Genomic DNA, 72089 nt, shown 5'->3' with positions numbered 1-72089 from the left:
ATTACAACTTTACATTAGAGAACTAAATTTAAGTCTTTGTGGAACTGTAGCTTCATTTCTTGTCTATTACAGTTACTTTAGAAAACACATAAGTCTCTATGGAATTAAATTTCCATCACTTGACTATTAAGTCATTAGAGAGAGCATATGTCCTCAAAAGCGCCTACTTCGGCATTGGCTTCATGAAAACAAGCAGACTTTAAACCTACACGCCATGCATAACCACAGCTGGCATCGCAAATGTCCTCACAGACTCTCCTCACAACCTGTTTCAAATCTTCCACCAACTTGTAAGCATTCAACAACTCTTCTTTTCTCTCTTGGCTTTCCTCATCTTCACCATTTTTTTCAATATAGCTTCTAGCCACCGCCATATCCTATACGAAACTTTAACTCGTTAGCATAAGAAGTACGTGATTAAAAGAAGCGAAAAAGAAAGCTAGGGATATTCACCTCTTCTGCTAAGTTCAAATCAAGCAGCCATGTGCGTAACATATCCTCCTCAGATGATTTTCCCTTCATTGGTCCATACAAAAGGGATCTAAGACAAAATTTGAGTTTAGTAAATGAAGTTGCATAGTAACTAGTCATTGTCTTAGAGGGAAAGTGGGAGAAGGAGAGTGAGGGAGCGATAGCGAGGGATGCACAGTGAGGCACCCCTCCTTCAAGAGTGATAGAAAGTGAGGGAAGACGTAAAGTGAAAGACGAATACAAGTTAATGAGAAGGACTAGGATGTAAGAAATAAGAGAGTGTTTGTGGAAGGACTAGGATGGAAGAATACAAGTGCACTAAGGCACAATGTGTTTGCTATGATAAGGATAAGGGTTGGAATAAAGTGAGTGGAGACTATCCAACTGAATAAAATTTTGTAGAGCATTGGGAATGATGTACTTTAAGTGAGTGGAGCATTGGGAATTAATACTTTGGAGTGAAATATATTACAAATATTACATCATCACATATTCATATCAAAATTCTCATCACACAAGGTTATATTTCCAAATAATCACATCATCACACATTCATATCATAAAATTGTGTGCATGAAATAAATATATAAATATCATGACTAAATGCCACTTAAGTAATAAGTCACAAATTGGTGTATAATAAAAAAAAACAACATCATGATTCATACATTGCAACAAATAAATGTCAGCCATAATATTCATGGAATAACCAACATCATGAGAATATGCTCCTCATGCATATATACAAACACATCATACATGCATCACAACTCTTCTAATGCTTCTAGTGGAGACTGTGGCAACTCTTCTGATGCTTCCAATGGAGGCTGTGGTGCTAGATGTACACTCAATCTCTACTTCTTTTGTAGTATGTAGTGCTTTTGGAGTAGACTCAGTTCTTCCTTAAATGCAAGCGGAGGCTGTGGCAACTCTTCTGATGCTTCCAGTGGAGGCTGTGGTGCTGTAGGTGTACACTGAGTCTCTACTTCTTCTGTAGTGTGTAGTGCTTTCACAGTAGACTCAGTCTCCTCTTCCTTAAGTGCAAGCTCTGATATTGCTTCAATTGCATGTTGTATTCTAATGGCAGCAATTAGGTCTCGAATGATTTCAGCCCTAAACAATTGTATATCCTCCTCCGAATACTTGAGCTCCAAAGAGTCTTCCGATGAGACCTATGGCTTAAGTGAAAAAATTTCTTTCACCCACAACTATGCCCATCTGCCTGCTCTACTACTAAATGCTTTTGGAAGTCTATTGAGTCTTTGTACTGTCCTATTTCTCTGATAGCAGATACCAACTTCTCAACCGACCTGCTCATCATGACATATTAAAAAAACTTAGTGTGTCTATTACATAAGGTACATAATATAGAAGTAACAATATTCCTCTATCATATATATATGAGTATACATGGGCACTGTACAAGTGGGTGGGCACACTGCCCTTTACCCCAACACTCGAAAGGGTCAATCGACATTTTGACAACTATTGTTGGTTTTTCAACTCGATTGCAGGCTTTCATGGCTCAGTGCAAACGTAAGTATTATTTCTTGGTACCTGCCCCAGCTGCTGTTGCTGCAAGCCCTGGCCCTTTGCCAGCTTTCCTTGCAGTTGACTTGGTTCTTGCCATCACTATGACAAACTACATACAAAGCAATGGAAAGAGATTATAGACATGGAGAACATGTTTTGACAAAAAAAAGGCAATCACAGGGGTGGATGAAGCAACATAGAAAAATTTGCAATAAAACGCAATACGAGGAGTTTGAAATTCCTAACAGATCCAAATTGCATTTTCCTGCAAATTCTTGAAATGACATGCTGGTGCATTCCTACAGTGATTTCTCTATCTTTACAACTAAATACAGTATGAATGGAGTTTATGCAAGAAGAGTACAGCCATGGATAGCTATGGAAGTCACAAAACCAGAATGATAGGGGTGGATGAAGCAACATTTCAATATTTGCCACAAAACACGATTTCAGCTGTTTGAAATTCCTAAGGCCTTCTCCTCATGTTTTCCTACAAATTCATGAGGCAGCATGCTGGAATATGCCTTCAGTCATTTGAAGGTGTTTGCATGTCCATGCAGGATGGATTGAGTCTATGGAAGGCAAGAAGTGTGCACAGACCGAAGGAAGAACCCATAAGTACAGTTTTACCCTCACATGCAAATATCACACTTGAAGATCTGCATTCCTACAGTGATTTCTCTGTGTTGACAACTAACTAAAATATGGACTGAGTCTATGCATTTCCATGTAGGATGGATTGTTTCTATGGTAGGCAAGAAGATTGCAGAGACTGAGGGAAGAACCCATTATTACTGACCTAAATTCTATCTATGGATGTGTTGTGCTGCTGATGAGTACCCTGTGCTGGGGATGAACTTGTGCTACTGGTCAGGATGCTGATGTTGTAGAGTATAGAGGTAGGGAGGCAAGAGAGCAGAGACTGGAGGGCAAGAGGGCTGAAACAAGATACCACAAATAAGTGCAAAATACAAATAAAGCATCTACTAAATCCCACACGTGTGGAATGTAGTCGTTTTTCACACGTGTGGATGGGACCCAGATCTCTTAGAGTTTGAAATTTGGCATGTGTGAAAGGTACACTTTATGCCTTGGAACTTGTGCCATTCATGATTTCATAATCAATTCCACAACCACTCTTCCCTTCCCTACCTCTCAATCTTTCATCCCTGCCAGGACCCTCGCATCTTCCATTTCCTTCTCTCTCTGATCCTTTCCTACCCAGCACACTCCATCCAGAGTGCAACCTGCCTGAAGACTACTACCACTGCCAGATCTCCAGGTTACCTAGAGTGTAGAGTTCAAGCTAGTGAAAGAGCAGGAGATTCACCAGTGCAACTCCAACAGCATGCAAAAGGAAAAAAAAGGTCAGAATTCTAGATTATTTTCAATGTTTTTTGACATATATTTCTTCCATCCATTGGATTTTTTATGTCCAAATGTCTTCACTCAGCTCCACCCTTCTTGTTTCATATTCAATTGATACTGTCCAAGAATGTGGTAAATCACCCAGGAATTTGATTGGAGATGGATATGAATAGAACCTAGAAATTTGCAACAAAATGCGAGGAGAGTGGTTTATACATCTCTAAATAGCCCATGTCGCATTTTGCTGCAAATTCCTTTTGTTGACACATTCCTCATGAAAAGCTTCACTCAGCTCCAGCCTTTCTCTTGCATATCAAATCATACTGTCCAGGAATCAATGAGATGAACCTAGTGTTTGATTTGACATGCATATGAACGGAACTGGAGAATTTGCAACAAAATGTGAGGAGAGTGCTTTATATTTTCCAAATGGTCCCCCATTGTGCTTTGCTGCAAATTCCTATGTCTGATTTGGTTCTCACTTCTACCTCATTGTTTTGCTATCTTTAGCCCTGTGGAATTCTTCCTTGATGATGAGAAATGTTTTTGCTTTGGAACAGTTGACTCCTAGGCCCCACCTTTCAAGAGGAAGTTGGACTTTTCTGCTGCTATTATTAGACCACAACAATCACCAGGTGAGTCATGAGAGCTCATGAAGGAATTATCTGGTGATATCCTATGATTCACTGATTGCATATGTCAGCATATAAAATTCAAAGTATATAAGTTTTTGAACAGGCAAAAAGAAGAGACTAGAGCAGAATGCTGATTCTTCCATCACAAAACAAAAGGAACCAGAAGAGGACAAGTCTCCATATTTGCTCCTATTTGAGTTTCTTCACAAATGCAAGGCTCAGAGTAACTTCCACATATACCATAGTATTTTCAACATGGAGTTCACAATGAGCTCTGTACTGGAGCATCACAAAGATTTTCTTTCAGACTATTGGGATACCTTCAAAGAACTGACAGAGGCAGGAAGAATTGTGGAAGGAGAAAAGGTTTTTGTGCATATAAATCATATTGTCTCCATTGATAGGCTGAGGTACCATGTGAACAGAAGATTTGATAGCCTGCCTGATCAATATAAATTCAATTGTAACTTGCACAGCAGAAAGTGTAGAGTGCTTGAGGAAACCATGGCATTCCTTATGTACATTGTCTTCAGTCAGGAGTCTTTGGATGAACAAGGGCAGGAGACTGAAGAAGAAGACACATCTAAAGCAGAGGAAAAAGAGGATGTTTCTTTGGTAACAAAAATGGCAGAGCAAGAAGAAGATATCAACCTTCAGGATGAGGGGCTGCAAGTGGCTACTCTTGACCTTGTTCAACTGAGGACAAAACCTCTTAGGGGAGCAGAGCCAGTTGAAGATTTTGATGTTCAGAGCAGCAACTATGCAGTGCCCATGCTTCCAGGTGCTTGATTGGTGGAAAAGATTATGTTTTCCTCCATGATATAGAGTGTATGTTCAATTTGAGGGAGGACTATGCCATTTCCCTTATTGCCCAGGCTTCAAGGCTTGACAAGGAGGTTGGCATAGAGGATGACCTTTCACTACTGGCTTTGGAAACAATTTTTGATCCTGTAGAGGCCCTTACTTTTTGTTTCAAAGAGGCTGAAAAGTTCCAAGAGCCAGATGAAGCTGCCTTCCAGCTCACACAGGAAGCTATGAATCTCTCAGCACTATACACAGAAAAGCCTAAAGAAGAGGCTGGACAAGAGGGGAGAGGAATAAATCTTTGGAAAGATGAACTGCTTGTTGCTGATGAAAATGAGAAGGTACTTCAAATCAAATACTTTGTCTTCTGCTTAACTTTGTTTTGTAGGTTGTGTATTGTCTCACTCCAATCTTTTGATATGTGGCAGCTACAAATTCAGGATGACACATTCCTCCAGAGATCAAGTGGAAGTAGGCCGGTTGGGTTTCGCAAAATGACAGGCCTAGCTCATTATATTCATGATCTAGGCAGTGCTAAGATCTTGATTTACCATAGGCAGTTGAGCAACAATGGAGAAGCCATTGTTTGCTTCTTAAAATGTTTGTCCAAGGCTTTAGGTGGACATGATCTTTCATGGCAAAAGGAAAAGATCATTTTGATAGAGAGGTTGTCTGCCATAGATATATTTGGAGATTATGTGAATAAGCAGGCCTCTAGGGCCGCTTACTTTTTGTCTTACACTTCTTATGCATTAGCATGTGGTGTTAAGGAGCCCAAATGTCTGGAGGGCTATGGAAAACACAAGCTCATAAGGTTTCGAGAGCCACCCATGATTGCATCAAGCCACACAATCCAAGAAGAAGAACAGGTGGAGACAGCTGAAGAAAAGGATACCCCTCCCAGACAAGCAACAGAGGCAAGCATTGATAAACAAATAGTCAACATCAAGCCAATAAAGAAGAAAAAGACTCCAATCAAGATCAAAAAGAGAGTTCCGATTGGCAAGCCCTAGGAGAAATAGGATTTAGTCATCAAATATAGCACAAACATTATATTAAAGTTGAATTGATTTGTACAAAGTCTTTGATATCTGGTATGATCTTGTATAAATGAACAATAAGTCGAAGATGAAATGATTTGTACATTTAGATAGAGTGGTGTCGTTATATATTAAACAAACAATATATTGAAATTGTGAACAAATTGTATTACCTTTAGATCATATGTTTCACAAAAGAAATACTTTTGATGCATAACACCAAGAGTCACTTGTTCCACAAAAAAAAATTCTATTGATTGAGTTTGAAAACATGTGGACATAACACCAATCAGTTACAAATGAGTCCTATTCATGTTTACTTGTCCATTTATGGTTTCTAAATATCTTCGATTCCCTCCTGTGTCTATGTCTCTCTGTTGCCATTGAATTGTCTAGAGTTTGTCTTCTTCTTTGCTTTTGGGCTAGAAGAAAAGCAAGCTTGATTTTGGAGCTAGCAACTTTTCTTTTAGCATGCAGCCTCTGTAGTATGCCTCGGTAAAACCATTGGAAGACTTCCTTCAGACTATTTGCCTTCTGACTCCCTCCATAGTGTTGTGTGTGTCTGAAAAATGCATTACGTGCCATGTAGTGAGACTTCTCCATGCCTTGGGTAGACCAAATTGCTGGGCATCCATACTTTTTGACAAAATAGGGAAGGTGGTTGTAGATGATATGCTGTAAGACATAAGAATGCATAGTAAGTAATAAAAAAAAGAGGATCACACTTAAGTAAAAGAAAAAGACAGAACCTTACCATGTAGTGAGTTATACTGTAGGCTGTCCATGCGTCTTTCATTGACTTCCCAAAATGTTTAATTGCCTCCTCAAAGTTCTTGTAATCACTCTTTGTCCATGTTACTTTGTCACACAACATGAAGAGTTGATCAAGAGACCTCCACACCTCTGCCTTCCTATTTCATGCTTCCCCATCTACCTCATGATCTTTCACAACATTATGGACTTGCTTCCACAATCCATATTTAATCTTTGAAACTGTTCTACCTTGCCTTACTTGCTTACTGTGTTTGGGTCAAGACAAGAATCTTCTTGCCTTAACACCACCAATAGAGGGCTTGATTGGTACCTCCTTGCCATTGGTAGACTTTTTAAAATCCTTTGTGATTTGAACATCTCCTCCATGCAGACCTATATCAGATAACACTTTTTCCAATGCTTGAAGAGCATCCTTTCTATTTTTTTCGGGACGGAGTTTCCAAGCAAATCCAATATATAAAAATACCAATTTCTCAATAATTCGACATAGACCATGCAATGTGCAGATGTGAACATTACATAGTGGAATGTCCAGAATGGCCTTAAAGTCAGGGTCAACTTTATCTCTATTAGGTGCTCTCTTCCACCATTTTGAATCCATTACTTGAGCTAATTCTTTGCAGTAAAGACAAGGAGACTTTGAGTTGCCTCCTTTACTAATGTTATACATGCACTTAAGTGTTTTAAGATCCCCAGCCATGTGCCACTCTACTTGAAAATCACCTTTTCCTGCAACATGGAGATTCTCGCCTTGCACTTGTCTTTTGATTATTCTTGGTATTTCCGTGTGGTGAAACACCCAATCTAGTGTTTCATGGTCTTCTATCTTCACCTGCCAGATTATAGAAAACAAAAGTCTTACTATAACAGATTTGAAAACAATGACCAAAATCAAGTATAAAACAAAAAATGATCATACCTGGAATGAGCCTAACCACCATATGTTTTTCTCTGACTGTACACTAAAATACTTCGAACTTGCTTCAGTCAGTGATGTATCAATTGCTCCATTCATCAATGTAATAGTAACTCTTTCCATTTTCTTTTCCTTTACAACCTCACACTCATCCACTTTGATAACAAATTTCAAAATGCCTAAGTTGCACTCCTCAAATGTTATTCCATAAAACTCGACCATTCTTCTTTGAAGTTGTTGTAGATCTACAAATATATTGTTCCAAGGATCATACACAGTGGTTCCTTTACCACCATGAAATATTTCTTCAATATGGATATATTGCCCAATAAATTCATCTATACTTTCATTCAAATGACCTCTTATCCTCCACACGGTTGCTGGATTTGGCAGTAAAACTCGTTTAATCCTTTGATCTTTCAAAGTTGAGGATATCGCATGGAAAATCAAACTATATCCGTTCCTGCTAACTCCACTAACATTAAGAGCCTCTTGGATTATAGTGCCATCAACTTGATTATTGGATACAAAGTCCTCTACAACATGGCGTTTGCCTGTTTTGTATTTTTTTTCCTCAATCAAACCTTTTGCTACACCACAAGAAAGCAATCCTTTCATTTGTTTAACAGGAAGAAGGTTCAAGTCCATATTTTCTTTTGCAGGCTCCAATAATTTCTTGTAGTAACAACACAATATGCCTATATCATTCAGCACCTCCATTCTTGTTTTGCGATAATCGAAGAAATAGATATAGTCATTTGAGAGCCTTTTTTAGTATACAAAATGATAAATTTCAATCTAACCTTGCTTCCTGAATTCGTCGCTTGCATCCACCAGTCCCAGCCTTCAAATTTGCAATGTTTTTAATCTTCCTGCTACGTAGTCTGTCTCCAAGCACGGTTCTCTTCTTTCTTGCTCTTGTCAACTCTTTTTTACTCTTTGAATGCTCCTCAATTTCATTCTGCAACTACTGCTCTAATTTTGCACGAATGGCTATCTCCTGCATCTTGGCCCCCTTTTCTTGTAGGTACATCATTTTATACGTTTCCGCAAATGCAGACTGCGCTGAAATATAACAAGAAGTCCATTTTGTCCATCGCCGGCAAACCTCAGTAATGTGGTGGGATTGACAAATGGAGGTGTAGAGTTTTTTACTTGACATTTTGGATATATGCTTCCATCACACCATAAGTGAATATGTTGAAGCCCTTCTCTTCTCATATTTTCCCACTGTTGAGCATTCAACACCGTATCCTTTCGTATTTTTTGTGCTGGAGCATATTGTTCTTCTAAGTCGATGTGAAGATTGTGTAATCGCTTCTTTTGAGATAGTGACTCACTAGTATCGGCCATTTTTTGTGCTTCTGAGGTTGCAAAGTTTGTTTTTCAATCTCATAGTCATTTTGTAACATGAATCGTGGAAGTGTGGCAGTATCCATGTGAATATTTTGAAAACTTGCAATCACCAAGTTCAGTGATGGATTCTCTATGAAAGGCCTGCACATGTCGGCAAAAGAGATGCGGAATCTTTGGTAAACAAAAAAAAATCTAAGGAGATATTTAATGCAAAATCGTGTTAGTCAGACAAAAGATTATCTTATTCCTTTTTGAATTGATAGTTCTGTAGTCCTTACTGACAGTTCTGAGCCACATTTTCGTATTTTACTATTTTTGAGGTCTTTTAGGAGATAATAAATCAAAAAATAGTGAATTTCTTATAGGGCCCCAAAATTAGTTCCCTTTTTCCGTAATGCATGCCCATCCCATAAGTACTTAGTCGAATAACACATCTAGGACTGCGTTTTTTGACAGTTGTGCATGACACTAAGACCAAAACGGTGTTGAATGCTTGATCGACAATGCAAAGCATATCCGATGGGCACAATACTTTGCATGAGCCTAAAAAATTATGGTATTTCATTGCATGCAAAGTGGTACACCCATCCGATAAGCAGTCGGTTGGATAACACACCTAAAAGCGTGTTTTTTTATGGTTGTGCATGACATTGAGGCACAAACAGAGTTTAATATGTTATATACCATGCAAAGTACATCCGATGGGCACAATACTTTGCACCCACCTCAACCTAGGTGTTATTGAGTTGCATGAAAATTGGCTTGTTGGTCAGATAAGTACTTGATCCGATAACACACCTATTACAAATGTGCTTGACACTAAGGCAAAAACGGTATTTAATGCTCAATCGGCCATGCAATGCATATCCGATCAGCACAATACTTTACTTGCACCTCAACCTAGGTGATATTGACTTGTTTGAAAAAAGGCACACCCATCAGATAAGTACTTGGTTGGAAAACACCCCTAAGGCTGTGTTTTTTTACGGATGTGCATATCACTAGGGGCAAAACGGTGTATAATGCATGATCCACCATGCAAAGCATATCCAATGGTCACAATACTTTTCATGCACCTCAACCTAGTTTAACTTGACTTGGGTGCAAAGAGGAGCCCCCATCCGATAAGTACTTGTTTGAATAACACACCTAGGACCATGTTTTTTTATGGTTGTGCAATACACTAAGGCAAAAAAGGCATTTTATGCCTGATTGACAATGCAAAGCATATTCGATGGGCATAATACTTTGCACACACTTTAAACTAGGTGGAATTGACTTACATGCAAAGTGGAGCACCCATCCCATAAGTACTTGATCGAATAACATGCCTAGCAGCATGTTTTTTTACGAATGTGAATGACACGAGCAAAAATGGTATTTAATGCTCGATCGACCATGCAAAGGATATCCAATGGGCACAATACTTTTCCTACGCCTCAACCTAGGTGGTATTGAAATGTTCTCAAATAGGCACACCCATCCGATAAGTACTTGGTCAGATAACATACCTAAGGGTGTGTTTTTTTGCGGATGTGCATATCACTACAGCAAAAACGGTGGATAATACGTGATCGACCATGCAAAGCATATATGATGGTCACAATACTTTGCACCCACCTCAACCTAGTTGAAAGGGACTTACGTGCAAAGTGGAGCACCCATCCCATAACAATGCAACCAAACATCTTCAAATGAGAAATATCTGTTTTCCTACCAGTATACATCTCCTCTGGCGTCATGCCATGTGTACGTGATCGAATAACATACCTAACAGCATGTTTTTTTACGGATGTGCATGACACTAAGGCAAAAATGGTGTTTTATGCTTGATCGACAATGCAAAGCATATCCAATGGGCATAATACTTTACACACTCCTTAAACTAGGTGAAATTGACTTACATGCAAAGTGGAGTGCCCATCCCATAAGTACTTGATTGAATAACGTACCTAGCAGTGTGTTTTTTTACGGATGTGCATGACACTAGAGCAAAAATGGTATTTAATGCTCGATCGACCATGCAAAGGATATCTGATGGGCACAATACTTTTCCTATGCCTCAACCTAGGTGGTATTGAAATTTTCCCAAAGAGGCACACCCATCCGATAAGTACTTGCTCAAATAACATACCTAAGGGCGTGTTTTTTTGTGGATGTGCATATCACTACGGGAAAAACGGTGGATAATGTGTGATCAACCATGCAAAGCATATCCGATGGTCACAATACTTTGCACGCATCTCAACCTAGATGAAACGGACTTGCGTACAAAGTGGAGCCCCCATTTGAGAAGTACTTGTTTGAATAACACACCTAGGACCGTGTTTTTTTATGGTTGTGCATGACACTAAGGCAAAAACGGTGTTTTAGGCTCGATCGACAATGCAAAACATATCCGATGGGCATAACACTTTGCACACACCTTAAACTAGGTGGAATTGATTTACATGCAAAGTTTCATTCCCATCCCATAAGTACTTGATCGGATAACACACCTAGCAGTGTGTGTTTTTATGGATGTGCATGACACTAAGGCAAAAATGGTAATTAATGATTGATCGACCATGGAAAGCATATCCGATGGGCACAATACTTTTCCTACACCTTAACCTAGATGGTATTGACATGTTTTCAAAGAGGCACACCCATCTAATAAGTACTTGGTCAGATAACATACCTAAGGGCATGTTTTTTTGGGGATGTGCATATCACTATAGGAAAAACATTGTATAATGCGTGATCGACCGAGCAAAGCATATCCGATGGTCACAATACTTTGCATGCACCTCAACCTAGTTGAAACAGACTCTGTGCAAAGTGGATCCCCCATCTGATAAGTACTTGTTTGAATAACACACCTAGGACCGTGTTTTTTTATTGTTGTGCATGACACTAAGGCAAAAACGGTGTTTGATGCTTGATCGACAATGCAAAGCATATCCGATGGGCACAATACTTTGCACAAACCTTCAACTTGGTGGAATTGACTTACATGCAAATAAGTACTTGATCAGATAGCATACCTAGCAGCGTGTTTTTTAATGGATGTGCATGACACTAGAGCAAAAATAGTATTTAATGCTCGATCGACCATGCAAAGGATATCTGATGGGCATAATACTTTTCCTATGCCTCAACCTAGGTGGTATTGAAATTCTCTAAAGAGTCACACCCATCTATAAGTACTTGGTTGGAAAACACCCCTAAGGCTGTGTTTTTTTATGGATGTGCATATCACTATAGGAACAACAGTGGATAATGCATGAGATCTCGACCATGCAAAGCATATCTGATGGTTACAATACTTTGCATGCACCCCAACCTAGTTGAAACGGACTTGCATGCAAAGTGAAGCCCCCATCTGAGAAGTACTTGTTTGAATGACACACCTAGGACTGTGTTTTTTTATGGTTGTGCATGACACCAAGGCAAAAATGGTGTTTTATGCTTGATCGACAATGCAGAGCATATCTGATGGGCACAAAACTTTGCACACACCTTCAACTAGGTGGAAATAACTCACATGCAAAGTGGCATGCCCATCCCATAAGTACTTGATCGGATAACGTACCTAGCAGCGTGTTTTTTTATGGATGTGCATGACACTAGAGCAAAAATGGTATTTAATCCTCGATCAACAATGCAAAGCATATCATATGGGAACAATACTTTTCCTATGCCTCAATATAAATGGTATCGACATGTTCTCAAAGAGGCACACCCATCCAATAAGTACTTGGTCAGATAACACACCTAAGGGGATGATGTTTTATGGATGTGCATATCACTAGGGGGAAAACGGTGTATAATGCGTGCTCGGGGGGGTCACTATGTATAAACCCTCTATATCACGTGCGTTCAAGGCCTATATTTAAAGTCCCTTATCTGTAAAAAATTTCATTAATAAAATGTACCCCTTTTCTATACAAATCTGTAAATTTTTTCCAAAACTATTTTAAATAGTACCTTATGTATATTTATTTCTGTAAATTCTAGAAATTAAAAAAATCCTTCTGTTGAACTCACGTGATAGGGCTACATATGATGAGTGACCCCCCCGAGAATGCGTGATCAACCATGCAAACCATATTTGATGGTCACAATACTTTGCATGCACCTCAACCTCGTTGAAATAGACTTGCATGCAAAGTGGATCCCCCATCTAAGAAGTACTTGTTTGAATAACACACCTAGGACCGTGTTTCTTTATGGTTGTGCATGACACTAAGGCAAAAACGGTGTTTTATGCTTGATCAACAATGGAAAGCATATCCGATGGGTACAATACTATGCACACACCTTAACCTAGGTGGAATTGACTTACATAAAAAGTGGCATGCCCATCCCATAAGTACTTGATCGAATAACATATCTAGCAGCGTGTTTTTTTACGGATGTGCATGACACTAAGGCAAAAATGGTATTTAATGCTCGATCGACCATGCAAAACATATCCAATGGGCACAATACTTTTCCTACACCTCAACCTAGGTGGTATGGAAATGTTCTCAAAGAGGCACACCCATCCGATAAATACTTGGTCGGATAACATACCTAAGGGCATGTTTTTTTATGGATGTGCATATCATTAGGGGGAAAATGGTATATAATGTGTGATCAACCATGCAAAGCATATCGGATGGTCAGAATACTATGCACGCATCTCAACCTAGTTGAAACGGACTTGCATGCAAAGTGTATCCCCCATCTGAGATGTACTTGTTTGAATAACACACCTAGGACCATGTTTTTTTATGGTTGTGCATGACACTAAGGCAAAAATGGTGTTTTATGCTTGATCGACAATGCAAAGCATATACGATGGGCATAACATCTTGCACACACCTTAAACTAGGTGGAATTGACTTACATTCAAAGTGGCATTCCCATCCCATAAGTACTTGATCGGATAACACACCTAGCAGCGTGTTCTTTTACGGATGTGCATGACACTAAGGCAAAAATGGTAATTAATGCTCGATCGGCCATGCAAAGCATATCCGATGGGCACAATACTTTTTCGACGCCTTAACATACCTAGCAGCGTGTTTTGTTATGGATGTGCATGACACTAGAGCAAAAATAGTATTTAATGCTCGATCAACCATGCAAAGGATATCACAATACTTTTCCTATGCTTCAACCTAGTTGCTATTGAAATGTTCTCAAAGAGGTACACCCATCCGATAAGTACTTGGTCAAATAACATACCTAAGGACATGTTTTTTTGCAGATGTGCATATCACTATGGGAAAAATGTGGATAATGCGTGATCGACCATGCAAAGCATATTCGATGGTCACAATACTTTGCACGTACCTCAACCTAGTTGAAATGGACTTGCATGCAAAGTGGATCCCCCATCTGAGATGTACTTGTTTGAATAACATACCTAGGACCGTGTTTTTTATGGTTGTGCATGACACTAAGGCAAAAATGGTGTTTTATGCTTGATCAACAATGAAAAGCATATCCGATGGGCACAATACTTTGCACACACCTTCAAATAGGTGGAATAAACTTAGATGTAAAGTGGCGCACCCATCCCATAAGTACCGGATTGGATAACATACCTAGCAGTGTGTTTTTTTACAGATGTGCATGACACTAGAGCAAAAATGGTATTTAATGCTTGATCGACAATGCAAAGCATATCCGATCGCCACAATACTTTTCCTATGCCTCAACCTAGGTGGTATTGACATGTTCTCAAATAGGCTCACCCATCTGATAAGTACTTGGTCAGATAACACACCTAAGGACGTGCTTTTTTACGAATGTGCATAAACCTAGCGGAAAAACGGTGTATAATGCGTGATCAACCATGAAAAGCATATCTGATGGTCACAATACTTTGCATGCACCTCAACCTAGTCAAAAAAAACTTGCATGAAAAGTGGAGCCCCCATCTGAGAAGTACTTGTTTGAATAACACAACTAGGACCGTGTTTTTTTATGGTTGTGCATGATACTAAGGCAAAAACGGTGTTTTATGTTTGATCGACAATGCAAAGCATTTCCGATGGGTACAATACTTTGAACACACCTTAAACTAGGAGTAATTGACTTACATGCAAAGAGGCATGCGCATCCCATAAGTACTTGATCGGATAACATACCTAGCGCGTGTTTTTTAACGGATCTGCATGACACGAGCAAAAATAGTCTTTAATGCTCGATTGACCATGCAAAGGATATCTGATGGGCACAATACTTTTCCTATACCTCAACCTAGGTGGTATTGAAATGTTCTCAAAGTGGCACACCCATCCGATAAGTACTTGGTCAGATAACATACCGAAGGACGTGTTTTTTTGCGGATGTGCATATCACTATGGGAAAAATGATGGATAATGCGTGATCGACCATGCAAAGCATATCCGATGATCACAATACTTTACACAAACCTCAACCTAGTTGAAATAGACTTATGTGCAAAGTGGAGCCCCCATCTGAGAAGTACTTGTTTGAATAACACACCTAGGACCATGTTTTTTAATGGTTGTGCATGACACTAAGGCAAAAATGGTGTTTTATTGTTGATCAACGATGCAAAGCATATCCGATGGGAACAATACTTGGCACACACCTTCAAATAGGTGGAATTAACTTACATGCAAAGTGGTGTGCCCATCCCATAAGTACTTGATCAGATAACATACCTAGCAATGTGGTCTTTTACGAATGTGCATGACACGAGAGCAAAAATGGTATTTAATGCTTGATCGACCATGCAAAGGATATCTGATGGGCATAATACTTTTCCTACACCTCAACCTAGGTGGTATTGAAATGTTCTCAAAGAGGCACACCCATCCGATAAGTAATTGCTCAGATAACACACCTAAGGGCGTGTTTTTTTGTGGATGTGCATATCACTACGGGAAAAATGGTGGATAATGCATGATTAACCATGCAAAGCATATTCGATGGTCACAATACTTTGCATAAAACTCAACCTAGTTGAAAAGGACTTGCATGCAAAGTGAAGCCCCCATCTGAGAAGTACTTGTTTGAATGACACACCTAGGACCGTGTTTTTTTATGGTTGTGCATGACACTAAGGCAAAAACGGTGTTTTATGCTTGATCGACAATGCAAAGCATATCCGATGGGTACAATACTTTGCACACACCTTAAACTAGGTTGAATTCACTTACATACAAAGTGGCATGCACATCCCATAAGTACTTAATCCGATAACATACCTAGTAGCGTCTTTTTTTGCGGATGTGCATGACACTAGAGAAAAATAGTATTTAATGCTCGATTGACCATGCAAAGGATATCCGATGGGCAAAATACTTTTCCTACGCTTCAACCTCAGTGGTATTGAAATGTTCTCAAAGAGGCACACCCATCCGATAAGTACTTGGTCAGATAACATACCTAAGGGCATGTTTTTTTGCGGATGTGCATAGCACTACAGGAAAAATGGTGGATAATGTGTGATCGACCATGGAAAACATATCCTATGGTCACAATACTTTGCACGCACCTCAACCTAGTTGAAACAAACTTGCGTGCAAAGTGGAGCCCCCATCTGAGAAGTACTTGTTTGAATAACACACCTAGGACCGTGTTTTTTAATGGTTGTGCATGACACTAAAGCAAAAACGGTGTTTTATGCTTGATCGACAATGCAAAGCATATCCGATGGGCACAATACTTTGCACACACCTTCAACTAGGTGGAATTAACTTACATGCAAAGTGGCACGCCCATCCAATAAGTACTTGATTGGATAACATACCTAGCAGCGTGTTTTTTTACGGATGTGCATGACATGAGCAAAAATGGTATTTAATGCTCGATCGACCATGCAAAGGATATTCAATGGGCACAATACTTGTCCTACGCCTCAACCTAGGTGGTAATGAAATGTTCTCAAAAAGGCACACCCATCCGATAAGTACTTGCTCAGATAACACACCTAAGGGCATGTTTTTTTGTTAATGTGCATATCACTACGGGAAAAATAGTGGATAATGCGTGATCAACCATGCAAATCATGTCCGATGGTCACAATACTTTGCACACACCTCAACCTAGTTGAAAAAAACTTGCATGCAAAGTAGATCCCCCATTTGAGAAGTACTTGTTTGAATGACACACCTAGGACCGTGTTTTTTTTGGTTGTGCATGACACAGGCAAAAACGGTGTTTTATGCTTGATCGACAATGTAAATCATATCTGATGGGTACAATAATTTGACTTAAACTATGTGTAATTGAATTACATGTAAAGTGGCATGCCCATCCCATAAGTACTTGATCGGAAAACATACCTAGTAGCGTGTTTTTTTACGGATGTGCATGACACTAAGGCAAGAATGGTATTTAATGCTCAATCGACCATGCAAAGGATATCAGATGGGCACAATACTTTTCCTATGCCTCAACCTAGGTGGTATTAACATGTTTTCAAATAGGCACACCCATCCGATAAGTACTTGGTTAGATAACATACCTAAGGGCATGTTTTTTTGCAGATGTGCATATCACTAGGGGAAAAACGGTGTATAATGCATGATTTACCATGCAAAGCATATCCAATGGTAACAATACTTTGCACACACCTCAACCTAGTTGAAAGAGACTTGCGTGCAAAGTGGAGCCCCCATCTGATAAGTACTTGTTTGAATAACACACCTAGGACAGTGTTTTTTTATGGTTGTGCATTACACTAGAGCAAAAATTGTGTTTTATGCTTGATCGACAATGCAAAGCATATCCGATAGGCATAACACTTTGCACACACCTTAAACTAGGTGGATTTTACATGCAAAGTGGCACGCCCATCCCATAACAACTTAATTGGTTAACATACCTAGATGTGATGTTTTTTACGGATGCGCATGACACTAAGGCAAAAATGGTATTTAATGCTCGATGGACCATGCAAAGCATATCTGATGGGCTCAATACTTTTCCTACACTTTAATCTAGGTGGTATTGACATGTTTTCAAAGAGGCACACCCATCCGATAAGTACTTGGTCAGATAACACACCTAAGGGCATATTTTTTTGTGGATGTGCATATCACTACAGGAAAAACGGTGTATCACAATACTTTGCACGCACCTCAATCTAGTTGAAATAGACTTGCATGCAAAGTGGATCCCCCATCCGATAAGTACTTGTTTGAATAAGACACCTAGGACCGTGTTTTTTTATGGTTGTACATTAAGGCAAAAATGGTGTTTTATGCTTGGTCAATAGCAAAGGACTCTCACAAAGGAGATGGCTATAGATTTTGTTCCATGGATGGATGTGATTTTATGTAGCAAAAGAGAAGTAGTTGCATTTGCTACAATCCATGATAGTGATTCCAATTCAGTTTGCCACTTTCGAAAACTTGTGAAGATAAGGTGGCACTTATTGTATCAAAGATTCTTAGTGCACATGTTGAGCTAAACTATAAATGTGGAGATATGGAAACACTTGGAGATGTTATGCCCTACAATAATAGGGGACATTTTACAAATGAGATCATTTGCAAATAAGACTATAGCAGAAGGTGAAGTATTGGGATTTGAACAAGTGGAGCAATGGTCATTTGCATAGATGAGGATTCTAAAAGTCACTGATGATGGTATGGTTGATAACATAACATCCTTATGTGATCCCTACTATGAGGTAGGCAAAAATATGAGATGGAGCATGCAATTTTTAAACATGAGAAAGAGGCACATGGTTTTTAATGATAAAGACAAGGTATACTACAATATCAAAGCACCTAAAAAGCGTGCCCATGTGCCAGGCTCTATCACTTCAAATGTGGATGATTTCAATGTACTCAATTATAGAAGTGACATCTTATCTGGAGTGGATGAGTTCATTGGTTCCGAGAAACAAAATGATTTTAGAAGCGAATCCTTATCTGGGGTGGATGGATTCTTGCACAGTGAGAAGGGCAAAGGTTTCAATAGCGATGTCTTGTCAAGTGTGGATGAGTTCACACATATTGACAAACCTGGTGTCAATCAAGCTTGTGGATTTGTGAAAGCCATGCAAGATGTCCCAATGAGCGATGTTCTCTCAGGAGTGGAAGAGTTTCAAGGTTCTCAATACTCTCGTAGAATATTAAATTCCATTGAATGGTCCTAAGAGTATGTTAAAAACGAGGATGAGATCAACAAAGGATTATTCAGTAATTAACTTTGATTGTGATATGACCAAGGATGCAACGACCAATCATGGATGCTTGGTTACAAACAAATGTGAGGAGAAGAAGTGCATAAATATAGATAACAATGTGCATGAGGAACGAAAACAGTCATACATATGCATGAAGAGAAAGCGAATCCAGGTAGATCCACAAAAGCAACCAAAGAGGAAGAGAGTAATGAAGGAGGATAACATGTTAAATGCATTGGGATATCTATGTTGCCAGCGAAGATGTATGTGCTTCATTGATCTAGCAGACATCAGGGAATGTAGAGGAATGTGTGGCAAAGAAGAGGAAGCAAAAGAAATGAATACCTTCTCACAAGTCTCTCTTGCTTTCTTCAGAATGGCAATAAAAGGCTAAGTTCAAGACAAAAGGTAAAACCTCTCGTAAATGGAAAAAAGATTTGCAATAAGGCATATCGCAATATTACTGGATTATCCCATGGTACATATTGGGATTTAGTCACCAAGGCAAAGGGTGGCAACAAATTTAGCATTCACGGTAATAGAGGAAGGTCCAAATCAAGAATCTCAACTGTCAAGGCAGCAACAATTTTGCAAGACTTCATCAAACTCCCTAACGGTGATGCGATCACTGAAATGCACCTTCCAATGGGCTTGACAAAGCTCGAACTTTGTCATACTTTGTATACTCTTTGGAAGAAGAACTTTGGATATGCTAAAATCCCAAGGAGGCAAAAAATGTCAAAGTGCAATGTATGTGATGATTTAAAGCAAGCGATTGAGAGTGCAACATGTCCAAATCAAAGGGAATTATACCAAAAAAATCAAAAATCTCATCATGACCTTATTCGACATTCTAGACAAAAATATGCATTTTGGAAGGAGCAAGCTATTTCGCATCCCGATGACTACATGTGCCTTATTGTAGATGGCATGGATTAGAATACAACAACATTGCCTCGTTTTGTTGCCACTCCGCCTAAATTACAAGGAAAGCACTTTCTAAAGACACATTTATGTGGAGTGTTAGTGCATGGAATTAAGTTCTTTGCAGATATATGGATTGATTCCTTGCATCTACATGATAGCAATCAAGTTGTAACATCTATTATGAAGGCAATTCACAATGTTTATGCAGAAAAAGGTCACCTACCATCGACTTTGAGAATACAAGCTGATAATTGCTGGTGGCGAGAAAATAAGAATGTACTCATGTTTGCATTTTGCTCCATGCTAGTTGCTCATCGTTGCTCATCGAATCTTCAATGAGGTCGAATGTGGATTTTTGTATGTTGGGCATACACATGAGGATATCGACTAGGTTTTTAGCATAGTCTCAAGAGAGCTTAAATGCAAGGATGTGGAGACAATAGATGACTTGGTAAGAAGATGTGGTAGGCAAGTTGGTGGTCGTAAGGAAAGTACAGTACGTGAGAGGCTCAAAAGAATGTATGATTGGAAGAGCTTCATTCTACCTTTCATACAAACGGGTGGTGATGCATTGATAGGTCATACCAATCCACACTACTTTTGCCTTTTTTTAAAAGATGAAAAACCCGTAATGCAATGGCAACAGTATTCTCATGATACAGAATGGGAACTTGAAGAACCTTACAGTCTCTTAACTTCAATTCCCAGCAAGGAAAGGTATCCAACATGGGCTCCTATAAAGAATTCAATGAGAGGTCTAACTGTGAAATAGAAGGATTAAAAGCATTTATTACATACAAAGAGGAAATGGTCTGGAGATATCTTGATTCGAAGCCTACTTGGAGAGAACACACTACCACTGTAATTAACAAGACACGAAAATTAATAAAGGACCTTGAGAGAATGCGAGGCTCAAAGGATGTCAAGGAAGAATGCGATATATTTTGGCCAAATGTTCATCACGATTTGCGCCTAGCTCCAGTCTTTGAAAATGGATTTGTATCATTACTCCCACATCCATATTGTGGATGGAAGAAGAGAGAGTTTATGCCACAAGTAGATATAGAGGTTGATTGTTTTGTTCTGGTTCGGCCATCGGATGATGAATATGAGAATGTGAAGTTTTGGGTTGCACAAGTAGTTGATGTGCAAAGAGATGATCAAGGGAGAGCTACAACATTTACAGTGGTATGGTATGAGCCAAAGGCTAGGAAGGAGAATATGGATAACAACACATTGTATACTAATTGTATAATGAAGGAGTGGGTCCCAAATGATGAAGCGGTCTCACAAGTTTCGACGGAGACAATCATAGTGTCTTGGCATTCAAGGGCAAAGAAATCAAAGAAGCACATGGGATATGAGGTAGAAGGAAAAATAAAAATACCACAGCAAAGTATTTTGCATATACACAAATTTTTAATGATGCTCGCCATGGAGGAAGTAGAAGGAGACAGCGCAAATGAAGAATGTCCATGATTAAAGCTTTGTATTGAAGTCCATTGAAGGATTTTATTTGGGTACTAGGCAAGAAGCCAATTGACAATTATAATCATATATTATTAGACTCGTAGGTGCAACTATACTGAGTCATCACCTCCTATGTTAAATGAGAGTCAAAATATGCACTGGGTGTCACCCAAGGGTCAAGGCTTGGCAAGACAATAGGGAGTCACCTGGCAAGGGATTGTCACATTGAGCAATAAGACAATGGGGAGGCAATGCACCCAAGGGGCAAGGCTTGGCAAAACAAGTGGGAGTTAATGCAGATGGCACCTGGCAAGGGACTGTCACATTGAGCAATAAGACAATGGGGAGTCAAATTATGTAGATGGCACGAATTGAGGCTCTTTAAGAGCAACAATTTAAATTGTAAACATATGTTCAATCTATATCATTTTATACAAAGACTCCAGCTGAGAGCAACGTCTCTCAATGTAAACATATAATGATAGCTATAATTTCTATTATAATTCTTTGGTTCAATACAAAACTTGGGTCTTATGGCATCATGTCTCTATTTATTAAAAGTTTTAAAAATTTTGTGCATATTGCGAGTGACAATGTTATTTACATGAAATATTTAAGTCTCCTTTCATGGATTTATAAATTTATCACGTCAAGGAAAAATATTAAAATTAAATTAACAAATAACTTAGGTATAGCTAGAATTTCTAAAATAGGATTATTTCAAATTCTTGCATGTTAGTGCAAAAGTATAGATTGAAAAAACAAGATTTTTATGTGAATATGATAGTGCCATAAAGTGAACTTTTGATATGGGAAGAATATTTTCAGAAAGTAAAATTTTGATTTGGGAAGGATATTTTCACAAAGTAAACTTTTCATTTGGGAAGGATTTTTGGGCTTCATCCAAAAACAACAGAAAAAGTCCAAAATTAATGAAATAGGTGTTATTAATTGAAAATTACATTGGAACTTAAAGAATAGAACAATTTAAAAAGTGAGTTTACAAGTAGGAGTAGACTTATACCGTGCGAGCAGCCACCTCAACCCAATCGACTGTCGCTCCGAGCACCTCCTGCTTAATAAACCATGGCTTCGCTCCTATGCAAAACACGCATCTCACCTCTTTGTCTGTGGGAAGGAAACCCATTGCATCTTGCTATGGGCCCAATTTATGAGAGTTAGATAAAGTGCATGCAATATGTAATAAAACAAATAGAATAATAAATTAAATGAGAAGAAGTAGACTTACCACCCATGCATCAAACGCCAACCATTCACCTGCACCAAAGTGCGAAGTACCTATGGAGTCCAGCTGTCTCCTCACAACCTTCCTCTGTCGAACTTTTCGGGATGGTTCCTGTACTGCTTCTTGAAAAACTTCCAATTAGCCTTTGTTTGCCCAGCTAGGTTTAGCCTTCCCCTTTGCGATGGAAGCATGCAAGGTTAACCTACGATGCTTCAAGACCCCACCCATGGACTCTTGCATGTAATCCTCATTGAACCCCCACTTTGGGGGGTTAGAGTATTGTCCTTTCAATTCATCGATAGCTGCCTGCTTCTTTTTGCCATCTTGGTACCGCCATTCAGTAGCTATGCCACTCTTGAAGTAGTGACTCATCAACCACCTCATGGTCGCCATCACTTCTGAGTCCTTTTTTTTTTCTATAATCTCTCTATTACTAGTGATTTCATAGGACAAGTCCTTGGGTGGTAAAGGAGGAATCATGGGAGTGGCAGAGCTAGAGCGAGGGTTGTTACTGTGAGTGCTTATGAAGCGAGGAGTAGCAAAGGGAGTGGGAGAGGGTAAGGGACCTACTGGGTCTCATGACCAAGTGGAGACCTGTAGAGATGTGTGTGTGCTGACTAGTCTACATCTCTCGAGTCAGCACAGCAGCCTCCACCCTTCCTACTCTTCCTTCCCTTACGATGGGTATGCCTAGGTGATGACCCCTCAATCGAAGGGGCTAGAGGGGATGGTTGTCAAGTATGAACAGCTGTCGATGTAGGAGAGGGAAGAACTAAGGTCCTTTGGAATAGCAAAGAGAAGAATCTCGCTACCTCCGCATCACTCATTTGTGCGACAAACTCATCAGGACTCTTGACAAAGCCATGGGCTACCAGCAAAGGAGTTCCCCGAGGGGTAGTCATAGTGCTACATCTCAAAGGAGTCGGTAGTTGCAGGCATAGGCCCCTGAGGTGTTGCCTGAGTGGAATCAAAGTCCTCTGGAGAGTAGAGATCATGATGTCTCCTCCTACAAGGGTTTTCATACTCGTCGGATGTGCGATCTAATTTGGGGGGGTTTGACAAACATAGACACAAACACGAAGACAAAAACAAAAAACAACAGTGGGTAAGAAGGGGAAAGACAATTAATTACTTAAGACACGTATGAAATTCAAACTCAAGAAATTATGAAAAGACAATTAATCACTTGTGAAAATTATGAAATGACCAAAACACAGAAAGGATAAATATGAAAAGAAAATTATTTACTTAAGAGAATTATGAAAAGCCAGTTTTAAAATGACAAATATTTATGAAAGACAAGTGGAATCCAATAAGATTTTCATATACAAAAAATATCGCCAAAAGTATGTCTCCAAAAGAGATTCTCCAAAAATTGCAAAATGGTGGAGGTCTACTGCTCTGCATTACTATCTGAGGTACTTTCCTCCTCCAAGCCGCTAGTCGAGTCACTGGGGACCTCATCCTCCATTTCTTCTAATATGCGGTCATGCTCTTCAAAGATTACTCAATCCACGAAGGCCTCCACACAATCCATTATGTCATTTACACAATCATATTTGGTGCTCCAATCGTCATGGCGGTCTCTCCAAACCTATAGAGATCCTATAGGTTGTGTCGTGTGCTCCTCATTCACCCTCCTCCACTACCCTTCGGCTTAGAACAGAAATATAATTTTCGTAACATCCCTCTTGCTTGGATTGCAACTGACCTCAGTTGCATGTTTGATTATAGGAATTAATGAGGTCTGGAAAAGTTCGAAAGAACTGCTTAGGCATCCATTGAGCATCATCTCTCGGACGATTCTTAAATTTGAGCAAGTATTTAGTATAGACATTTCCTTTTTGGGTCGAGGTCTGTTGATGATCAATAATGCATTCGGGTTCTAGAATTTTTTCTTCATCAACAATCAATGGAGCCTATTCGTAAATAGGATGAATAGGTAAAGGTCCTTTAAAGGGCTTTAAGAGGCTAATATGAAAAGCATTATGTATATTCCAATTATCAGGTAATTCAAGACTATAAGCTAGATCATTGATTTTCTGAATCACCTTCAAAGGTCCATAAAAATGAGGGGACATCTTGATTATTGGCCATTTCTCAACACTCTTCAATCTTCTTTTCTCAATCCGAAGAAGTACATAATCACCTTCTTTAAAAGGCATGTGTTTTCGTTTCTTATTAGCTTGTTTTGTGTACTTTTCTTGCGCGATTGCAATGGCTTCTCGAACCTCTTTGAGAATATTTTGATAGTCATGGGTAAATGCATCTACTGCCTCCACTCTATGGGTCAATCGTGTGATAGGAATAGGTAAAACCTTCCCATAGATAATCTCAAAGGGTGCTCTTCCAGTTGCAAAATGAGGAGTATTATTATAAGCAAACTGTAAGAGGTTATTTGTCCCAAGTCTTTGGTTGACTTCCCACATAAGCTCTTATCATATCCAGAATAGTACTATTTGTAACTTCAATTTGTCCATTCAATTTTGGATGAAATGTTGATGAGAAATCTAACTTAGTGCCTGGATTATGACATAATGTAGTCCAAAAATTACTGCAAAACTTTGAATCTCGATCAGCAAACACTATAATCTTTGGCAAGCCATGATGAACAAAGATATGCTTGATGAATAAATGTGCAGCTTGCTGAGCTATTAAAGTCTTCTTGCATGGGATAAAATCAGCTTGCTTTCTAAAGTGATCTACTATCATCCAAATCATATCATTTTCATTTGCTATAGTAGGAAAACCTATTATGAAATCTATAGATATTTGTTCCCAAGGTTGCGTAGGAATAGGCAAAGGCATTAGCAATCCTAGGGTCTTTCCTTTGTAACTCTTGATCTTCTAACAAGTGATGCATTCAGCTACAAACTTAGCCACATCTTTCCTTATAGTAGGCCAATGAAATTCCCTCGCTATCACTTGTAAAGTCGCAGTCACTCCCCTATGTCCCATTTATGGTGGTTGGTGCATTTCCTCCATTACAATTTGTCTAAAGGGTCAAGTGATGCATAATTTCTTTTGACAAAAGAGGTATCCATCATTGCATGAATAGTCCAACATAGGATTCCACTTATTATTCTCTAATTTGTTCCATATATCAAAAAATTTTGGATCCTCTTGATGAGAATTCTTTATACCTTCGAAAGGCTAGGTCTCTACAGTAGTGATGTGATTAATACTTGGCTTTCTACTAAGAGCATCAGCAACTACATTTTCTTTTCTAGGTTGATACTGAATCATGGGCTAAAAAATCTATATAAATGATGCACACTTGATGTGCCTATCAGCGGATATTAGTGGATGAGTCAACAAATGCTTGATACTTTGCTGATCGGTTTTGATAAGAAACTTACCTCCCATCAAATAATGTTTCCACATTTGTACGGCGCGCACAACAACGGCTAATTCTTTATCATATGTACTATAATTGCATTCCGCTCATTTTAATTTTTGGCTCTCATATGCTATTGGATGTCCATCTTACATAAGTACAGCTCTAATTCCATATCCACTAGCATCGGTTACAACTATAAAGAATGGTCTAGAGAAATTGAGTAGTTGCAACACATGAGCTTGCGTGAGAGCTTATTTCAAAGCTGTAAAAGATTTTTCTTGATGCTCAGTCCATAAGAAATGCTTAGCTTTTCTAAGAAGGTGTGTTAATGGATAAGCAATGTATGCAAAAATTTTGACAAACTTTCTATAAAAGCTACACAATCCCAAGAATGATCTTAATTCGTGTATATCTCTGGGTTTAGGCCATGTGACTATGCATTCAATCTTCTTGGATCCACTCAAATCCCATTGAGATACAATGTGACCCAGATACTCTATCTTATCTTAAAATAAACTACTCTTTTTAGGATTTATGTACAATTGATTTTCTTTCAAGAGTGAAAAGACTAGATTCAGATGTTCCTTATGCTCCTCAATGTCTTTGCTAAACACTAGAATATCATCGAAAAATACTACCACACAATCTTGGTATTGAAGAAAGATTCGGTTCATCATTCTACTAAAAGTAGTTGGAGCATTAGTTAGCCCAAAAGGCATAACTAGGAACTCATAGTGTCCCATTTGAGCTCTAAAGGCAATCTTGTATATATCCTCTTCTACCATACAAACTTGATGATAACTGGATTTGAGATATCTTACTAAAGACCTTGGCCCCTTTCAATTTGTCCAAAAGATCATCAATCCTAGGGATTGGATATTTGTTTTTCACTCTGATTTTGTTTAGTGCACGATAGTCTATGCAGATTCAATAGGTTCCATTTTTCTTTTTGACTAATAAGATAGGTGCTCCATAAGGAGAACTGTTGGGTCTTATCAATCCTCTCTCTATTAGTTCCTCCACTTGCTTTTGAATTTCCTTTTGCTCTAGCTAGTTGACTCTATACAGAGCTTTGCAAGGTGGAGTATTACTTGGTAGGATTTCTATCCTATGATCTTCAGGTCAAGAACATGGTAGTCCACGTAGTAAATCCTCTAAGAAACAATCAAAAAACAGAGAAAGAAACTTTTGGTGGGTAGGCTTAGTGTTTGGCTAAGTAGCTATTACCGTGTTCACCAAAATTAGACATGTCTTCTCACATTTCCTAATTGCTCTCTTGGCTTGTGTGTGGTTGAGTAAAGGATTGGATCTCAGGTTTCATTGAGCTTTTCAGACATATTTCTTATCTGTCCTTCTCAATCCACATCTGGTGTGAATCGTAATCCATCTTAGGATCATATTAATGCTCCATGGCATTCCTAAGATGATGTCCACTCCCTGTAGGGGTGCCACTAGAAAGTCTCATCTATCCTTGTAGGGTTTGATTGAAATTTGAAGATTCTTGACTTCTCTAGTGCAATTGTACTTTGTCTTGGTAAAAGCAGCTTTAACCTTATAGTTAGATGGGAAAGACTCTAGGTTTAGCTATGCTGAGGCTCTTTTTAAAATGAAATCATGTGTACTACCATCGTCATGTAGAATAACAACCTCTTTGCCATTAATGAAACCTTTCATTTTTAGAAGAGCATGATAATTATACTTACTTCCCTCTTGCTTGGCTACTTCGTCGTCGATCATGTGCACTTTCACCATCGGGGTCTTCTTTCTTTCAGGACAATCAATGGCTATGTGTCCCACCTTGTTGCTTTTGAAACACCTTGTTTCTTTCTTCAAAAATTTCCATCGTTCATCTTCAAAGAAGAATTTGTCATCCATGGAACAAAACCATTTTTAGATTTAAAGAAGGGCTTTTTATCAAATCTCTTTTTCTTAAGGAAGGGTACATGCCGTTTCAAATTTTTCCCTTCCTTTAGGATCCCATTCTTCCTCTCACAATTCATTGCAAGAGAAATCGTAGAGTATACAATGAGCGAGGATGAAACATGTTAATCTCGGCTCTCAACTTAGATTTTAGACCTGCCACATACTTCGTGCATTGATCTCGCTCATTAACTTTCTCCAAGGACTATAACTGGATCAACATTTGCCAAAACCTATCAGTGTATGTGGAGATCATTTCCTTATCGAATTACCTAAAAGTATCCCACCGTTGTCTAGCTTTTGCTTAAAAATGTGAGGGAAGAAAATCTCTCTTGATAAGCTTTTGAAAAGACTTCCCAGATTTTGGTCATTTTACTGTGCTTAGTGATGTTCCACCAAAGTGCAACACTCTCCACTAAATGATTTGCAGCACATTTAATCTTATCTTTTTCAGAGAATTTCTCCCTTGAAAAATAATAATCTAGCTAACTGATCCAAGACAAGACAGTGCGTGCTTCTTTCTTTCCATCGAAATTTTGAAATGAGAAAGCTTTTCTACTTATCTTACTCTCCTTTCTTGAATTATGTGCTCTCAGTGTGGCTTTGACTATCCTGATAATAGGATCATCATCAGAATCATCGTCTGATGACTCATCATCAGATGAATGCCTCTTCCTTTTCTTACCATTGATTTTCTTTTCCGATCTCTCCCTATGCTCACAGTCATCGGCCAATTGTGCCTGAAGTGCATCTGATTTCTCCTGAAGCGTGGGTGGTTGTGGGTGATCCGCCATGATAATGCGATAAATACATAGTAAAGCGGAGCGGAGGAAAATAAGGATACTAAGTGTATGAGAAATTAAATGGATGAAAAGTGTGATTCGAGTGTATGGTAAGAAATGGATGGCGGAAGATACTAAGTGTATGAAATATAAAGCAAAAGAAATCACTTATCTCGCTCTTTTTGATCAGAGGTAGAAAAGTCTAGAGTGGGATATATGTGATCGATGATGTCGCTCGTAGTCATCTTTGCGCTCGACTGATTTCCAATTAATTGCACGGTGATTTTCGTGGTTCCAATCGCCTTCTTGATTCAAGCTTCTTCAGATTTTGCTTTGCTCTCTTTTCTTTTCGTTTCTTGTTTTAAAATATACGCCCTTTGCTGGTCGGTGGAGTGGCCTTGCTTTTGTGTTGTAGATTGCCAAAGAGAGGAAAACGTCTTCTTTTTTAGAACTTTAGAGTTCTCTCTTTTTTTTTTTTAAAGGAGTAAAATATGGACCTTGGTGTCTTTAACCTTGTATATAGTCAAAGCAACCTTTGACTTGATAGTGGGTAATAGACACATGCTCAAACAGCGTGGGCACACAGAGGTCAGAAGGATGCGGATTCGCAAAATTGACTCTCAGTGTATGAAATCAACGGATGCTTTGATGTGCTGCTTGAATGCACAGTGGAACTGCATGCGGAGTCAAAGGGCTAGAGGCTCTGGATTTATGGAAGCAGTAGGCCGCAGAGGAGAAACTCCTAGACAGTCTGTAGTGGGCAACGTAGGGGTAGCATAATCATAGAGGCGGCTGGCTGCTAATGATAGAATCACTACAGATGGGTGCACGGAGGTGCAGATGGGTGAGCGGGCACCGGCTACTCACTACAGTGCTGAGTAAGGACTGAGCCGCAGACACTAGAGGACTCTAGCCTTTAGAGAGCTCTCAAAGTACATTTGTTATTGCAGTATGCCGACGATGGCATGCTAGCGGAGTTGCTGCAGTGACCTTCTGAGGGCATGAAATCTCGATGTAAGCTGTGCACAGTGAGAGGTGTTCAAACTTTGCATGATTTAGTAAAGGGCTGGCAAGACAAGGCTGCTGACAACTATTCAGATTATGGAAGCTCTGCCAAAAGTAATTTTGTTTTTTTTCAAACTTCTCTATCACTGCAGGGCTATAGGCTGGCTCCCTTTTGCAACAAGATGACCATGGTAAAAGCCTCAAAATTTTTCTTTTGTTTCTTTCTTTCCGTGGGCTTTCTCTCTTCTCATTAACTTCTCACACGAGCCACAAGGTAGCCTTCTTCTTTCACAAGAGCATCACCAAAGCTCTGATACCACTAAAACCTTCCAGGTAATTATCTTGAACACAAATTCACCACTTAATCAATTGGAGAAGAAGGGCACAATCATACTACAAAAAGGACAGCAGACTGGGTACAATCTCCCCCCCCTAGATGAGTGGCTCACACTTCCTCATCTAGAGTATTTATGATATTCATAAAAGCACCAAGAAGCCAAAATTATCCCTCTCCTCCAAAATGAGGGATTTGCTTTACATAGCCATCTTAGGGCCCAAAAATGAATTATGTCCTCTATAAAATATATATTGCTCAAACTTGCAATAATAAAGCAAATGCAAAATTGGCCCATGGCCATATATAATCTACTGTGCGACACCTCGATCGATACCCTCACACTAACTCCAATCCTCACTATGAGTTCCATCACCTATACTCAAGCCGCCAATTACATTAGTTATTAACAATCGATTGAACGAATCACGAAATCAACCGATCGTAACATAACGCGCTCAAAGCACAATAATCAAACACAACACCAATAATACGAGCGACATCAGTATTAACATGGAATCACCCACAATACCAACCATCTAGTATGGCAGAACACAAGCTAGTCAGGTGTACCCAAGTAACCACACAAAGTATCCACTAGGAACCCCGCCGCGTTCGGTGCGCTCCTATAGAGTACTTTGTCATAGTCACAGACTAAAATAATAATACCCAAAGCAAGATATACCACAAATATAATTTCCGTAACAATTCAGGCCATTACCCATGAGGACAAGCCTGCCATTGGTGATGTTGATTTCGATGAACACATTAGCACAAGTAGTAGTGGGCTAAATGTATTTGTAGATCTAAACATTGGTTTGGATATTGAAGTAGATAGTTTGGCAAGGGTTGATCTCATTGAGGATGAGATAGAACCGTAGCCCATCATTGATATTGGCAAAACTATTTTATTTATTGTCTCATTCTCCTCACCTCACTTAATTTTTGTATATGTGGGTTTGCCAAAAAGCTTTGATATTTTTATTAAAATTATGTGCTTTGGTAATCATGGGCAATGTTTGGAAAGCAATGATGCACATTTATCCACCTCTGCAGCAAAATTTTACTCTCTGTATTCTCTGCTGTGCATTTATAAACACGTCTAAATACGCGTCGAAAAGACAATGTAGATGCATTATTAGACATGTTAATAATTGCGCTATTAGACGTGCTAATAGACGCACCCGTATTTTCACTAATTTTATTTGCACCTATCGACGTGCCCACTATTTTGCGCGTCTATCAGGTGCATCTATAGTTCCTTTGTCTTGTTGTATTTAATATACTTATAAACACTTTCGAAAGTGCAGCTCATTGAAACCTTTTTTTGCATGCTAGACAAAGTTTCAAATTTGAATACTTCTTGAGTAAAAAGCTGTGTTGCCATACATTTGTGAGCATTTGTAATCACATGTAATGGTTTTTTGTGCCCTTCTATTTTTTAAAAATACTACTATGGCTCTACCTTAAGCTCAAGAGAGGGGAATACTAAAAAACACATGTACATCAAGTCGTGATTTATTTTTGCCAAAACATCAAAAGGACACTTTTATGGAGTGTTATGCTACCAAACTACTGATATGATGTGTGGTTGATTGACCAGGAGTGTTAAAGAGATAAAACACGGGTTGGTAAACCCCTCTGTGACAAACGACCTTTAGAGATTTGGAGGGGCGTACTTAATTACTTAATAACTCGCGGAGGGGTTGAGTAGATTTCCAGCATCAAAAAAGAAAAGAAATGAAAGCTTGATATAAAGTATATATATCTGCCATAGCAGAGCCGTGTGTCACAGAGAAAATAGACTTTACGAGAGTGGAATGCCAGCCGGAGACATCGAAGGAAATGCAGGACTCCTGGTTTGTGTTTCTGTGGGGAACGCTCCAAAACTTGCCGGAGCTTGCATAGGCGCCTCTGCATTAGTATACTGCTCTGGAGACGGCGCAGGAGGTAGTTCTGCATAGGATGATGACGGTTCTTCTGCGTATATTGATGGCGATGGTTGCTGTGCATAAGGTGACGGCTGCTCGGCGTATGTGGGTGGTTCCCCATAGGCAGCCGGCGGTTCCACCTCGGGGTAAGGCTCCTCGGCGTAGTAGTACTCATCTGGAGGTGAAGCTGCTGGCGCAGGTCCTGGGGTGGCAGTGGTGCCTTCTTCATCATGCGGCCCTGGAGAGGTAGTGGGTTGGGCACTGGTGGGAGCGATGGATTGAATTGCTGAAGCTAAGGTCGCAGAAAATTGAGGGTATGAGCTGGAGAGCTTAGCTCGAAGGAGGGGAGGAACGATGAGCTGGCGGCGAGGCTTAGGCCGGAGGGACTCACAGAGGCTTGGAAGGAAGATACCTTGGAAGAAGAAACAGCAGGAGAGGCAAAACTAATTAGAAAGCATGGATGAGAGATTGAGATTGAGATGAGAAACTGTGAAAGTAATGCGATTGTTGTCAATTTTTGAGAGCTAATTGCGATTCAATCTTTTGAGCTTCACTTCAAACAACGAGTTGGAAGTGCCGGAAGCTCAAAGCTTGCTAAACAGACAATCGTCGTCTGATCATCCATACCTTCTCCTGCAGCCAGCTTTGTATACAAATCGTTGATGTTGGGACACTTGCTCCTGCAATCTGATAAGCATAGCCTCCTTGTGAACTCCCGCTCCATCAGGGCGTCTGTCGATAGCCCTACAGAAAGCCTCTGTAACCCGCACGTCTTGATGCACTCCTCTGTCTCAATCCATTCTTCTGGCCGCTCCGCCATGACCACCGATGTCTGATCATAAGCCACGATCCATGTGTTTGCTTTAGTTAATTAACTGTTCGTTCGCTACCTTATAAGCTAAGAATTTGTTTTGAGATTCGTAAGTAACAAACCTAAACGGAGATTTGACTCGACGTGCTTTGAGCATCTTGTCAAGAATCTGATCTAAATCCTTAAAAAAAGCTATTCGTGTGTTTTTGGGGGGTTACCTGACATTTGTATTCCGATGATCCATCCTTCTGAACATTTTTCTCCAATACACACCGGGCTCCTGATGATGCCACTGCAAATGCGCAATGTTCTATTGCTAGCTCCTCACATTCGATCGTTCCTGAAGTATGAAAATTATGAGATTAATCCCAAGGTGAAGATCAAGCTAAATTTCATGAGCACAGAGTCTGAATCTGAATGTATGTTCACCTGAAACGGGCGTGCTGCTCAGCGCTAAAAGGCCCATTAAAAGAGCCAAAATGGCAGGTTGTTGGGGAGCCATTGTCCCCCTTGCTTTGCCTGCATGCCACAAGCCAGATGATCATCGGAATGCCAGGATCCATATTGTATAATTATGCCGATTGGAGACTATGCAAACAACGATCTTAGTAAACTACATTATTTGAGAATTATTATCTGAGGAACTCCCTGTTAACGTCATCTTTCCTAGGGGCGAGAGAAAGTCTTAATGTCAATTGCTAAATTGCAATTGCCTGCAAAAGGGCCGGGAAAAAAGGTATGTGGAGCTTTGCTGCAAAGCTCGGAGTGGCAAGAATCGATGTATCTCTCTCACTCTCTCGCCTAAGGATATCTATCTTAGGCCCCTCTCTCTCTCTCTGTCTCTGTCTCTGTTTCTCGGTCTCTCAGTCTCTGTCTTCATATTGTGAGTGGCATACCTGACAGACGTGAAGATTATAACGTAGTTAGACTGTCGGAGATTGGTCGCAAGAAAGCGGGCATGGCACTAGGAACATGCAGGCAGTGGCACACCTTTAGGGGTGCAGCCTAGGAGAATCGAAGAGACGCGGAGCTCCATAATTAAATAGCGAGTGCATGCGATGTTCGGCCGTTGTTGAGTGGCAGTTGGGATCCCAAGGTTGTCAACTTTCGTGCTTCCATACATGTTCCACGAAAACACCGTAATTTTGCAAGCATTTTTTGCAAAATATTACCTCACTATGGCTATCTTATGGTCTTTCGTCTGCATTTTCCAAGCAGTCCGGTTGATTTTCTATCTCGAAAAGTTTATAGAATGTTAGCGTCCTATGAAAAATCCCTCTTGAAAAATCCTCATGTTAGGGGATCTCTAGCAACATTATACAAACAAGAGTGCATGTATGCACAGAAGCATTAGCTCCGGCTATGATCGAGGCTTTATCAATTGAGGCTCTGTCCACAAGAAATTTGAGAGCAATTTATGCGTCCTTGTAGTTGAAGAAACTTGGATCCGATCGCTTAATGAAATTCTCCTAAAGGGTAAAAAAGAGCTTAAAAATTTATATACATGAGACAAAACACAAGGTCCATTAGGACCCGATCCTCCCTACAAATGTCAGGGGTAGTGTTTTATTATTGCCTTGGTGACGTGCAAAGATTTGTGCCTTTTAGGAATCGAAGCCCAATGAATACATGAATAAGACTACGCTAACTGGAGCTCATAACTCATCCTTGGTTGCAACATTATGTCATGGAACACTATATTAGAGAATTTGGGAAAATCCCAATTCCCACGAAATAAAATATAGTGACTTCAAAAGTAAAATTTGATGTTTTTTATTGAAACATTAGCTCCATTGAGGACCATGCACAATACTTTCCCAATTCCTAGAAACCCAAGCAAAAATCTTCCGTATGTTGCTATGGCAAAAGGCCTTAATAGATGTGAACATGGCTCCATGGCCAAAACATTTGTTGATTTGCTAGTGAAAGAAAGATGTTTGTTGTTTCGTATGCATCAAAACCACAAACAAAAGCCAATTTATAGATGTTGCGTTAGGAAGATTCATTGGAGTAAATTAAATTACAGTATTGATATATGCAATAGGATTATTATAGATCTTTGACATCCATCATATAAATGTGGTCTTCAAAAACAAAATTAAACTTGCAACAACTGTTAATTTTTATTTGGTATATTAGATGTATCAAATTAATATCAAATGCATATGTTTCTATGTTGATAAATTGCAGTATTGACATATGCAATAGGATTATGGTAGAGCTTTGACATCCATCATATAAATGTGGTGTTCAAAAACACCGTTCCATCACAATAGAGCTCATGAAACTCTCCATCACAATAGATCTCATGAAACTCAGAGACATGGTCTTGATAAAAACCTTTTTTTAAATTGCTTTCTTGTACTAAATATAATCAAAACCATTGACACATAGCCAATTTTGCACCACATCGTTTAACATAATCATTAACAATTTCATACTAGTATTCATACTCACAAAGTAGCTGATCTCCGAAGGAGATATCCTTTATGGTTTGCACAGTAATGTAGCCATGGGCACTCAAATTTCCTTGTGACTTTTGAGCCCAAGGTGGTAGTAGTTTAGGGATGTATACAAATATAACATTTGTTCTTTCTTTATAATATATTGAGCTATTTATATATCCAGCAATGTTTCCATACAATACATCTCCCACAATACATTTCACATCTGTCAATGGCTCAATGAATGGATCTTCAAACATTCCATAAGTCTTCATCCTTGGGAAAAACTTGAGGAGAGATCTCCAAGTATCATAATCATACTTTGGATCATTATATACCATCAAATCTTGTTTTTTCTTGATGCTCGTATGTACAAAAAGACCATATCCTGCCCCAGGTATTGTTGATTTCTTTACTTCATAATGGATGCCATTCATTTCGAACACGTGCTCAATGGGTTTGGGCAATTTATGTTTCCATAAGCCATTGGATGCAGGATCAAAATTTATAATAAGATAGCTCTTCAACTTTTCAGGACAATCTGCAACACCTATCATATGTTTAAAATCAAAGAATCATTCTTTTAGTGGAGGAATACAAACTCACATCACAAAGCACATAGCATTTTTTGGACAAGGTACTAACTCAATGTCTATTAATTCTTTCACAAAACATGTGTTGCACCATGCCCTTTTCTCCTGCAGTGGACCAAATGCCAACATGGTAGTGATCGAGCAACCATTGTAGAAACTCTAAACACCCAGGATGGAGAACAAGCCAATGCTGCCCATTGTGCAAGCTCATATGTTTATTTGAATTCGAAAAACAACGCTCGAGCAATAACCATTTCAAATCTATTATCACTGCTAGTCTTATTTTTGTTATCACCTCTTTTGACATTATTTCTGAGGGTGACATTATGTCTTCTCCTTTACCTTCTAAGATTTCTTCCTGCACCTTGGCTTCATACAATGACATTGCATCTTCTCCTTTACCTTCTAGGCTTGCATTCACATTTGTCAATGGAACATTAACTGCAGACATTGCATCCTCAACATTTTCAATCAACCATGTTGAGCTTGGAACTTGCATGCTAATGTTCAAATTAGGCACATAATGAATCATTGGATCAGGTGTCACCTGTACAGGCAATGCTTCTAGCGATGTGAAATTGAGATGGCCAATATCTGTTGATAAACAAGGAAATGAAATTCATAAGTAGAAACAAACTGAAGATTGAGATGGAAAACCAAATTGTCAAACTTTAGGTTGTGTGCTCTCAATGCAATTTATTTGTGTGAAAGCATTCATGTTTTTCTTTTTCAAAACAAAATTGGAATACTAAAAAAAAGAAAGCATTCATGTTCATATGCTTAGTATATCCCCTAAAGTTGTTGAATCTATACCCTTTCAAGTTATTTTAATCCCCAAAACTACATATCCTTACAATGCCAAAAACCTTTACATAATAGATAGAGTGGAGTCCAACATTATCTAGCATTGCCCGAGTGTTCCCACTAAGAAAAGATTTGGCCAAGCGGCCAAAACATATTTGAGCATTCATATGAAGTGAATAAGGATAGAAACAACAATTTACACTAATTCATTCATCACGATCAAGACTCAACACACTTTTTAACTTTTATGAACTCATAAATAAATTTGGATGTGTATCACACTCCGAAGGTATTACAACATGCAAACACATCTTTTCATGAAATATAGAAAATTAAACATATTCAAGAATACATATGAATGTTTGAATTATGGCAATGAGATAGAAGAAATTTCCAAGTAATATTAAAAGATCTTTGGAACAAAATTAATACATCATATGGAGAATATAGCAAGATAACATATGGAAAACATGAACACCATATAAAAGGACAATTTCAAGGACCTGTTGCTTCCTCTTCTGTTTCCCAAAACTTTGAAGCATGTTTTTGTAAATGCTCACGCTGCTCTTCATTGAAGGGTTGAAGCTCTTTTTGTCCTGGTATGGTATCAATTTCTTTATCCCCTCCACCTTCAATTGTATCATCTTCTTTTGGTACCCCCTCTATTGCCAATATTGGTTCTTGCAAGCCAACCCATTGTCGAATTTCATGATTACTGTAAGCATACGTGCAACATATACTTTCAACCTTTGCCAACTCCTCATAAGTCTCAACAACTGAAACAACATGCCTCTTACAAGAAAGAGACTCTATTGCAGCAAGCCCCTCAGAGAACAAGTCCAATACATACTCATCTTCTCGACAGAATCCCATGATCATGTCTTTCATGATACTTGAACGTTTTTCTTTCAAGGATAATTCAATGTCAAATTCATCATCATCATCCTCGTCATCATCATCCTCATCACCTGATTCTTCTGCACCACTTGATTTTTCATATTTTTCATCTGCAACATATATTGATGGCTTACATTGTGCATTGGTATGGCGCTCAATATCGTTGAAATGCTTTTCCTTGCTTACCAGTACACAGGCAATTAAGCCATCCATAGATCCAGTGACAAATATATCTGCAGTTTCAAAATTAAGGCAACCGAAGTGTATTTTATATCGTCCGCATGTCTTATTTAATGCATTCTTCAAACATGATACATGATCCATGGTCAAGAATACCACAAGAAGGAATTGGGGGAGAAGCGATTGTCATCAAGCTTTTCAACAAACACTCAAAGCGATCCTCATTCCAATTTCTACTTCTGCTTGGTCCATACATTACATCCAAAAAGGCAACCCCTATTGCCATTGGCTCTTGGTACACATTATGTATAACTTCCATTCCCTCCATGTTTGAACCAACTGTGTAGAACCTCCAAGGCCGGGTGGAATTTGGTCCATGACTTGCACCTTCACTTTATCCCATAATCCACCTCAGATACCCCTTTGCAGCATCAGGCAATGGCAGAGTTTCCTTGCCCTGTTGAAGCTTCACTTTTAACCATGAGTCAGAGCAACCATGGATCCGATGATACAATTCTGGAGTAATTTTAAAATGTAATTTGCACTCATCCCAATTTTTTAACATTAAAGAAGGCTGTTCTGCCGATATAAACATATAAAGTTCTTCTTGTAGTGCAACATCTCTCTTAATCTGCATAGCTCGTCCTTCAATATCAAGAATCATGGCATCAGTCTTTGTTTTAGCTATGACTACTCTACCTTCCTTAATGTCATTTTGAATTTGACCAATTTGATCATCACGCAATCCACGCAAGCATCTAAACATTGAGACTGTGGGTTGCCTACGGCATTTTCCATCTTGTGAATATTTGCCTGCAATGTAATCCTCAAGGATGGAGATCCAACCATCATAAATGGCATCGCTTGTGATTATCATATGTACATCCTTCGTGGCAAAGCTATTGCCCAATGTTACCTTGCCAGTGTCAATGAAAGCCTGCAAAATATATGAATCCATTAGAATGCAATAATTAAGAAAACCGACTTGTAAAAAATGATTCATAATTAAAATCTATACTTACATCCCAATTCTCACGATCTGGATTTCCTTTTGCAAGCCCTTGTTTTTCTTTCTTGGGTCTGTTAAAGAGAATCCATTGTCCCCTCTCACCTGCTTAAGTATATCAATGTATGGAGATTGTCTCAAGATATTTTGAGACTCCAGGTTTGCCATCTTTGATATCTCCACACAAAAGCATGCGGGACAATTCACTACAATCCTCGCCTGGCGGGTGCGGTAGTAGTTCTTTCTTTGGGCTGTGCTGTTATCATCATTAGATGTGAATATTTTAGCAGCATATATTGAATGTTGTCTAGATAGTATCCAGTAGTGGCACTTGGTTGAATCCTTTTTATCTACCCTTTCCAGGGGCTGCTTTGTTTCAGGATTGAAAGGCATTAAATCCGCTACTACAGCAGGAGGCCTAGAGTTATAACCGAAGTCTGTAGCAAGCTTCTCCACGTGTAGTATTTTTCATATTCCACCAAGCCTGATGGTTTCTTTTGCCCTTTTTTTCCTATGACCTTTCCACTTGGCTCCAATTCACTACCACTGCTTCTTTCCACAACTGCTAGCATACCCTCTGGAGGTGTTCCTTCTTGTGGTACATCAACTATAGTTAGATTTCCTTTCTTTGCCCCTTCTCCGCTACCACCTGGTGCTTGAACCATAGTCGATTTTCCTTTCTTTGTTCCTTCCCCACTATCTTCCCCACTCTTACGCTTCTTTAATGTTGCTGAAACTTTGCGATATGATTCAATGATTGTTGTCACTATGTGAATTTCATTTCCATCAATTGATTTAACACTTATCCAGCCTCTTGAGTGCATGTTGTCATCTACATTAGACTTCATACGAGATGCTTCATAATCGCTGGGATCCAAGAGAAACTTCTTATTTTGATTTATAATGATCAACAATCCAATATCTCCCTCTTTTCCAACCACATCTTCAGTGATTTGATGTACCGATCCAACACAAGTGTATGCACTTTTATTAGGTAACAAAACAAATAAGTGAACTCGTGTCAACTGTGCTCCCTCAATACTATATATGTCAAAGTACCAAGGTATGCTTTTTTCTGCAAATCCACTTACAACTTTCTCAACCTTCTTCACATTTGTGTCTTTCCTGTAAAAAACCCAAGCAATATACAAACTATCATCTTTATAATCTTTAATGTTAGACAAAACACATTATCGATAAACATATCTGAAATAGAATCTAGAATTGACACTAGATATAGTAGTAGATTTGAGAAAGCACTAGATTCTAGGGAGATCTGGCCGCACTAGGGAGATTTGGCCATGCGGCCAAATCTTATGGGCTTCTTTTAAAGCACTGGAAGGGGAGGTTTGGATGTGTGGAGGTTTGGAAGGGGAGGTTTGGATGTGTGGCCAAATCATATGGGCTTCTTTCAAAGCACCAAAGTTTGGGGAGATTTGGCCTTGTGGCCAGATCTTGTGGGCTTCTTTCAAAGCACTAGGGTTTGGAGAGATTTGGCTGTGCAACCAAATCTTGCTAGCTTCTTTCAAATCAGTCAAATCTTTCTAGCTTCTTTTAAATCACTTGGGTTTAGGGAGATTTGGCCGTGCGGCCAAATCTTGCTAGCTTCTTTCTAATCACGAGGGTCTATGGAGATTTAGCCGTGCGGCTAAATCTTTTCAAAGCACCAAGGTTTGGGGAGATTTGTGTGCGGTCAAATCTTGGTAGCTTCTTTCTAATCACAAGGGTTTATGGAGATTTGGCCGTGCGGCCAAATCTTTTCAAAGCACCAGGTTCAGGGAGATTTGGCCGTGCAGCCAAATCTTTTCAAAGCACCAGGTTTAGGGAGATTTGGCCGTGCAGCCAAATCTTGCTAGCTTCTTTCTAATCACGAGGGTCTATGGAGATTTGGCCATGCAGCCAAATCTTTTCAAAGCACCAGGGTTTGGGGAGATTTGTGTGCAGTCAAATCATGCTAGCTTCTTTCTAATCATAAGGGTCTATGGAGATTTGGCGGTGCAGCCAATTATTTTCAAAGCACCAGGTTTAGGGAGATTTGGCCGTGCAGCCAAATCTTTTCAAAGCACTAGGTTTGCGGAGATTTGGCCCTGCAGCCAAATCTTTTCAAAGCAGCAGGATTTGGGGAGATTTGGTTGTGATGCCAAATCTTTCTAGCTTCTTTTAAATCACCTGGGTCTAAGGAGATTTGGCCATGCGGCCAAATCTTGCTAGCTTCTTTCTAATCACGAGGGTCTAGGGAGATTTGGCCATGCGGCCAAATCTTGCTATCTTCTTTCTAATCACAAGTGTCGAGGAAGATTTGGTTGTGTGGCCAAATCTTTTCAAAGCAGCAAGGTTTAGGAAGATTTAGTTGTGATGCCAAATCTTTATAGCTTCTTTGAAATCACCAAGGTCTAGGGAGATTTGGCTGTACGGCCAAATCTTGTATGTTTTGAAAGAAGCCAGAAGATTTGGCCGCATGGCCAAATCTCCCCATTAAAATTTTCAAATTCAAATCTTAAGATTCAAATTTCAAATCTGAAAAATTCAAAATCTTAGATTCAAAATTTAAAATTCCAAATTCGAAATTCAAAATTCAAAATCTTAGATACAGAATTCAAATTTCAAATTTGAAGATATGAAAGTCAAATCATATACTAAAGACCCTACTTTCAAATCACACTTCGAGATTCCTACTTTTACAAGACTCTTTCTTTCAAATCGTGGTGTTCCGAAATGGAGAACATGCATGAATTAGGTACACTTTCGATTTCTTTCGTTTTCTTACTTGGATGATTGAGTAGCCATTGTTGTTTATGAGCTTGTGCTCTTTGGATTTCAAGCAATCGTAGGAGCTGTAGAGAGAGTAGCTGTAGCGTCAAGAGAGGATTTCGTCCAGCAGAGGAGTGGAGATGTAGCTGTACTAGGAGAGAGGAGCGTCAAGAGGGGATTTCGTCCAACAGAGGAGTGGAAGGAGAACTGAGGGGATTTCGTGCAAGAGGAGAGGGGATTTTGTCAAGAGGAGTGGAAGGGGAACTAAGGGGATTTTTTCCAAAGGGGATCTCGTGAAGAGGGGATTTCATCAAGATGAGATCTCGTTTGGAAAGAGCGGTCGTAGGAGGAGACTTTCATGGCAGAAGCAAGGAGCAAGTGGGAAGATTAACTCAGAAAAGGAGAAGCTCTAGACTATTGTCGACGACACGGAAGCCTCACTGACAGTCATGCTGGTAAAGAAGAATGGGCCTACTGAGGGCTGCGAACCTGCCACTGAATGGTTGTGAAGGAAACTTGTGTGGAGGAAAAGAGTAGCGCAGGTCTTAACGGAGTGGCACCAAAATTGTGCGGAGGAGGAAAAGAGTAGCGCAGGTCCTAACGGAGCGGTGCCGAAACTGTGGGGAGGAGGGAAAGAGTAGCGCAAGTCTTAACGGAGCGGCGCGGAGGACAACTATTGTGTGTGGAAAAAAAAAGAGCATGAAGAGCAAAAAAAAAAAAAAAGACGTCTTTCTAATCCAACTATTGTGTGTGGAATCTATGGAGAGTTGAATTGGTAATGGAAGTTTAAAACCTACATAGTTAAGTACACATTGTTAGGACAAAACTGGGATGGGGAGCCTCCCGAGACCTCTTATTTTGACATAGTTTTGAACTTTTTTGCTTGCAATTAGCTAAGCAAGGGTGGAGGAGTGTTTTCCAAGAACTACCCCATCTAAGACGTTGTCCTAAAGCTCTCAAACCACCCTAGGTACACATTGGAGATCTAGGAAGGGAGAGAACAAGGTGAGCCTAGCACTTGATCCCCCGTGAAGACGAATTCAATTCCTTCTCATAGGTTTACTTTTTATGCTTGGTTTAAAAGGTTTGTTTAGCTTTGCCTTTTAAAGTTTTGGTTTTTTAATAGTTTTAGATTTTCTAGTTTGCTTTTAAAGTAATAGTATGATTTTAAAGTGTAATAGCGTGAATCATGAAAAGCATGTATGATTTTTTTTGAAAGTAGGATCTCTAGATTTGAATTTCAAAATTTGAAACTTGAAACTTGAAATTTGAATTTTTTATTTGAAAATTTGAATTTTGAATTTTAAACTTTACATTTTAAATTTTAAAATCTGGATTCTCAATTTTTAAATTTAATGTTTGAAGATTTGTCCATGTGGCCAAATCTTCCTAGTGATTTGAAAGAAGCTAGAAACATTTGGCAGCACAGCAAAATCTTCCCAAACCCTAATGCTTTGAAAGATTTGGCCACACGTCCAAATCTCCCAGAACCTGGTGATTTGAAAGAAGCATGCAAGAGGAGGTTGCACGGCCAAAACTCTCCATACCCTAGTGCTTTGAAAGAAGCCTACAAGATTTGGCCACACGACCAAATCTCCCCAAGTTTGAAAGAACGCCACAACCAAATCTTCTCAATGCTTTGAAAGAAGTCACCAAGGTCTCGAAGGATTTGGCCATGCATCCAAATCTTGCTAGCTTCTTTGAAAGCACCAAGGTTTGAGCAGATTTGGCCGTGTGGCCAAATCTTATTGCTTCTTTCAAAGCACTAGTGTCTTAGGAGATTTGGCCATGTGGCCAAATCTTGTTGGCTCCTTTCAAAGCACCAGGGTCTAGGGAGATTTGACCATGTGGCCAAATCTTGTGGGCTTCTTTCAAAGCACCAAGGTCTAAGTAGATTTGGATGTGTGGATAAATCTTGATGGCTTCTTGAAAGCACCAGCGTCTCGGGAGATTTGGTTGCCTGGACAAATCTTGCTATCTCCCTTTCAAAGCACCATGGTCTATGAAGATTTGGCCATGTAGCCAAATTTTGCTGACTAAAATTCAAAGCACCAAGGTTTAGGAAGATTTGGTCTTGCAATGAAATCTTGTAAAGCATTTTCATCCTAAGTCACACCATCACATATCAATATTGAACTTTAACAAATGCTATCTACTATGCAGGTGCCACATTGAAAGTGGGGGTTAAAGTCAACTTGCTTGTCAGTGGAAAGATTGTTGCCATTGGGACAATATTCTCTACATCACATGATGACATGTGCCAAGGTGTGCCCTTGGGAGAAAACAATGTATCGGTGGCGATCGATATTTGTATGGATGAAAGTGCACTTCTTCCATTTCCTACAATGGATGCATTCTTAGTCTATGAGGCTTTGGGTAGTGTTGTTCGTTGGAAAGCACGATCAATGAGTTGTGTGAACAATGTCAATGGAGCTATTGTACCAATGAATGATATAACATCAGATACCATTGACGTTGAACCTCTATGTGAATATGATGGGTTTTCCATTCGAGAATTATGGAAGGACAAGAAAGTCTTAATATGGGATGAGCAGAAAACCAAGAGCATTGCAGAGGGTGTTGTTTTGTATGTCTACCCATTTGAACCTATAAATTTTGAGATGCTTGGTGAAGGTAATCTAGGTGTGGGAATTGAAAAGTATCATAGTGATGTATTAGGCATCAATACCATCCACTTAATAAAATGGCCCATTGCACAAATAACCTTTTTAGATGGAACTTCATTAAGAATCGATGACACCATGAATTCTTCAAGTGGTTCTGGGAAAAAGCACATGGAAGATGAGGACCCAATGGAAAAATCCACAAAAAAGAGGCGTTACTGCATGATAAAGAGAAAAGCTAAAAAACATGGCATGCCATTAGCATCATCTAGACTCACAAGGGATGCAGTCATAAAAGTATCTGTGATTGATTGTTGTAAACAAAATTGTTGTCAATTTGCCGATCGTCAAATGATATCCAAATTACGCATAGAGTATTGGGGCCAAAGTTTGGAGGCTCGCACCAATTATGTGTATGACACTCTTGGGGTTGCTTGTCGAAAAGATGACAATGGGCAATTCAAATATGTCTTTTCATTAAATGGTATTCAAGTTTGTTGTAGAGCATGGTATGAAATGCATGGTATTCCAAAAACAACATTTTATCGATACAGGGAGCAGTTTGAAATTGGTATACGAAGGTGCATACATGGTAATAAAGGAATCGTGCGAAGAGGTTGGGACCACACAGAACTGGGTAGAGCCATAATCCAAGATTTTGTGGATAACAATTCTGAGCATATGCCACACAAAAGTAGAACACTTCAGGATGGATCAAGGGAAACACAGTTGGTGATACCAGATGTATACAAGCAGGTTGATATTCTCTATGAAGTTAACATGCAATTAAAGCATAGTTTGGGTTGTAAGGAGATGTCAACTTCCACATTCAACCGCATATGGAACTCTGAATTCAAGCATGTAACTTTGTCAAAAACAAGTGAATTCTCTAAGTGTGGTTTATGTAGTGCAATCAAGGCTCAGCTTGCAGCGACAAAATGCCAAAATGAACGTAATAAGTTGATGGAAGATAGAAGAAAGCACATGTTACAACAAAAAAGTTGTAGAAATGTCTACTACACTTGGCGTAGATTTTCTGAAATGTATCCTCAGACATACTTGTGCATTATCCATGATAAGATGGACCAAAAGAAGACAGCCATCCCTAGATTACACAATCGTTCAAAGGACACAGACAAATCCTTTTAGCTCCCAGTGGCTTTGACTGGCATGATAACACATGGACATGGTCAAGGACATTATGGTCACTTTTATTCATCCTTGTGGCCGTCGGATCCTAACTTCACAATTGGTTCATGGGCTTTGTGTTTGAGAAATCTTGAAAGATTTGATAACCATGCACTTGGAGATTTGGTACATGATGGTATGCCAAGGTCTGACAACGCTCTGTTAAACGCACTAACCTCAAGAGAAGCATTGGATTCTCACTATGTTTCTAATGGCAAGCAACAACTTTATCTTGGAGCAGTGGGTGGAACATTCAAAGACCTTGGACTTGGAAGTTCCCATCAAGAAAATCCTTATAAGAAACTACCCGAACACCTATTTTTGTAGTTGGATAATTGTGGTTCTGAAAACAAGAATAGGTACTTGTTTGCATACCTATCATTACTTATTGCTCGAGGGATTTTGAAGTCAATTCAATGGGGATTCTTGATGGTTGGGCATACACATGAGGATATTGATGCAATGTTTGGCAGGTTTTCAAAGAGGTTAAGAACTAGCCAAACATTGACATTTGCACATCTCATGGATACTTTTAGACAATGTGAGGAGTCTTCTCCAATGCTATTTTTGGTAACGGAAGTCCCTGATTTCAAGAGCTATGTTGATAGATGCCTATGCGATGGGAAAGATTCTTTAGTGGGACACTCAAAGCCTCTCCAATTTCGGTTCTTTATGCGAAATGAAGTTCCTATCATGCAATATAAAGTGCATCCACGATCATTAGATTGGCAACCAAGTGAAGGTGGCATTGAGTTGTGGAAGAGACATCCGGATGGTCATCCAATGCTACCAAGTGGAGAGCCGCCTTATGTAACCATGTTCAAGTATGTGAAGGATCACTTAGATGTGATAGTTGGTATCAAGGAGTATGTACACTTTTGGGAAAAATGGGCACACTTGCAAGGTCCAGAAGCATCTTTCACAAAGTTTTACAAGCCAGTAGTGAAGTACTAGAAGAGCATGATTGATGAGCTTGATAAACCAAACAATAGTATAGAGGGCATGTACGAGAGATTTTGGCCAAAGACGCAATATATTGATTTTGTGCAAGTAGTTGATAATGAAAACGATGAGTTTCAAGGAATTGAAGAGTTGAATGATCATTACTGTGGACCTCAAAGGAAAAAGCCAAAACAATCATTTGATCCAATGGTTGATGTACAAAAAGGTCACTTTCTTTTGGTCCGACCAGCAGAAAAAATTTACCCAATTTGGCTAGGCATTGCTCAAACTGATGTACAGAAGGATAATAAATCTAAAAATTTCAAGAAGGTTTTCATACAATATTGGGCACCTATATGCAAAAGACACAATGCACAAATTGAGGAGGTGTATGTAGATTGTTGGAACAAGATTTTGATGTGCAATAAAGGTGATCCTCCACATTGGGAATCTATTGATGCTATTGTATGGTCATGGGTTCGAAAATGTAACCTCTCAAAGAAGGTTTCCTCGAAGAGCAGCAACCTCCCCATCAAGGTGAAGATACCAACCATTGCATGCAAGTGAGCTTTATCCAATTTGTCTCATAGAATAGATTCCGACTCTGATGCTGACTCCACAATGGAGTGAAGGTACTTGAAAAGCATGACTTTTTTTTCCTTGCACAACAATAATTTAATTGAATACTGACAAATATTTGGAAGATATGACATTGATCTTTTTTCTTTATCTTTTTTTTTGCAGACCATTGCTTTGTGGTTGCAAGTTCTGCACACTCGACAAAATATCAAGGACTAGTGTTGCATTCTTACTTTTTCTCCAACTAAACTAAAATGGTGTTTTTGAACACCGCCTTTTTTCAAGAAGAGGCAAAAAATGCTTCGTTAAACTCAAACATATGATGTTGTTTTCTCGGCTAATGCAGAACAGGCACACTCCAAATTGTGAGTTTCATATACATGGCCAAATCCAGGGAGAAAGTCAATGGAGTGCACTCAATGCATTGTAATTGTAACCCCTCAAAAAATACCATGCATTGGTCGAAACCTCAACATTTGACATTTTATTTATGTTGATGCAAACCATGCACATTTGCGAGATTTGGATGGACTGCCAAATCTATGGGAAAAATCAATGAAAAACATTGAATGTTACATAATTACAACCCCTCAAAAGTTCCCAAATTATTAGGATTTTCCCAAATTCTCTAATATGGTGTTATGGACTATAATCATATGAAATGTCATCCTTTGACTTGTGCTCAACTCGGCTATCTCTATTGCTGATTCCAAATCTTTACCTCCCATCAAGAACATCCATCAAAAGAGAGGAATGTTCTAAGAAATCAGATTGAAGCAACATCAAGAATATTAGAGTCCAATAGTATTGCAAAGAAGTCTTGCGAATAGATAGGGCACTAGCATATTACTTAGATATTAGTAGTCATATTCATATTGCATTTTGAAAAATCAATATCTTACACACACCAATCATATAGGTTTCATTGATATTCTAAAAGCATGAAACAATACATTAAAAATAAAAGTAAAAATCCACTATTTGGATGAAAGTATAAGAAAAAGATTTCTCAATAATAAAAATGACAGAAAATCTGCAAATAAGGAGAATAAACAATAGCTAATACCTAGAATGGCAAGAACCATGGGTTGGATGAGAGCAGCCACACACATCTTTTCATGCCTAAACCATGGTCCATCAACAACGTGTAATTTTAAATTTTACACAATTTACATTACCCAATGATTGACATACAACAAACATAAGTATTAAGGTAACATTTTGCCAGCTTGTTATATTTTATATGGTGAGCCACATTAGATATGGGAAAAATATACAGTATACCAAAAAATATGAGTACATGAGATGTAGGAAAAATACATGGTGTTACGCATGCCCATTTAACAAAATTTAGAAGTACCTTGGATGTGGCCCAAAAATACATGGGAAGGCCATTTAGAAAATCTTATGTGTACATTCATTGTGACCAAAAAATGAATGGCAATCCCATATAGAATCTAAGATTAAAAAATATTTATTGTTTGCACGTGCGTTAATTTGCCAATCTGCAAGAACAATTGCATCGCATGCAATTGTGCAACAACAATGTGAAAATTTCGCACAACAGAATAATCACTACTAGTGTAAGATCATAATGATGGATGTCTTCAAGGATCAAGGTTGTATACAAAAAATTTGAAAACCAAGGATTTGCAAAACCGAATGATTAAAATAGTATGTACCACATTCTTAAAACATGTAACATTTAAAGCACAAAAGAAGAATGCCCTAACAAAATGTATATATATCTATGCAATATGTCAATACGTCAGTTATTAACATCATTAAATTTAATGAGAATTCATTCAGTAAGCCATTGAAAATAAACTTCATGAGAATTGAGCAAGGATTGCGTTTAGATTTTCACATTTGCGTTAATGGATTATTAGTACATTTATTGAAAACCTTGCAAATACGCAAGGGAAAAAAATGAAAATTTCATGTCCCCCCTCCCACAAAATATAAGGAATCTACCTTGAAAAATATGCAAGATTTTAAGATTTGTACATATTTTTCATAATATGTGAGGCCCAAGGGGGGATCTTTTGGATGAGGAGGAGTAAAACAAAAAATACACTAAAATATGAAAACCCATCTCCTTTGAAATTAATGTAACTTTTTCATGTGTTACCCAAATTTCAAGGTGTAAATACATATTTGAAGCTCTTTTAGTGTAGAGCACAACGATGTTAGTTTAATAACACCTACTCATGGCATATTGTTAAATTCATCTCATACTCGAGATTTTGATAGGTTTTATTACTAAAGGGGGTTGGCGCCCCAAGAGGATTGCATGTGATGGATTTAGGGATTGCATAGTGCAAAATGATTATGAACATTGGATGCATATAAATTAATCCCTAAGCATTTAAATAAATGAATTCAACTAGATCATATAGTAAACCATCATAGAACTTCAATGAACTTAAAACAAAGGCATGTATTTCTATCATAGAGAATGTATACATATATTTCCATCATAAAGAGGATCTACAACTTCATTCAATGTCATGGTCCTGGATACAACTATCCTAAGCCCAATACCATGTACAATTGCCATTGATAGTTGGGCTTTACAAAGTGGAGAAATTGATCTCATTGGCAAGGACTCTACTAGACAATCAATATGAAATTTATGGCCGCAAGGCAGGGAGTAATAGCCAGTACAATTATCAAACAAACATTAGCATATTAGGCACAAAAAATTTTTTGGGTTATCGGAGGGAAGGGGTTGCACGGCATATGGTTGTCAGGATGGATGGTGACAAATAGCTAACCGCGCTTCCACGCTTGCATCTTCGATTAGTATTGCAAATGATTCGTGGTCCTTTTACCGCAACTGCGTGTTGAGGTCCTCCAAGCTCTTCAATTGGGCACGTAGAGAAATAATCTCATTTTGCATCTCTGGCTTGGTTCACGGACTTTCAATTTCTAGGCATTGGACTTGCTCAAACAAGACCACGTTCTCTTCTTGAAGTTGCGCCACTTGTTGCTCTAATGGGCCATGTGCATCCTCCAATGCCCTAGACAATTGTGATTGGGTGATCGTCACTTTTGTATGACCATGCATATCTTAGGGGAATTTTGGACTCAAAAAGGGCCTCATCAGGAGTGGATTAGCAAAATGGATTAAGAACTACAAAGCGTCCCATCACCTTATACGGGGACAAAAAAGTACATCTACCTAGAACACACTATTCAAAATTTTTGGACTTTCTCTCTTGGTTTGGACTTTTTTTTGGAGCATATCCTCTCCACTCAACTTCTCTTAGTGAGCTAAAAAATTGGGTTTTTTAGAGCACTAAATGGGTCACTTATATACAAATATGGCTTATTAAACTAAAAAGTCAAGTGGTGACCTCTAATTTTTAAAAAAATGGGTCAATGAAGCTATAATTCCCAAACTCATGCATGGTGCCCCCATCCAATAACTATAATAATAATAATAGTAGTCTCCTAACTCAAGTTCAATTTTAACACTATGAAGTGAAAATATGATACCATATGAAAAGAGTTTGTTGAATTCAACATATAAGTGGTGTATAGATACACCATTTTTTTGAAAAAAAAGAGTTTGTTGAATTCAATATATAAGTGGTGTTTAGATACACCCTTTTTTTGAAAAACAAACCATACAATAAATTATCTTATTGGTGGTGTATAGATACACCATTTGTATGGAAAAAAGCATACAAAACATTATCTTATGCATCTGAATCTTGTTCAGAGTCATCAGATTCATGTAATGTATTTGCGCTTGATGGGTCAAGTCTTGCCAAATGATGTTTAATATGGGCACGACTTGGATTAGGGATTGTGATACATTTTTCAACATTGTATCCATGCTTCTTTTTAAAACTTTGTGTCCTCAATTTCCAGCAATGAATAATGCTACTGACTTCCACCTCTGTTAATCCCTCATTATTTCGAACCCATTCATATTTCTTTTGCAAGCATCCCTCATAGAGTTGTTTTATTATATATCTTCTTGGGAGATTTTTCAATGACTTTGGTTCATACCATAAAGCTGTAAATGTTATAGGAGTTCCCTTGTCATCCCTTTCTATCTTAGCAACCTTTGCAACCCAAATTGGGCCACCTTGGTCATCCAACTCTGAACCTGGATCAGATGCCCAAACTACAACAAATAGACCCTCTTCAATCTCATTAGATGGTATAAACTCTGGTAAGGGTTTGTCTCCCTTCCTGCCACAATATTTTTGAGGTAAAAGGCATTCCTCTGCTTCCTCCATATCTACTAGCATATTTATATCCAAAGGAAAACTTGGTGACCTAGCTTGTTCTAGCCAAAAGGATTCACAGTATTCAATGCTCATTAAGTTTTCTTGTCTTTCTAAAGATTGGATAAGTGCTTCAGTTGATTTAATTATCTCCAAATTCTTAGTTGATTGCTCAGGCCAAAAGGATTCACAGTATTCAATGCTCATTAAGTTTTCTTGTCTTTCTAAAGATTAGATAAGTGCTTCAGTTGATTTAATTGTCTCCAAATTCTTAATTGATTGCTCAGGATATTTTTGCATCATACTTTGAAGATGTTTAATGAAGGCTTTCAAGCCTTTCATTTCATCTATGTCAAGTGATTTGTTTTTTGCAAGAACAAATCTAGTTTTCTCCAATGGAATTATTTGTTGTAATAAAGCATATGACTCACTCCATAAATGATCTCCATCTACTGAGCAGTGCTTCCATTGCATCACTGGAATATTATTGTTATGCATGTGAAACCGAAAGTAGTGTGGATTTGTGTGTCCTATTAGGGCATCATCTCCTGTTTGTAAATGTGGCTCTATGAATGCTCTCCAATCTACCATCCTCTCTAAGATAGCCACTTCTGCTTCTTCATTGCGAGAACCTCCAAATTTTTTCCCAATTCGAAATAGCATATCCTCCATTGTCAAAACATCCATTGCCTTCAACTCACCAGAGATAACACTGAAGATTTGATCTATGTCTTCATGTGTATGGCCGACAAGAAGAAAGCCAACTTCCACTTCTTCAAATATTTTCAAACCAACCAGCATAGAGCATAAAGCAAATATATATTTATTCTTGTTCTCTCTCCAACAATTATTAGCTTGTATTCGCAATGTGTTAGGCAAACATCCGTGAGCATCTCTGACCTTTCTTATTTCTTTCATGATTGATGTAACAACCTGGTTACTATCATGGTCATGCAGACTATCAATCCATACATCACAAAAGATTCGGTATCCATGTACTAATACTGCACATAAGTGTGTTTTTAGTCCAGGTTTGCCCTCTAATGCCAGTGGGATACGTCTATATCATGGCAAAGTGGTTGTATTCTGGTCCATGCCATCAATGGTGATGCACATGGACTTATCGACATGTGAAATAGCTTCCTCTCTCCAAGAAGCATACAACTTTCGAGCATCTTGCACATGAGTAAATGGATTGATCGCCATTTAATATATCTTCCTCGCTGTTGCTCACATTTACTATGTTCAACACTACAAGGCATAGGCCATTTTCCGACGGAAATACCGACGCTTTTTACATTAAAATTTTTTTTTTTCACGGGCGCAAAGGTCGCTATAAAAGTCGTTAAAATCGTCGGAAAAGGAGCGTCGCTATAAACCGTCGCTATATAGCGACGCTGTTAATCGTCGCTATATAGCGACGATGTAAACGTCGCTATATAGCGACGATAAAAACGTCGCTATATAGCGACTTTGTTAATCGTCGCTATATAGCGACACTGGTAAACGTCGCTATATAGCGACGATTAACAGAAGCTAAAAAAAATGGTTAGTGGGGCTAAACAGGGCTTCCTTTTGGCCCTGTTTAGCCCCACTAACCCTTTTTTTTTTTTTGTAATTACAAAAGAAAGTTTTTTATAACAAAATTTCCCTTGCTTGCAGGGTGATACAAAATTGTTCTTGTGAACGATGAGGAAGAAATGCATATACATATACAACTGTGTTTGAAACAAAATTACCCTGTGAAAGGGCGATACAAAATGGCTCTAACGAGCGGATATGAAAAATGCTACTACCACTACTAATCCGAATCCGAATCCGAATCGTCTTGTTGGGCTGTTCCCTGGTCCTCGGCACCTGCATCTTCTCCCTCGTCCCCGACACCTGCGTCTTCTCCCTCGTCATCGGCACCTGCGTCCGATCCTTGCCCCTGTTGATCGCTCGTCTCTGATGATGGGACGCTTGAGCTTTGACCCTGAGAGTGAACCATATAAATCGAAAATTAGATTGGAACTTAAATTAAAAAGTGAGATTACAAGCAGGAGTAAACTTATACCGTGCGAGCAGCCACCTCAGCCCAATCGACTGTCGCTCCCATTGCCTCTTGCTCAATGAACCACGGCTTGGTTCCTATCCGAAATGCGCACCGCGTCTCTGCATCCGTAGGAAGACGACCCATCGCAGCTTGCTGTGGATCCAATTTACGAGAGTTAGAGTTAGCTAAAGTGCATGTAATATGTAAGTAAAACAAATAGAACAATACATTAAATGGAAAGAAGTAAACTTACCACGGTTGCCTCGAATGCATACCGTCCGCCTGCACCAAAGTGCGAAGTACCTACGACATCCAGCCGTCTCTTCGCAGCCCTCCTCTCACCCTCGAACATTTCAAGATGGTCCCTATGTTGCTTCTTGAAGTACTTCCAATCAGCTTTGTCTGCCCAGCTGGGTTTAGCCAACCCCTTTGTAATGGAAGTACGCATGGTTGATCTGCGATGCTTTAGGACCAAACCCATGCGCTCGAGCATATAACTGTTATTAAACTCCACATTTGGCGGATTAGGATATCTTTGTTTTAACTCATCGATCACCGCCTGCTTCTTTTGGCCATCTTGATACCGCCAATCGATATTTATGCCGCTCTTGAAGTGATGACTCATCAACCGCCTCATGGCAGCCATCACTGCTTTGCCCTTTTTGTCTTCTATTATCTCTCCGGCAGATGTGATTTGATAGGAGAGATCCCCTGATGAGTAAGGGGGACTGACGGTAGCAGAGTCTGAAGGAGTGGAAGCTGCGCGACCGCTTCTGGATCGAGGAGTAGCTGTGGGAGTAGGAGAGGGAAAGGGACCTGACTGATACTGTGTCTCCGGACCAAGTGGAGACCTAAAGGAGCGTGAGTGTGCTGACTCGTCTACATCTCCTGAGTCAGCACAACATGAGCCGCCCATCCTACTCTTCCTTCCCTTGCGGGAGGCATGCGTAGGTGATGATCCCACGGTCGAAGGGGCGCGAGGGGATGGCTGGGCTGTACGTCCACCCGTCGGTGTAGGGGAAGGAATTGCGGAGGTCCTCTGAGAGAGCAGAGAGAAGAATCTCGCTGCCTCCTCATCGCTCATCTGCACTACAAACTCGTCGGGAGTCCCAACAAAGCCATGCGTGGCTAGCAAAGGAGTCCCCTGAGGGGTAGTCGCAGTGCTACGTGGAAGAGGGGTCGGACCAGGGGTAGTCACAGTGCTAGGACCGAGAGGAGTCGGACCAGGGGTAGTCCTCGGGGTAGTCGCCTGAGAGGAATCAAAGTCCTCTGGAGCATATAGATCGTGAGCTCTCCTCCTGCGAGGCTGTCCGTACTCGTCCGATGAGCGACGTGATCCCATGTCTAACATAGACACAAACACGAAAACAGAAAACAAATAAACAAACATGAGCATTCTCATAGGCATAGGCATAGGCAAGAAGAGGGGAAGAGGGAAAGGAAAGAAGAGGGAAAGGAAAGAGGGAAAGAAGAGGGAAAGAAGATGTAAAGGAAAGAAAAGAATGAGAATGAGGAAATAGAGAATGAGAGAAAGGGAAAGAGATGAGGGAAAATAGAGAATGAGAGAAGGGGGAAATGAGAGAAGGGGGAAATAGAGTGGGAAATAGAGAATGAGCTTATGCAGAAATAGAGAATGAGCTTATGCTTCTCTCATTCTCTATTTCCGCATAAGCTCACGCATAAGCATGAGCTTATGCGGAAACTTAAGCATAAGCTCATGCACATGCATGAGCATAAGCATGAGAAGGATGAGTTTCCGCATGCTTATGCTCATGCGGAAAAAGAGAAGGAGCTTATGCAGAAAAAGAGAAGGAGAGAAGCATCTCTCATTCTCTATTTCCGCATAAGCTCCTTCTCTTTTTCCGCATGAGCTTATGCTTATGCTCATGGGTGAGCATGAGCTTATGCTCATGTTTCCGCATATGCGAAAATAGAGGAGGAGAGAAGCATATGCGGAAAAAGAGAAAGAGCTTATGCGGAAAAAGAGAATGAGATCCGCATATGCTTCTCTCATTCTCTATTTCTGCATAAGCTCTTGCGGAAACTTCCGCATAAGCTCATGCTCATGAATGAGCATAAGCATGAGCTTATGCTTATGCTTATGCATAAGCATAAGCATAAGCTCATGCTTATGCTCATGCGGAAATAGAGAAGGAGCTTATGCGGAAAAAGAGAAGGAGCTTATGCGGAATAAGAGAAGGAGCTCATGCGGAAACTTGCATGAGCATAAGCATTAGCTTATGCTTATGCTTATGCTTATGCTTATGCTTGTGCTTGCGGAAACTTGCGGAAACTTGCGCATAAGCTCTTGCGGAAACTTGCGCATAAGCTCTTGCGGAAACTTGCGCATAAGCTCATGACAAGCTCCTTCTCTCATTCCGCATAAGCTCCTTCTCTATTTCCGCATGAGCATAAGCATGAGCTTATGCTTATGCTTATGCATAAGCATAAGCATAAGCATAAGCATAAGCTCATGCTTATGCTCATGCGGAAACATTTCAGGAGCTTATGCGGAATGAGAGAAGGAGCTTATGCGGAAAAAGAGAATGAGATCCGCATATGCTTCTCTCATTCTCTATTTCCGCATAAGCTCTTGCGGAAACTTACGCATAAGCTCATGCTCATGAATGAGCATAAGCATGAGCTTATGCTTATGCTTATGCATAAGCATAAGCATAAGCTCATGCTTATGCTCGTGCGGAAAAAGAGAAGGAGCTTATGCGGAAAAAGAGAAGGAGCACTTGCGGAAACTTGCGGATAAGCTCTTGCGTAAGTTTCCGATTATGCTTATGCTTATGCTTATGCTTGCGGAAACTTGTGGAAACTTGCGCATAAGCTCTTGCGGAAACTTGCGCATAAGCTCATGACAAGCTCCTTCTCTCATTCCGCATAAGCTCCTTCTCTATTTCCGCATGAGCATAAGCATAAGCATAAGCTGGCATAAGCATAAGCATAAGCTCATGCTTATGGTCATGCGGAAAAAGAGAATGAGAGAAGCTTATGCGAATGAGAGAAGGGGGAATGAGAGAAGCATAAGCATAAGAGAATAAGAGGGATGCGGAAATAGAGAATAAGGGGGAAAGGAAAGAGAGAAGGGAAAAGAGAGAGGGGGAAAGAGAGAATAAGAGAAGAGGGGGAAAGAGAGAATAAGAGAAGAGGGAAAAAGAGAAGGGGGAAAATGAGAAAAAGAGAAGGGGGAAGAGAGGGTTCCTACGCCCATCACTGCAGCTAGCGCTTAAGGCGCTAGCTGCAGGCCAATGCAAATAACAAAAAGCTTAAATGGAAAGAAGAGGAAGCACTTACCTGTAAAAGTATGTCCCGCTCGGTGTAGTGGACTGGGCCCACAAAAGAGAGACTATGTCCCGCTCGGTGTAGTGGACTGGCCCTACAAAAGAGAGAAAACAACCCATTTTTTCAAATAAGATGTTAGTGGAAAGAGGAGATCACAAAAGCAACTTCTTGAAAGGAGACAAGGAAAGAGAAGATTGAGGAGACAAGGAAAGGAGGAGATTGAGGAGAAGAGAAGGAAGAGAAGGAAGAGAAATACAGGAAGAAGAGGTGAGTTTCTTTCTTTCTTTCTTGAAATTTTGTTTTTTGTTTGAATCCTTTCTAATCAAGCATGAAAACTAGTTTAAAACTTTAGCAATACAAGTAGAAACACTCACAAAACCAAAGCTAACAAACAAACAACCTACATTGTTGAAAGAAACTCACCTTTTGAAGAACTTTCTTTCTGGAAACCAAAGAGGAAAAAAGGAGAGAGAGGGTGCACAAGAGGTAGGAGGAGGGTGAGGAGTGGGAAATAGGGTAGGAGGTTGCTTGGAATAGATGGGAGGTCAGTGAAAATAGGTGGGAGGAGATTTTGGAGAGCTTACTTGAGAGATTAGGAAAGCTTTGAGCAAAACGCCGCGGGTTTCGGCGTTTCGGGTTTTAACCCACAGCGTCGCTATATAGCGACGCTTATTCGTCGCTATATAGTAACGTTTTTAATTGAAAACGTCGCTATATAGCGACGCTTTCAATTAAAATCGTCGCTATATAGCGACGGAACAGAGAGTCGCTATATAGCAACGCTTACTGTTTATTTTTTAGTGAGGCCTCTTGTGAAGCTCAAACATGCTATGCCTATAATTGTCAATATCTCCTCTTACTACATAGCCTTACTATATAGGATTTTTTGTTTCAATCCTTACTATATAGCGATGTCATTCTTTTTATATAGCCTCAAGAGAAGCTCAAATTAAACATGCTATGCTCATAATTGTGTACATCTCCTCTTCATGCTTATGTTTTGGTTTTATAAGTGTAGATGGAAGGGACGAGTGGAAGCTCATCCGATGATGCGCCAACACCCGGGAGCACGAAGTGGCTTACGGAGAGGTTATATTGTCATTGCACTCATTGCAAGCGAGAAGTACGACATCAACGTCGTATTATCATGCGCCACTTGCGGATGTATGGGGAGGAGCCGGAACCAGTACCCCCCGTTGGTGTTGCACATGTTGATGGATCATCAGTAAGTCAAAGCTATTTAAGTTCGCAATCTTATTGTATACCCGGAATTAGAAGATCTTCTATTTACACGAATGAGCTTATGACAGGATGACGAGGGTGATGAGGGTACACATATACCTTCTCACTTTCAACAAGACTATAGTCTCCCAGATGACGACGAGGGTATGGTCGACATGATGGATTCCATTTTTAGGGGCACTACATCCCACGTACACGTGATGTCAGAGTCTGAGGTGAAAATGCGAGAGTTGCAATCAACACAATTGTACGAGGGTGCCAGGATGTCTAAACTACGTGCTTGTCTCTCAATCTTGAATCTACAAGTACAGTATGGGTGGTCGGATACAAGTGTCTCGGCCTTAATGAGGTTAGCCCTTGCATTAATTTGATTGACTCATTATTTGGATATTGTTTGTTTTGAGAATCATCATTTGGATAGTGTCTTTGTCATAGGTTGCTCCAAAAGATGTTGCCTGCACCAAATACCATGCCCGCATCAAGAGATGAAGCGAAAAAGATGCTAACAATGGTGGGTATGGATTATGATACCATCCATGCTTGCCGTAATGATTGTATTCTCTTTCGTCGTGAGCATGGAGATTTGGCTAGCTGTCCAAAGTGTGGGGAACAACGATATAGAGATGACTTGCAGGGTGAGAGGATACCGGTAAAGGTCTTAAGACACTTTCCCATCATTGCAAGAATACAACACATGTTTCGATGCAAATCCATAGCGGAGTTGATGACATGGCATGCATCTCATCGGTCCACTGATCACACATTGAGGATTCCCGCAGATTGTGTGGCTTGGAAGCACATAGATAATCAGTGGCCGGACTTTGCGAGAGAGCCACGCAACTTACATCTTGGGCTAGCCATGGACGGCGTGAATCCTTTCGGGTTACGCTCGACATCTTGGTCGACATGGCCCATAGTCATGGTGAATTACAATATCCCACCATGGCTAACAATAAAAAAGGGACACCTCATGCTTGCACTACTTGTGCCAGGAAAGTACAAGGCAAGAAACATGGACGTGTACATGGCACCTTTGATAGAGGAGTTACAGATATTATGGAGAGGAGTGCAGGTCTTTGATATTTCCAGAGCTCCTAGGCATACCAATGATATTTCCGTCAGGGGTATCTTGATGTGGACCATGCATGACTACCCAGGATATGGAGAGTGCGCAGGTACGTGGTTATGTCTTTACATGTACAATGAGGGATTATGTTTTTTTTACTCTCTTTTGCACGCATGTCTTGTACTAACATATTCATGCACGCGTGCAGGGCTTGTTACAAGTGGGTACCATGCTTGTCCTATTTGTGGACCCGCTCTAAAATCGCTTGCACGCTACTCCAAACACATGAGGAAAAATGTTTATGAAGGTCATGCTCGATACCTTCCGCTCGACCATCTCGCACGTGGAGGTCAGCTTGATCCACCACCATCATATTTGAAAGCAAGTGATTGGATTCAAGCTTGGAGGGAGAATGGAGAGGAACCTCCTCCTGGTATGAAGAGGCTATCGATCTTTCACGAGCTTCCTTATTGGGGTCAGTTACAAATCAATCATCTCTTGGATCCCATGCATATCTTTAAGAATGTGGGGGCTACCATTTGGGCACACTTGGTTGGTTCCAAGGACTCGAGAGGAGTGCGAGAAGACTTGCGTGCTATGAATAGGATGTCTCGTTTGTGGCCCCAAGTGCACGCTTCAGGAAAAGTTGTCCTCCCGAAAGCAACGTGGATCCTCTCTACGAGGGAGGAGGCAACGATCAAGGCAGACATTGCCTCTTTTCAAACACCGACAGGGTACATGCGTTGCTTGAAAGGAGCATTTTCAAAGGACAATAAGCTTAGTGGCCTCAAGTCCCATGATTGGCACAAGGTCTTACAGGTATTCTAAGTAGAATTAGTGTACCGATAATAGTGATGCATTAGCGTAATTATTATTATGTTATATTGTTGACATGATTTCATTGTTGCTTTGATAGTTCATCCTTCCAATTACAATAAAAGGGTGCTTACAAGAAGATGTTAGAAATGCTATATTCAAGATCTGTGGTATTGTGAGGTATGCTTACTATCAATTCGCATTATGTATTTTCTTCATGGACATGTGAAATAGGTGGATATCTCAAATATCTTACATATGCATGGACATGTGAAATAGGTGGATATCTCAAAAAGAGATCTCTATATCGAGCATCGAGAAGGCTAGGGTGGAATCCATTGAAGCCGTATGCTTGCTTGAGAAGCACTTTCCCTCAAGCATTATGACAACTCAAGTCTGCTTGCTTGTGCACATAGTTGATGAGGTGGCTATAGCAGGTACCGTTCATAATCGATGGATGTTTTTTCTCGAGCGGTTTATGAAAACTTTAAAGGGGTTTGTAAGACAAAGAGCAAGACCAGAAGCAAGCATGGTAGAGGGATGGCTTGTGCAAGAATCATTAGTATACATCACAGAGTTTCTTGCATCCACGGATCTTGATATGCCGCAAGCTTGGCACAACAAGGATGATGATTGCATCATTGGCGAGGTCCCCCAAGGAAAAGGGATTGAAAGAAAGATGAGCGAAGAGCAAATGGAGAAATTCAATAAGTTTTGTATCCTCAATAGCCCTGAGATGCAGAAGTGGATTGAGAGATATGAAGTGTCCAAAGCAGAAAGAATAAATGCAAGGACGAGATTCAGAGTAATGTACAGGCGATCACAACCATATCCACGAGATCTGGCTCTTCTCCCTACTCACATGTCACTTGATTGGCTACAACTAGCTATACGTAAAGCCGAACGTGATGGAGAGACAATCAACGAGCGCGAGCGGGAGTTATCATCTGGATGTATGGTGCATGTAAGTTTCTTATCTCTTGATGTAATTAAGTAATTATTTGTGGCAATATATGCTATAAAATAGGTGCATCTTCATTGTTTTAATGATGCTCTTTTACAGTACAAAAAGTACAGTGCATTATGGTCATATGGACGACATTTTCGCATAGAACGCATCGATTCAAAGAGAGTCACGTATGATTGTGGAGTCATGGCTAACTTCACACAAGATAGCCGAGCAAGTGCTTCGGATACCAATCTTCTCTCCTCACAGTTGGATTATTGTGGAACCATACGCGACATCTATGAAATTGATTTCAGACGATTTACTATTTTCATTCTTGATGTAAAATGGTTTAGAACTACTTACAACGGTCCCCATGCAACTGTGAGAAAAGATGGTAGTGGTCTCTTTGCAATAGACTCCACCAAACATTGGACCGATGAAAGTGATACTTTTGTTCTTCCCGAGCACTGTGAGCAGGTGCATACTAATGATTTAATTAGTCGAAGCTTTCGTTTTTTAAGTCCATTGATATATATATAATTGACGACATTTGGCACGTGATTTTTCATCTTCAATATAGGTGGTTTTTCATCCGGATCGTTCTGATCCAAGATGGTGGTACGTGATCCAAGTTGCACCACGAAGTAAGCAGATTTTTGAAGATCGAGATGTGGATATGGAGATGCCACTACCAAATCCAGATCCAATTGATGAATCTAGCGAAGAAGATGTAGATCACCATATGAGGCAAGAGGAAGATGCGCATAATGACATCGCACGGGAGGAGGATGGAGATTACGATATTGACGAGGAAGACAACAATCGTCAAGATCAATCACTACACTTAAGCTTAATTGAAGAAGATGATCAAATACTTTTAGGTGAACGTACGATGCTGGAGTACGATGATGATATAGGAGATCAACTCGGTATAGAGTTGGAGATAGACTTGCTTGGCGCCTTAGACTTGGCTCAAGATGAAACAGTTGATGTAAATGCTCTTATTTAATTTGATTTTTCTCATCTCAAACTTGGACATGAATATATGAGCTTCAAAGGCTTGATGTACATGCTCTCATTTTTTAATTCTCTATGAGCTCAAACATGTATGAAAATTTAAAAAATTTTGTCATTGGAAGAAAATAAATTTTAAGGCTAAAAAAAAAAAAAAACCTCTCTGTAAAACGTCGCTATAATTTAGTGTCTCAGTGTCGCTATATAGCGACCTTTAAAAGTCGCTATATAGCGACTTTTACTAACGTCGCTATATAGCAACTTTTAAAAGTCGCTATATAGCGACTTTTACTAACGTCGCTATATAGCGACGTTTATTAAAAGTCGCTATATAGCGACGTTTTAGGACACCCGATTTTTATACCGATGATTAACGCTAAGCGGGCGCTAATTGTCGGTACGTAAACGTCGCAATAGGATGCGTGTGTAGTAGTGCAATGGCATTTTTTAATTCATCACATGTCTTACATTTTGACATCCTTTGCTTTGATGGTGTCTTGACATGGCAAAAATCTCTACGCCAAATTTTGTACAAGGTTGATCGTGAAATCATGCTCTCGTCTCTGTCTTGTAAAGTTTTATTGACAGTTTCTAGGACGGCCTTCTTTGTCATTCCCAAAGGAAGATGTTGTTGGCATTCGACACGTCCATCTAGCATTGTTTGTTGAAGATGAGGCTGTGGTAATGCATGGTCTTCGAGAACTTACTTTAATGTTGCGGTTGGATTTATAGTGCTTCCATGGCATTTAAGCTTGTAGGTATTTCCATGAATTGTATGAATAACTTTTTCTTTCACCTCTGCCCAGATGGTCCAGTATGTGCCATGTGATAGTCCAGTTAACCATTGATATCCTCGATTGCAAATGGGTCTCCCATTAACCATGGGTTTATATCTAGGTTTAGAGTGTCTTGTGCTCAAATCTTGATTAGTGCCTTGATGAAGAAAGCATGAAAACTCTTGAAGAAGATAGTTATGTCTATTAGGCACTATCTTACTCCAAATACCAAGGCCTGCCCACCTGGATTGAAGACTAGTCGATCGGAAGATGATTGCATGGATGACTGTGTGTATGTCTGCGTGCTAAACATGTCAAGGCTGAATATGTAATAAGTCACCATGGACTGTGTAGCTGCTCTGTGGAAGAGGCATCCATATGTGAGGCTAGTCCATGTAGAGATGGAGAAAGCATTCAGTAGGTTGTGATATACGAGGGTGTCACTAACCCAAAAGAATTGATAGCAATGTGCGAGGAATGCTAGAGTAGAGGTATGATCTCTATCGATTGATGCGGGGTCGAAGACCACATAGTCGATGTGAACAAAGTGATCTAGGGGTTAAAAATATGGGGTCAAACGTGCATGTATGATACATTGTTGTGCTAAAGAAGAGGCTTGCGTTTTCTAGTTGTAAGACCATCAAACCTCGAATCCATTTCCCTTGAATCTTCATCTTTATAATCAAATGCTATGTGGGCTTGAGAATTATTTGATACCTTATAATATCTTGGAAATGGCAATCTAGTAGACATGTTCATTGATGTCAATTTGTTGTCAATGCCTCTTGAGTTTTGTGGTTGAACTGTTTCTCCTTCGTAACTCAAGATTCTCCCATCTATATTCTCTGGCATGCTAGCAACAATATTACGAACAACATGACAAGTCTCAGATTCTCTGCCCCTTTTGCCTTGTGTTCGAGTGGCAACATCATGATCATTGTCACTAATATCATCAATTCCTGTTATTGCATCACTTAGCCCATCGATCTTTGTGTGTATTTTTCTTTGTGGTCCCATCTTATTATTCTCAACACAAGACAAGTCTTCTATATCAATAAGCATGTTTGAGTCACTTGCAGCACAAGACAAGTCTTCTATACCAGTGAGCCTATTCGAGTCACTTGCAACACAGGACAAGTCTTCTATACCAGTGAGCCTGTTCGAGTCACTTGCAACACATGACAAGTCTTCTATACCAGTGAGCCTATTCGAGTCACTTGCAACACAAGACAAGTCTTCTATACCAGTGAGTATATTTGAGTCAGTTGCAACACAAGAAACCTTTTCTACATCAACATCTGTTACTATAATGTCCTCAATACCTGTGAGCATGCCACTATGATACTCTTGATTACTACTATAGCTTCTTATCAATTTGGATCCCATTTGTGTTATAGTCTTTTTCTTCTGATAATATTCTGTTGTGTCTTCCATGACATTGAAGGAAACTGTCTTGGGCAAACTTGATTTCAAGAAAGCTAACCCCCATTTACAAGTACTATGAACTTGTAGTTGAGACGTAGTACTATGGAAGTCTAAATGTGAAGTACTATCCATTGCATTTTGAATGACACCTGCACTAGTCAACTTAATTATCTCCACCATACAGAGAAAACTCTGAGCATAGCCCTTAAAGTTGCCAATTGCTAAAAATTCTCCGGAGCAAGATAACATCTCTACTTTTTCCCCCTCAAAATAAGTTTTCTTGATATCTTGAAAGTATGTCTTTGGAACAATTTTGTCTTGGTCCCAGAGTGTTCTGTGTGCTTGCATATCAAATATGTCACATTGTAAGATATCTCCCAATGTTTCAAAGTCTCCATGTGGATATTTTAAATGTACTTCAGGATTTACAACGTTGGTGATTATCACTACACATCTTCTCTCACCACAACTTTGGAAATGACACACATTCATAGGATCAAGACTATGAATTCATCCAAAAGCCACCACTTCATTCGTCTTATATAACACCACATCCATACCCTCTGTTAGGGTGAATACCTATTTTATGTACAAAAATAGATTAGCAACTCAAAATGAACATAATAAATAATCATTGAGCTTATTATTACTTAATAACTTCTATATTAAAACTAGTAGAGAAGGCATTAAACCTAAACCCTACATCCTAAACTTTAAATAATTAATACCAAAACATCTTAACCACTGTAAATCCTAAACTTTAAACATTTAATTCCTAAACCCTAAACCTTAAATCCTAAACTCCTAAACAATAAATCCTAAATCTTAGACCCTAAACTCTAAATCCTAAACCCTAAATCTTAAATCCTAAACCCTAAATCTTAAATCTTAAACCCTAAACCTTAACCCTAAAATACAACCAAAATTTAATGATTTTTTTTAATTTGTGCATTAGGTTGGATATATCCCCCAACCTGTTGCTTGAGCAACAGGTTGGATATATCAAGCAACAGGTTGGGGGATATATCCAACCTGTTGCACAAATCAAGAATTTTTCTTATTTGTGCAACAATTTGATATACAATTGGGGAATATATCCAACCTACAACTCAAAAGTTTTCTTGATTTATGCAAGGTTGGATATACCCCCAACCTGTTGCTCGAGCAACAAGTCGGGAGGTATATCCAACCTATTGCACAAATCAAGAATTTTCTTGATTTGTGCAACAGGTTAGGGGAGGTATATCCAACCTGTTGCACAAATGAAGAATTTTCTTGATTTTTGCAACAGGTTAGGGGTACCCCCCAACCTGTTGCTTGAGCAACAGGTTGGAGGCCTGTTGTTGGATATATCTCCCAACCTGTTGCTTGAGTAACAGGTTGGGGGGTATATCCAATCTGTTGCACAAATCAAGAAAATTCTCGATTTGTGCAACAGGTTGGATATACCTCCCAACCTGTTGCTCGAGCAAGCAACAGGTTGGGGGGTATATCCAACCTGTTGCACAAATCAAGAAAATTCCTTGATATTTGCAATAGGTTGAGTGCACCATTAACCTATTCGACTTGCAACAGTTTGGAGGATATATCAAACCTATTGCACAAATTGAAAAAAATCATAAAATTTTGATTGTATTTTAGGGTTAGGGTTTAGGGTTTAGTATTTAGGGTTATGGATTTAGGGCTTAGGATTTAAGATTTAGTGTTTAGGGTTTTGTGTTTATGATTATGTTTTTAGGGTTTAGGGTTTAGGATTTAAGATTTAGGGTTTAGGGTTTAAAATCTAAGGTTTAGGGTTTAAAATCTAGGGTTTAGGGTTTAGGATTTAGCATTTAGGGTTTATGATTATTGTTTTAGGGTTTAGGATTTAGGATTTAGGTTTTAGGTTTTAGGGTTTAGTATATAAGATCATGAGCTTAGAGTCTAGAATCTAGGGTTTAGAATTGAAAATTAGGTTTTAGAATTTAAGTTATAGGGGTTAGGGTTTAAGGTTTAGGGATTATAACTGTTATATAAGTTTAAGAGCTTAGATTGTATAACCTAAGATTTAGGGAACTTTAGGATTTAAGATTTAGGGTGTAAGATTTAAGATATATAGACTATATAAAATATGCATTCTAAAGTATTTAGTTTAGATATATATATAGACTATATGTTATATGCTTTCCAAAGTGTTTTTTTTATAGGTACGATCCATTGCAAAGGCTTTACTTTAAGTAAGTATAAGTCTACCTAGTCAAAGTATCCTACTGATTAGGGACAAGCACATAGGCTAAAAGCACACCGATTCATATTTTCTAACATTCATGTTGCATGGTGTATCAGAAGGTACGATCCTTTGCAAAGGCTTTACTTTAAGTAGTTATAAGTCTACCTAGTCAAAGTATCCTACTGATTAGGGATAAGTACATAGGCTAAAAGCACACCGATTCATATTTTCTTACATTCATGCTGCATGGTGTATCAGAAGGAATGAAAAAGTATGCGATAAGAAATATTCAGAAGAAATATGTATTCCATATCATGGATACCATGGATATCTGGTGGTTGCTAAAGTAAAAAAATGATATGGATGCAATGATACTTTAGTCTTCTAGATTCTATGGTTTTAAATACCTACCTTACAAATACATTATCTAAATTTTCATTCTTCGACTAACTAACAAGTATTATACACATGAAATAAACGCATACATGCTAAAAGTAAGTGTGTAAATTTTAATATTTTCTTATTTTATAAATTAATTCAATTCTTTTATTGACTACTTTTTAAAATTGAAAGGTTATTAGTATATAATCTACATAACTTTAAATGTTATTAATGTATAATATTAATTATTTATATATTTATTTAAATTTATATAATAATTAATTTATATTTATATTCGTTTTTAAGTTAATAATGTATAGAATAGCAATATATTCACTAATTCTTCATTGTTTTAAGAGTAAGTATTATATAAAGCACATATGCTAGAAGACCTCCCTTTCAAGTTATATTTTTTTAATTAATGTATTTATATATTTATTTATATAATAATTATATAATATTTATATTAATTTATAGATTAATAATATATATTTTTAGCAAAATTATATTTTAACATTAGTTAATGAAAATTTATTATATTATGGAGTAAAAATATTATAAATGGATTTCTTATATTAATAAAGTGTCGTGAGAAGAGTTTTTTGGAAAGATTTATGATTAAATTTTGTTTTGAAGTTGTTGCATACGCAATAGGTAGGGATGTTTGAGTGGTTTTGAGGTTGAGAGAGAAATTTGTAATAAAGTGTCATGAGAAGAGTTTTTTGGAGAGATTTATGATTAATTTTTGTTTTGAAGTTGTTGGGTACGCAATAGGTAGGGAGGTTTGAGTGGTTTTGAGGTTGAGAGAGAAATGTGTAATAGATTATTTTCTTTTTTAAAGGAGTTTTTTGGAGAGATTTATGATTAAATTTTGTTTTGAAGTTGTTGCATATGCAATAGGTAGGGAGGTTTGAGTGGTTTTGAGATTGAGAGAGAAATTTGTAATAGATTGTTTTTTTTTGTTGATGAGTTTTTTGGAGAGATTTATGATTAAATTTTGTTTTGAAGTTGTTGCGTACGCAATAGGTAGGGTTTGAGGTTGAGAGAGAAATTCGTAATAGATTGTGTTTTTTTTTAAAGGAGTTTTTTGGAGAGATTTATGATTAAATTTTGTTTTGAAGTTGTTGCATATGCAATAGGTAGGGAGGTTTGAGTGGTTTTGAGGTTGAGAGAGAAATTTGTAATGGAATAGGTTAGGATAGAAATTTCTGAAAATAGGTTGTGAGAGTTTGAGGTAAAGAGGAAAATTTGTGGGAAAAAAGATTTAATGCAAAAATGGTTTTTTAAGTTGTTGCATACACACAAGTTTTTGAGAAAAGGATCGGATTTGAAAAAAAATTCAAATTTATAAAAACTTGATTCTTAGAAGTTCTTGCATACGCAATAGGTTAGAAATGAACTCACCTCTTGCAACATTTTGAAAATTTTTGAGAATCCTGCAACAGGTTGATGAGAGGAGAGAAGCGTGGAGTGTAAACGAATGATCTTTGAATGAAAGAGAGAATGAAGAATGTTCTACTTATAGTGAACCTGAAAGAACTAAAAAAACCTTAAAAACTAAAAAAACTGACTTGACCTAAAAGCTACCCATTTCCTATAAAACTCTACTTCTCCTCATTCTCTCTCACAACTCTCCTGATTCTCTCTCACAACTTTCCTGGAGCTCCACCACCTCTCCACCCAGATATCCCTCCCTCCCTCCCTCTCGTCCCTCCCCTCTTGCTTCCCATCCCCTCTTCTCTCGCTTCCTCTCTCCCCTCCCTTCCCCTCTCCTCCCTCCCCTCCCTTGCCCTCCCCTCCCCCTCCCTTCCCCTCTCCTCCCCCTTCTTCTCCCGCTTCCTCTCTCCCCCTCCCTTCCCCTCTCCTCTCGCTTCTCCCCTCCCTCCTCTGACTTCCTCTCCTCCCCTCCCTTCCCCTCTCCTCCCCCTTCCCCTCTCCTCCCTTCCCCCTTCCCCTCTCCTCCCTACCTTCCCTTCCGCTCCCCCTCCCTTCCCCTCCTCTCCCTCCCCGCCGGCCCTTCCCCCTCCCTTCCTCTCCCTCTGCCTCCCCGCAAGCCCCTCCCTCCCCGCCGTCCCTCCCTCCCCCCCTCCCCGTGGCCCCTCGCTCCCCTTCCCCACCATCCCTCCCTTCCCCCCCTCCCCCGCCCCGCCCCCTTCCCCTCCCCCGTGCCCCCCCTCCCCCGCCCCACCCCCTTCCCCTCCCCCTTTCCCCCCTCCCCGTCCCCCCTCCCCGTCGAGCTGACGGGGAGGGGGGGAGGGGAGGGGCACGGGGGAGGGGCAGGGGCAAGGGAAGGGGAGGGGCAGGGGTAGGGGAAGGGGAGGGGGTGGGGGCGGGGCGAGGGGAGGGGGAGGGGGCGAGGCGAGGAGGGGGAGGGGGGGGCCCTGTTGCGTGCGCAACAGGTGGGGGGGGGATCGCAAGAGGGGGGCCCCCCCTCCCCCATCCCGCCCCCTCCCGCTCGTCGCGCCCTCCCCCTCCCCCTACCCCTTTCCCTCCCTCTCCCCCGCGCCCCTCCCCCGTGCCCCTCGCCCTCCCCTCCCTCCCCCAGGGGTGGCGAGGGGCGGGGGAGGGGGCGGGGCGGGGAGGGGGAGGGCCCCCCCTGTTGCGTACGCAACAGGGGGGAGGGAGGGGAGGGCGAGGGGCGCGGGGGAGGGGGAGGGGGAGCCGACGGGGAGGGGGGAGGGGAGGGGCGCGGGGGAGGGGGAGGGGTGTGGGGGAGGGGGAGGGGGCGCGGGGGAGGGGGAGGGGAGGCGGGGAGGGGGCCCCCCCACCTGTTGCGCACGCAATAGGGGGAGGGCGAGGGGTACGGGGAGGTGGAAGGGAGGGGGGCGCGGGGAGGGGGGGCAAGGGCACGGGGGAGGGGGACGGAAAGGGGCGGGGGAGGGGGAGTGGCCGGGGTGGGGAGGGGGGGCGCGGGCGCGGGAGGGGAAGGGGTGGGGAAGGCGGGAGGGGGAAGGCAGGGGAGGGGGGTTAAGGGGAAAATTCCCCCCCACCCACTTGTTGTGCATGCAACAGGGGGGAGGGGAGGCACGACAGCGGGAGGGGAAGGGGAGGGGCGTGAGGAAGGGGCACGGGCGGGGAGGGGGAGGGGAGGCGAGGAGGGGAGGTTGGGGGGGTTGGGAAGGGGAGGGGCAGGGGAAGGGGCGGGGACGAGGGAGGGGAGGGGGGTTAACCCCCCACTTGTTGCACACGCAACAGGGGGAAGGGGGGCAGGGGAGGGGAGGGGAAGGGGAGGGGTGCGGGAAAGGGACGGGGGCGGGGAAGCGGGAAGGGGGAGGCAGATGAAAAAAATTAATTAACTTAATTTATTTTTAAAAAATAAAAAAGTTAAAATAAATAAAAGTTTAAAAAATTTAAATTTTAAATATAAAAATAAACTAATTAATTAAAATAAAAGAATTAAAAAAGAAAAAAATAAATTATTTTATTTTATTTTAAAAATTAAAAATAAATAAAACTTAAAATAATATTTAATTAGAAATTTATTTAATATTTTGAGTTTGAAAATCATTGTAATTCTCATTTTTTATTTTTGATCGTTTTTCAAAAAACTATGGCTTCCAGTTTTGGTTCCAATGTGTCTTTCAAATACCTTAAACATGCTTGGTATTTTATGGAGCGCAAATCAAAGTATTTTTTGGTGATCACTGCAGAGAATGTATCAAGCGTGAAATATTCTACAGAGGTAGTAAGAAATGGTGGCATGGTCTCAAACATCAACATTAAAGAAAACAATTTGATAGAAGTTGTGTGCAAAGGAAAGAATGACGAGGTGGTTTACAAGTTACGAGTTACTCACAAGCACTTCTTCTCGGGGGGGTCACTCATCATATGTAACCCTATCACATGAGTTCAACAGAAGGATATTTTTTATTTCTAAAATTTACAGAAATAAATATACATAAGGGACTATTTAAAATAGTTTTGGGAAAAATTTATAGATTTGTATAGAAAAGGGTACATTTTATTAATGAAAAATTTACAGATAAGGGATTTTAGAAATAGGCCTTGAACGCACGTGGTATAGAGGGTTTATACATAGTGACCCCCCGAGCACTTCTTAAAGCCCTTACCAAATTCAATTGAGGGATCCCAAGAATTACTTAGTGCCTTAGAAGCATTGAAGAAAATGTGGGATGCATTTCCAAGTGGTGGTGTTGTACCTTCAGCAGCAGTAAGTGTAGTAGTAAGTACGCCATCTATAACATATAATCCTCAAGTACTGCCAATATCTATGGAGATAACTACGGTAACTCTGGCAAGAGTAACTATAGTATCTGCAATTGTACCTACACCATCGACTGCTGCAACTACAGGAACAAGAAGGAGTGATCATGGAGTAGATTCAAGTTCTACAGCTATTCCCAGAAAGAGAGCAAAAATAACTCCTACTCCACGTGCAGATCGTTCAAGTGCAGGTTATTTAAAACCAGGCGAAAAATTGGAAGAGGAGGATCTGCAAGAAGAAGATATAAGTCTCGAAGACTTTTCTATAAGTGTGGCAGACTTACATCCTCCAGAGGATGAGGGATATAGTTGGGGATTTTCACAATTCAGCATGGCCACAATGCTTATTGATTGAGCTTCATTGTTCACAAATCAAAGAAAGCTAGATAAGACATTTGCACGCAAATTTTATGAAGATACGAGAAAAACAAGAACTCCAGTTGCCACTAATATCACTCTTCGTCCTATGGCATTTAAGAGACTTCAAGAAGATGATCCTACATTGCCTGATGTCAATTTCAAAAGCGTGTGGACTTTCTTAATGCTTTTGAGAACTTTAGAAGGAGTGACTTTGTTCGTGGAGAGGCTTTGTACCAAAGCCGATATGGGATTGACATCGAGAAGAGATACATGCTGGCAAAGAATAGATTCTTGGAAAGATGCAGGTTTGAGTCCATTGATGGGCAACGCTTTTGTGAAGCTTGCAGGATCGCCCTTGATGAGGGAAGAAAAGGAAACTTGCCACAGATTGAGTGGATGGAAAAGTTTCAACGGGTCATTTGTCATATATGCATATTTAACGATGACTCGAAGTACATTCTAGAATCAAAAAGGCTGAATTCTGCTCCATTTAGGTTGAAAAAAAGCTCTTCTCTTTTTGAGATCTTGATAAAGGCAAGGGAGTTATGGATGGGCTATGGAAAGCCACAAACAGTGAAGGGCAGGAGACCTACATCTGAGTACATGGCAAAGAGGACTCGGTTTTATAGATGCTTGAAAGGTGTTGTAAGCAATACACAAGGCATACCAAGTAATAAGGTTGAGGCAAAGGATTTGAACACCGCCGTTGCAAGATACAGGGATGTTACTTGCATTGTCTTCCGCGAGGACTTAGTGTTTCAGAGCATCGTGGATGTTTGCCAAGCATATGAAATAGGGAAGATATCCTTTGAGGCACCAGAGCACATTGCAACTCAGAGGAAACAAATAAAGAAACCGATGTCTATTGTTTGGTGGAGAGCATTAAGGTTTTGTTCCAGATGCAATAACAGAAGAAGTATGCAAGAAGATCCTAAGTGGTGACTGCTTCTTTGGAAAGAAGAGCAAGCATAGCAACTTGGATGAAGTGGTTACCCGAATGATTCAAAGTGAGGCTGCTCTCTCGGCACTATTATTTTTATTGAAATCTGACGATGAGTTAGCTGGCAAGTCAATTGATGTGGATAAGAAGAAAGCACTTAGCCTAGGTCAACTCCTTGATAAGACATGGGCTAGAAAGTGGTTGGCTTCAATGGATGCAGATGCCACACCAACAAAGGATCTAAGAGCTAAAATGCCAAAGATTGTTGAGACAGAATATATGGAGCAATTGGTGGTTTAGATGAT

At 39.7% G+C, this 72089-nt stretch overlaps 1 protein-coding gene across 1 annotated transcript; it reads right to left on the bottom strand.

The window, feature by feature from the left end:
* Positions 1-31872: 31872 nt before the first annotated feature.
* On the bottom strand, positions 31873-33309 carry LOC147901842 (uncharacterized). The gene is made up of 4 exons (XM_087374380.1): positions 33237-33309; positions 33026-33147; positions 32624-32828; positions 31873-32408 (listed from the first exon to the last, which is right to left on the bottom strand). Exons 1-4 carry the CDS (start codon positions 33307-33309, stop codon positions 31873-31875), a joined length of 936 nt encoding a protein of 311 aa, XP_087230506.1.
* Positions 33310-72089: the final 38780 nt, after the last annotated feature.

The sequence above is a fragment of the Dipteris shenzhenensis genome, chromosome 5 (assembly GCF_047967505.1).
Source record: "Dipteris shenzhenensis isolate YYH24624 ecotype China chromosome 5, Dip_SZ_1.0, whole genome shotgun sequence".
Classification (NCBI taxonomy): Eukaryota; Viridiplantae; Streptophyta; class Polypodiopsida; order Gleicheniales; family Dipteridaceae; genus Dipteris; species Dipteris shenzhenensis.
This window is presented reverse-complemented; position numbering and strand designations above follow the sequence as displayed.

Excerpts from the sequence above, each read along its gene's own strand:
- LOC147901842 (XM_087374380.1), bottom strand. The coding sequence starts at position 33,309 with ATGGCTCCCCAACAACCTGCCATTTTGGCTCTTTTAATGGGCCTTTTA. Across the intron at positions 33,148-33,236 it reads GAGCAGCACGCCCGTTTCAG|GAACGATCGAATGTGAGGAG; the intron begins GTGAACATACAT and ends TTCATACTTCAG. Across the intron at positions 32,409-32,623 it reads AAAGCTGGCTGCAGGAGAAG|GTATCTTCCTTCCAAGCCTC; the intron begins GTATGGATGATC and ends TCTTCTTCCAAG.